The sequence below is a fragment of the Oryza brachyantha genome, chromosome 12 (assembly GCF_000231095.2).
Source record: "Oryza brachyantha chromosome 12, ObraRS2, whole genome shotgun sequence".
NCBI lineage: Eukaryota > Viridiplantae > Streptophyta > Magnoliopsida > Poales > Poaceae > Oryza > Oryza brachyantha.
The window spans coordinates 6,061,772-6,133,860 of NC_023174.2; the positions used below are offsets into that span (position 1 = coordinate 6,061,772).

A 72,089-nucleotide genomic window follows, 5' to 3' on the forward strand; every position below is an offset into this window, starting at 1 on the left:
AGATTCTTGATTTGAAACTAAACTGATTTCTAGTCATGATTATATGCCATGGATGATGCTTGCGTGAATAAAAATCTAAAATTTCTAATGCGCATGATCAGGAAATATAATATATACATGATTTACTTTCTCCTAAATTCTTGATCTAATTCATCTCTTTGTTGATTGTTCACTGGTTCTGAAAATATATGACTAAACCCTTATTTTGCTTCTACTGCAGCTTCTATTAGTTGGTCTGAATCAGTTTCTCCTCCTTGAGCTGGGGTACTTGCTCCTAGTGGAGCTGGAGCCCCTCCTCCACCTAATGTTGGTTGATTTTTCACTCTTGTATTTTTCCTCTCTTCACTAACTCTCTCGTTATGGTGGTTCTTCTTGCTAGCTGGTTCGGTTCTACGGAGAAAATGAAGCTCGGCTACACTCTAAAATGGTTTTTATCCCAGGAACAAGGATAACTACGGGGTGAGTCACCTACTTATGTTTTTCTGGTGGTCTCCCTGCTTGACACCTAAGCATGATTTATTCAGTGGAGACACAACAGAATTTTCAGAGATTTGCAATTTAATTCAAATTTGTTGAAACATATGATATTTGTAACTTTTGCACTATAATACCAGACTTTGGAAATATGGAGATTACTATGAGTTTAGGGACTGATTTTCAATTGCCCAAAAACTCAGAGTTTACTTGAGAAATAAATAGTTTTGTAAAGTGTTAAGAGATGGCTAATGTCACTAGTTTTGTGTCCCAGAATGGTTTGGTTGGAAAAATATGTTGCATTCAGCAACTCTAAATTTTCTCTTTTGCGAAAAACTTATTTAAAATCTCATAAAGCAATTAGGTGTGGTCATAGATCATGCTAACATTTTTATTTAATTTTCACCATTCTTATTTTTAGATGAATAATGTATGAGATGTATTTGATGTATGCAACAACATTGTATAATGTATATGTGAATAAATAAAGAATTTACTGATGTGTCTTAATTGTGTTTTCTATTGTGATAAATGCATATGAATCGATTCTCTAACACAAAATCCAAGCCAACGCATGACACAACTAGTCATTCAGCACAACACGATGCTTACTATAACTAGGTTGCTAACCGCGCAGCGAATCAAATTAAAATTTTAGGGTCGTTACTATTACAAATATCATCATTGTCAAAAACAATACCTACTATTTCCTATTTGTCAATCTGATCATATAGATGTAATTAAGATAATATGCCTATATATATTACATAATTTAATTTATGCACGCCCTAATTTATTTATTTGATGTCATCAATTTTTAGGCCTACATTTAGATCCAAGGTTCAATGGTGTTAAAAAATCGAAGGAAATATAGCAAAATACCAATGTGTCAAACTAAACATGTATATATATATATTATATATATATATATATACACTATAGATAATATGTATATGTATATTACATAATTTATTTTATACCGCATAATATTCCATTAATTATTTATAATAATGCATAATATTTTAATTTATAAATAAATGTATGTGTAGGATGGTTATGAGCTAAGGAGATAATTTTTTGATTAACCTGCTGGCATACCGCGAGATATCCTTAAGCGAATCGCTAATACTAAATGATAGTTTCAATTAATTGACTATATTGTATTGGCCATGGTGTTACTTAATGCTAGTGTTTTGTTCTTCTTTATACCAACTACATGTTAATTAATGTTATAACATTATATTACTTTTTTCTATTTGGATGTATTCTGTTTATCATATGACAATATTATGGGTTATATATAGAGAGACCATGCTATTGCACTTTGCATTAATTATATTTGATACATGTTTAATTATCGATTTTAAACTTGATTATATTTTTATATAAAAATAAATTTGACAATTGATATCGTAGCAATATTATTCTGACATTGTGGCGTTAGCATGGGAACATTACTAGTTCTTGAAACATGCTCAGGGAAATTGTGGGAATTTTCACCCTATCAAGCAGATCCAAACGTATCCTTAATTGATCAAATTCTATCATATGCACAAAAAGTAGGTCATCCAACGTTTTTGGACAAATATCAATGAATCTTAAGAGAAACAAAGATAAAGAAAAAAAAAAGGAAAGCTTAGATTTTTGAGTTCATGGCGCTAGAGTGGCTTATAGGTTTGGAAATACCTAAATGAAAAGGCTATATTTATTTAGGCTTCAGCCTTCTAACTTATAAATTAGTGCATTGTAGGTATACAAATAGGCTACATTAACGTAAAATAAAATTTTCTACCACGTGAAGCAGGAATGTGTAAGTAAAGCATCATGGATCATTACCACACGACCCGCTTTGCAGCAGAAGAAGCTAGTGTCGACGATTTGACATGCGTCGATGTAAAGCAAGTAATCGATCGCTGTAGCCCAATTTTCTTCTCCACACGCATGCACCTTAGGACATAGCTGTGCCGATCAGCACAGCAATCTAGCGGTGCCTCTTATGCTATCCACACGTATAGGGAAGGAACTCTATGTGTGGATGTGCTAGAGTCCATGTGCGGCTAGGGTTTTGCTCGGGATATGGACGGCTAGGGTTTTCTCATGCAACGAACTAGCCTCATCGCCACTATATATATATAAGACCCAAAAACAGGCCTCCAAGGTCCGTAGGCATCCTATTCTGGTCCCTATCCGAATTGAGCCCGTAGTGGATCAACATCTAATTCCCGTATTCCAGCCCACTAAGTGTGTGACCCATAGGTTCATGAATACTCGGCTACAAACATAAAGATTAGATCGGCTGGACCTACGTACAGTGTATCTTTAAATTAATCCATTGGCCTTAAGATATCGATTATGCTCAAGACTAGATATGTGTTATTCTTTCAATAGCTCAATTATTCACTTGATCATGTAATAGATTACTTAACTTGTGATTGACTACCACTATGTAAAAAAGGCACAAAAATCACATCGAAATTAGTGACCCATCAGTTACGAAATGTCGCTATTCGCTTAACGGTGACGCGTTTTGTGTGGACGTGTCATTAATCTAGATGCGTCACCAATGACATCATATTAGTGACCGTTCTGAACGTAGAAGACGTGTCACTAATTACTGGGGTAAGTCATTAGTGACCCATTTTAAGTAGACGTGTCACTGTGTTGGAAGGACATTGGTGACGCTTCTGAATCAAATGGGTCACCATTGTGTTGCGTAAGTGATTGGTGACCCTTTGATATACAACATGTTAATAAGGACCTCCTCTAATAATAGGGAAAGCCATTAAAAGAAGAGAAAATCTAACAAATGCCATGGACAAACAATTAATTCTAAGAAATATCATCGACGAGAGTGAGTTCTAAGAAATGTCATCGTACAAATGAATTTGTCTAAAAAATGCCATCGCCGTTAGGGTTCTATCAACTTTTTTCTGTTGAGTGCTATAGTATGAACAATGTTTTTAACGGTGGAAATAGACGGAACCCTAACGGCGATGGCATTTCTTAGACAAATTCGTTTGTACGATGTCATTTCTTAGAACTCGCATTCGTCAATGGCATTTCTTACACTTAACGTTTGTCAATGACATTTTTTAGATTTTCTCTAAAAAAAGAAATAACAAGAAAAAGAAAGGTTCGGGCCGTTGGCCTCCGCCTCGCATGTGTCGTCCGTCGGCCTCTACATCGCCTCCGCCTCGCCTACGCCGGCCGTCAGCCACCATGTCACCAACGCCGACCGTTTGCCTCCACGCCGCCTCTACCTTCATCCTCCACTGGTGCACGCCACCATGCCCAGGCGGCGCAGCTGGGTGCGCCTTCGACCGGCACAAGGGTCGCAGTCGCCTGCGACGCCGTCCGCCGCCCAAGCCACCTCGCTGGCCATTGCTCGCCCACACCACCTCCACCTCTGCCTGTCGGCTGCGCCGCCTCCCCCTCCCTCTGCGGCGCCAACCTCTTCCGGTGAGGCATGGACATCGAGTCCCCGCTCACTGCCCAAGTTGCGCTCCTTCCTGTTTGTCCTCAAGGCATTCTGTTCGACGTGGTGAGCTCCAGAACCCTTCACTAATTTCTCTCGTGCTACTATGATGAATTACTCTGGTGCCCATAACCTGTTCGACAAAATGCCACAATTAGAGTTTGCCAATGACGGTTGTTTCTTTCACTTATAATGGTTATAATGATTTTATTTCCATGAGCACCAGTCAATAGTGATCCTCTTAGAACACGATCAGTTTCTAAGAGGGTCACTGTTTTCAAATTAAGTTTGGATTTTTTATTAATTTATTTCTTAACTATGGAGATGGCGGACCGGAGGTGGATGTATCTTCAGAACCAGACTTGTGATGAGTATCTAGCAGGCAGGTCTGAGGTCATACATTGTCGCAGCAGAGACAGATAAGTCGATGTAGTAGAAATCTGCCATATGTTGTCCAGGCAGTGATTGTGAATACATAAGAAAGTTTTCACGTAAAGTTCATGTCCATACTCATTTAATCATTCGAGGTTTCATGGACGACAATAAATGTTGGAACAAGCATGGAGAGGAAGGCTTCAATGATCGAGACCTAGCTACTGATCATACAGGTCAAGGAATCTCTAGCCATCAGCAAAGCGTGGGTCATGACGGTGTGGAAAGATTTTTGGGCAGTCAAGATGGTGAATCACTCAATGACAGTCAGACAACCGAGCATGATGTCAATGAGGATGACCTAGTTGATATCGGTGATAATTATGTCCATGTAGCTAACCAGCTTGAGAGGAGATGGTTCGTGATGCCATGGGGTATGGTGGGTATTCCAATACGGAGTTTGAGAAGCTAAAAAGGTTGGTGGCAGATATGAAAATCCCTCTCTATCCCGGTTGTAAAGAAAAGTACACAAAACTCTTCACGTCACTTAAGCTTCTTCAGCTGATGGCTACCCATTGTCATGCCCAGAAATTCCTCACACGAATTTTTGAACTTAATTGTGTATTAAAATCCCTGTCCAGGACCAGACAGGGTATACAAAAAGACAATGTTGATTACATAACCATCGTTCTTATAAACAACTGAAAATAACACTTATTCTAACAAAAATACAGCGGAAAGAAAGGTAGACTAGCTCCAGCGGGTACGGCTCCAGTCCACAGGCAAAGCTTCAACAACAGACCAGCTCACTCCTGAGAGTCACCTCTATCGGACTCAACTTCTAACTCTAGGGGAAAAGTTGGGCAAGACTGAGTATAAACCACCGTACTCAACAAGTAACACGGAAAAGAGGGCAATAAATGATGCATAGGGATCATCAAGGACAGGCTAGGGTTAGTCGCAATAAAGCAGCAGTTAAACAAATAACGGAGATTAAAATAAATAAAGATAATTGAATCAATTAAAGGATAAATAAATAACAGTTGTAAAATACCACAACACTGTCCAACGTTACACCACGTTGCGACAGGCCCAACCCCTACTCAATGTTACACCACGTTGCAGTAGTTCCGAGTGAAAACCAGTTTACTCACGTTATTAACGGTTCACTAATCACAGTGAAGCTGGGAGTTCGCCCGTAACCGTGGGCACGACTATTCGAATAGATTATACTCTGATCAGAGGTGTACTACTGTACCCACGAGACACGACTCCACTACACTTGAACGTGCGCCGACATACCACCATGGTATACCGGAAAGGAGACCGTGATAGGACCCGTCACATAACCCTCCCTATTTAATCGCACCGCACTTCAGGTTTCACCCCCTCCTTTACACCAAGTTGGGCAGTCCCCTCTTGTGCCTTGGTAGATCCGGAAGCAGCAGAGGCTTTCGTTACACCACGATTGCCCGTCCATACTCCATCACGCCTACCCTTGCCTTGGTACGTCAAATAGTTCGAAGCCATGCTTCAAATCCCACCTTACCCATTTCGGCATGTGGTTAGCACTAAATCACTTCCAGGGTTTCCCGTGAACCGGTTCTTAATTACCATGGGTGCGACTCTCAAAACCATGCACCTACAGCCCACCATTATCAATATTTTAGTTAACATTAATCCGAATCGGGTAATGAATCATTATTACAGCTATTCAGAACTAAGCATGATTAAATGTGATCCCATGAGCTACTTGTTCTATGCACGGCTAAGCATTAACCTAGGCCTAACTCTAATCAAGTTACCCCTGGTCCAGCAAGAATAAAGTTGGATAATCAACGACATAATAATAAGGTTTACCCAAAAAATAAATACAGTAAATACTTTAATTAAAACAATGCATGTTTGAATAAATAAAACGGGTAATTTTCAATAATAGGTTCAATATGATCAAAGATGAGTGCCACTTGCCTTGCTCTGGCCCCTGGGGAACTTCGGCGACGATCTCGAAGTAAACTGGCTCTTCGGCGGGGTCCGAATCTAAGCGACAAAGCACAAAAATAAATAAAACAGGCACAAACTCTACTGAAACAGCAAAAGAAAGTATTTTTAATGGATTCTTGACAATTTTATGAATTTAATGAAATTTGAATGGACCTAAACGGAGACTAGATGAATTACTTATGAATTTTAGAAGTTTTCTGGGTTTTTTTAACTAAACAGAAAAGTCCTAAATCAATTATTGCGCAATTAATGGGGTGCTGACGTCAACGAGGAGAGAGGAGGTGGCGCTGACGGGTGGGGTCCACCTGTCGGTGAGAGAGAGGGAAGGATGAGGGGCTGACAGGTGGGGCCCGGGGAGGAGAGAGGAGGGAAGGGGCGGTCGACGGCTGACGAGTGGGACCCACTCGTCAGTGGCCCAGAGCAGAGGAGGAGGGGGAGACGGCCTCGGTTGAGAGGGGAAGGCGACGCCTCGGTCGAGAGCAGAGGAGGAGGGCAACAACGCGCCGGGCCTGGCGGCGCTCCGGTGGCGGCGGGGCCACCACGGCGACGGCGAGGTGACGAAGACGGCAGGCAGAGGGGCGACGGCGACGCCCAAGGCGCGCACGCGCGTGGCGGCGACGGCGACGAGCGACGCAAGGCGACGGGCGGCATTGCACGGTCCGGGGCGATGGCGCCGGGAGGTGGAGGCGGTGGCGGGCGCCGGCAGCGACGGCTTGGCGACCGCGTGGCGACGACGACGTTGGGTGGAGATGCGGCAGCGAGTGCCGGCAGCGCACGGCACCTGGCAACGGCGCGGCGGCGAGGAGACCCAGCGACGGCGGAAAAAGAGAGGAGGAGAGGAGGGGAGGCCTCACCAACGGTGACGGAGGACGGCAGCAAGTCGGCGTTGAGGAGGAACGGGTGATGGCGGACGAAGCGAGGACGGCGTCGATCCGAGCGCGATCGGCGACGCGCGGATGGCGAAGTCGGGCACGACGGCGAAAAGGGCGAGGAGGCGGCGAGGGTGCTCGGACGTCCTCCGGCGGCGGTTAAGATGGCGGAAAGTCGGCGAAGCCGAGGCGGAGGTGGTGACACGGGTGGGCGGCGACGTCCGACGGTCAACGGCGAGATCGGTCGACGGCGGCGAGGAAGCGGCGGTGTACGGGTGAGGCAAAAAGTGGCGGCGGGGCGGAGAGCTGGGGGTTTTACAAGGTCGCGGCGTCGGCTAGGGCGGGGCGGCGGTTGCGGAGGAGACCGAGTCGGCAACGAGCCGGATTCGACGGCGGCGGTTGCGGCGGAGGAGTTGGGGTCGGCGGCGGCGCGGCGCAGGCTTGGACTCGGCCGGCGCGGCGCAGGCACGGTCGCTGACAGGCCTGTCAGCGGCGCAAAGGAGGAGGGAGGCGGCGGCGGACTTTACGGGCGGGCGTGGGCGCGCGAGCTGGGCCGGCGGCTGGCGGCCCAGGCGGAGGGGAAAGGCGCGCGGGAGTGGGGAGGAGGAAGCAGGCCAGGCGGCTGCCGGCTTGGCTGGGCCAGCCCGGGAAGGAAGAGGGGAAAAAGAAAAAAGGAAAAAGAAAAAGAGAGAGGAGGAAAATTGGACTTCGGCCCAATTTGAGAAGGAAGGGAAAAAGAAAGGAAAAAGGAGGGAAAAAGGAAAGCCCTACTTTTGCCGAGTTTTAAATTAATTTGTTTGGCCAAATTTTATACTTCTTTAATGTCACGCCCTGAGTTTTACCCAAGCCAAGAATTAAATAAATAATGCATTAAAAATAATTTATTAATTAAAGTTCAGGAGAAACCCAGTGTAATAAATTAATTTAATTAATTGGAAGCTTTTCGGATATTCTAAAATGTCCCGAAAGCATTTTAAATTATTAACAGGATTTATATTTGAATTGCAGTCAGTAAAATTTGCTCTAATAAACTTAATAAAAATCGGCAAAATTGGAGGCAATTTCTTTTTTTTCCCTCTTTCCTTTTTCTTTTCTTTTTCCCTTCTCCCTTTTTCCCCTTTTCCTTTTTTCTTTTCTCTTTTCCTTTTTTTTTCTCTCCTGGTCGCACCTCCTCCTCCCTGTACGATCCTCTCCCCCTCCTCTCCAAGCCATGCAGCCTCATCTCTATCTCCACCAAAAAAATCAATTCCAGTTAATTAGAATTCTAAATCTTATCTCTTTGAAACCTTATCTATTCCTTGTTAATAGGGGATGGATAACAAGATCTATCTCTAGCTTTCCCCTATAAATACCCCTACACCCTTGCCTCTTTTCCCCGTCTCCCTCTCCCGTGCATCTCCAGTCGCCTCTTCCGCCTCCGCTACACCTGTGCCGCCCCTATCCAGCAGCTGTGCAGCAAGCCGCTGGCAGCCCTGTTGCATCCCTATTCGCAGCAGCGAAAGCCGATCTAATCTGTCACCGATCCTCAGGTTCGCATATATTTTATTCTTGCGAATCAATCCAAATTAATCTACCGTTTAATTGTTCAGGTTTTCTAGCCTAACAGCGAGGAACAACCACAATCCGTCGCTGATCTCTTCACCAAACCTCAGGTTTGCATACGTTTTATTCATGCAAATCAATCTATCGTTAATCTACCGTGTAATTGCTTAGGTTTTCCAATCTATTAGCTAGCGTGCGATTGATCTACGTGCGGAATTCAATTTCGTAAACGTAGATTGGTTTAACGTTAAAGTCGTCTAATTCTAGTTTAGCGAGTCGTTAAATCTCAATTTAACGGGTCGTTAACTCCTGCCGTTGTTCCGCTAACAGTTCACGGGTCCACGTATCAGATCTAATTTGTCGTACGGATCTCTAATTCGTGCATGATTTGGTTCTGTCGTGTGAATGCGTGTACTGTCTGCAATTTCCCGAGTCGTGTCCCAACCGGCGCTCAAAGTCTGCATCGCCTCCCTCGGCCCACTCCTCCCTCTCCTCCCGGCCAGCAGGCCACCGGCCCAGCCAGCCGGCCCGCTCAGCTCGCCTCAGCCTCTCTCCCATCCGCCTCTCCTCTCTCCCGTGCATGGGCCGAGCCACGGCCCATAGCCACCACGCGCGCGCCAAGTCCAGGCCGCCTCCCCTCTCCTCCCGGGACGCTGACAGGTGGTCCCCACCAGTCAGCCCCATCTTCCACCTCCAGTCGGCGCCTGCGCCCGCGCGCGTCACGCCCGCGACTACATCGCCGCGCCGCCATCTTTGCCGGTCTCCACCTTTGCGCCTTCGCCCGCCGGTCAACGGCCATCGTCGGTCGTCCGCCGCCCCACCGTCGTCGTGGTCCACCCAGTGAACTCTCCCCTTCCTCCTCAATCTCTCCCTCGGCGCCCGCCGTCGCGTCGCTCCGCGCCGCCCGATGTCGTGTCGCCGCGCCTAGCCGCCACACCGTCCGCGTTGCGCCGCTCCACCTGCGCACGCTTCCGCTCTGCCTCGCCGCGACGCGTCCCCACCGTGCCACGCGGTGCGTGCGCCTCGCGCCCGTGCTTGGCCGCCGCTCGCCGTCATCACCGCGTCACCTCGCTGTGCCGACCGCGTTGCCGCTCGCACTGTTGGTCACCGCCCTGCGTCCGCGCACCCCGCCGTCGTGCTGAGCTGCATTGCCCCTCGCCTCGCCGGTTGTGCCTCGCCCGTGCCGCCGCGTCGTCCGTTGAGCCGCCTCTCCGCCCGCGCCGGCCCAACGGTTGCACCGCAACTGCCGGGCGTCATCACCAGCCGCAATCCGCGCCGCCCGCTTGTCCGCGCCGTGCCACCTTGCCCCGCCCTCGTCCTGCACCGGCCGCGCGCAGCCACTGTGCCGCTTTTCCCGGCCATGACCCGCGCCGCCGCCAACCACCTCCCGCTTTCGCCGCACCGCGTCCACCCGGCCGCACTAACCACCGCTCGGCCCTAAGCGTGCCGCCGCCGCATCGGCTCCCTATAAAATCCAACCCTCGTTCGCCGCTCGCCCCCCTCCGGCTCTCCTTGGTTGATCGACGTCGTGCCGCTCGGCCGATGCCGCCGCCACCCGATTCCGTCGCACGCCGCCGCTCCGAGCCGCACGCCACCTCCGCCTCGTCCACGCCGACCCGTTGCCGTCGTTCTCATCACCGGTGAGCCTCTCCCTTTCTCTCTTCCTCCCTCTTTTTCACTTTGGCCGCCGTCGTCGACGGATGTGTCGCCGTCGCGCGCGCGTCGTTTGCCGCCGCCGACGCACCCTCTCGGGGCCGTCTCCATCGCCCCGCCGTTGCCGCCGCGGAACCGCCGTCCTTCGCCGCCCTCCGCGCCGGATGCCGCCGCCCTCCTCTGCCTGCACCCCTCACCGCCACGGCACAAGCCGAGTACCCACGATGTGTCGCCCGTTGCCGCGTCGCCCTCGCGCTCGCGCCGCTGCGCTGCGTCCGTCCAACCTCCTCTGCTTGCCACAGCGCCGGCACCATCGTGCTGCGCCGCTGCCGCGCCTCGCCGTGCACCGCCGCCCCGCTCCATCACGCCGGCGCAACCACCACTCTGCTTTCCCCGGTCGCCGCCAAATCCTTTGCCCGGAGTAACCTCCGCCCCACTTCTCCCGGCCGCCAGCCGCCGCCTCGCGCCGCCGCGCTCTCCGGATTTCCCGCGTCGAAGCCGCCGCTGACTCCAACTCCCGCGCCCGCAACGGCCGCCGTCCGCCGCGCCCGCGTGTGCAACGTGGTCTCTAACCGCCGCCTCCGCCCTAGCCGGCCGCCCCTATAAAATTCGCCTCCCTGCCCACCGCCGCCATTTCTTTCCCCTCTCCGCCCGAGCCGCCATTGTGCCTAGCCACCTCGCCGCCGCGCCCGATCTCGCCACCTGTGCGCCGCCATCCACGCCGCCGGTCGTCACCACCCGTCCCGCCACGACGCCGACTCACCGACGTCGCCGCCGGTAAGCCGTCGTCGTCCCCCTTCCCTCTCTTTTTCCCTCCGCACGATGTCGCTGAGGTCGCCGCCGCCGCCACGCGTGTGCGTGCCCCAGACATCACCGTCGCCCCTCCGCCCATCGTTACCCTCGCCTCGCCGTCACCGTCGCCCTCCCATCGCGCCGTCGTCGTCGTCGGGCGCCGTTGCCGCCGTCGGCCATGCGCCTCCTCTCTACCTCGGCCGCCGCCTCACCTCGCCGATCCTTAGCGCCGCCGCTTGCGGCGCCGTCGGTCGTCGCCGCCGCCCGCTGCCGTTGCGCCGACGTCGCCGGTCGCTGCTCGCGCCGCCGCCCCGCTGCCTGCCGCCTGCCGCGCCTGCGCTCTCCCCTTCCTCCTCTGCTCTCTTCCTCTGTCCAGCGGGCCCGGCCAGTCGATCTCTCTCTCCTCGTGGGCCCCCTTGTCAGCCCCTCTTCTCCTCTTGTCTCACTGCCAGTGGGTCGGGGCTGTCAGCCTCCCTCTCTTCTCAGTGCTGAGGTCATGCCTCCGATTGATTGCGCAATAATTGATTTAGGACTTTTCTGTTTAGCTAAAAACCCAGAAAACTTCTAAAATTCATAAGTAATTCATCTAGTCTCCGTTTAGGTCCAGTCAAGTTTCATTAAATCCAGAAAAATGCCAAGAATCCATTAAAAATAGTTTCTTTCTCTGTTTCAGTAGTTTTTTAGCCTGTTTTTCTTGTTTTGCCTTGTTTGTCGTAGGTTTTGACCCCGTCGAAGCGTCGTTCGTTCTCGAAGTCGTCGCCGAAGTTCCTCGTGGGTCTAAGCAAGGCAAGTGGCACCCTTCTTTGATCATATTGAACCTATGTTTATAAAATCCCCCGCTTTTACATTCAAACATGCATTGTATTCAAATGTATTTACTTTATTTATCTATTGGGCATTTACCAATATATCTGTTGATTCCCATTCATTATTATTGTCATCCCAGGGTTAATTTGACTAGAATTAGGGTTAGTCAATGCTTAGCCATGCTTAGTTCAACTAGCTCACCAATTATTATTTAATTATTGTTGGACTTTGGTACACCTTCAATGGTTGTTATCATTATTCATTTCCCGAGGTGGATTAATACAACTAAAATATTGCTTATGGTGGGCTGTGGGTGCATGGTTTTGAGAGTCGTGCCCATGGCAATTAAGGACCGGTTCTCAGGAAACCCTGAAGGTCTTACACGTACTAACCACAAGCCAGAATGGGCAACGGTGAGACTCGTAATCTAGCTTGTCCCTATTCGACGTACCCAGGCAAGGGTAGGCGTGATGGAGTATGGACGGGCAATCGTGGTGTAACGAAAGCTTCTCCTGCTTCCGGATCTACCAAGGCACAAGAGGGGACTGCCCGACTTGGTGTAAAGGAGGGGGTGAAACCTGAAGTGTGGTACGATTGTATAGGGAGGGTTAGGCGAAAGATCTTATCATGGTTTCCGTACTGAGGTATCGTGGTGATACGTTGGGGCATGGTAACATGCTTGGCAGCCATGTCTTGTGGGTAAAGTTGTACACCTCTGCAGAGTAAAACTATTCGAATAGCCGTGCCCGCGGTTATTGGGCGAACTGACAGACTCACTGGGATTAGTTGAACCCCTTTAATAATTTTATTAATCTTGGAACTGGTTTGACCCTGCGTGACGTGGTGTAACGTTGGCAGTGGTTTGGGTCTGTCGCAACGTGGTTTAACGTTGGACAGAGGGTTGACCCTGTCGCTACGTGGTGTAACGTTCGATAGCGGTCTGGGCCTGTTGCAACGTGGTGTAACGTTGGACAGTGGATGATTATTTTAAATGTTACTTTACTTTTATTTCAGTCTATTTTATTTACTGTTTTGCTAAATTACTGCAGCTTTTGTGCAAGTTAACCTTAGCCTATTCTTGATACCTTGTTGCATTCATTATTCTCCCCCTCTTGGGTGTTACTTGTTGAGTACGGTGGTTTGTACTCAGCCTTGCTTACTTTTTCCCCCACCAGAGCAAGTGCCAGAGCCTGTGTCAGAAGAAGGTTGTTCCGAAGGTTGAAGTAAGGTTCAGTCCGCCGTCGAGAGTGCCTGTGGTGTGGAGCCGTCTTCGCCAGCTGAAGCTGAAGATTAGATGGTTTAGTTTGTTTTCTTTTTCCGCTGCTTTTCGATAGATAATTGTTTTTATTTGTTTTTAAGATGTGGAACTGTGTATTAATTTGTCATAGTGTGTACTCGGGCTGATGCCTGGACCGAGATTTAATACATGTTATTGTTCAGAAATTTGGTGTAAATTTCTGGGCGTGACATTTAATTTGAGTTTAAATCCAGTTAGTCGATTTGCGAACCTCGATTTAATTAAATTAAGTTCTTTTAGAGGGATTTTTCCTGAGTTAATTAAGCCAATTGTTATTTACGGATTTCTTTTACGAACTTAGGCTTGGGACAAAACTCCGGGTGTGACACCCATCCTGATAGATTGATGCAAGTATTTGTTAGATCTGTTAAAGGACATGCTACTAAAATGTAATGAGATACCTAAGACCACCTATGAGGCTAAGACGAATATTTGCCCTTTAGGAATGGAGGTTGAAAAAATACACGCTTGTAAGAATGATGGCATCAAGTTTCGTGGCGACAATGCAAATCTAACTGAATGTCCCAAGTGTTAAACTCCTCGATTCAAATGAAGAAATGACGGGGGTACGATGAGAAAAGAAGGCATGGAGTTCCTCAGAAGGTCGCATGATATTATTCAATATTACCTCATCTGAAGCGATTGTTTGCATCAAGCAAGGATGCACAACTGTTGTGTTGGCACAAGACACGGAAGAAAGATGATTATGTCACCTCACAGATTCAACACTTTGGCATGTCATTGGTCACACATATATATGTTAAGTTTGCTTATGATGAAAGGAATCTTCGGTTCGCACTAAGCATGGATGGGATGAACCCATTCAGCCAGATGAGTAGCTCACATAGTGTATGGCCAGTGTTGCTGTTAATCTACAATCTTCCACCCTGGCTTTGTAACAAGAGGAAGTGCATGATAATGCCCATTCTCATCTTAGGTCCGCAACAACCTGACAATGATATCGATGTGTATTTGAGACCCCTTGTAGATGATCTGAAAACTTTGTGGTCACCAGGTATTGAGGTCTACAATGGGCACAGGAAAGCACCTCTCACACTGTATGGCATGTTATTGTGCACTATCACTGATTTACCGGGTGGTCGTTCCGTGTACGGGCAGTGTAAAGAGGAAAAAGATTGCCCTCATTGTTTAGACGACACAGAGACAATTTGGCTCAATAACTCTAAGAAAAGGGTGTACATAAGGAATCGATGTGTCCTTCCCCAGTCCCATCCGTACCGAGGCATGAACCATCAATTTGATGGCACAAGGGAGATAGCATCTGCTCCAAGGCATTTTAGCGGAGAAGAAGTCTACAACCAGGTGAAGGATCTCCCTACAACACATGGGAAGAAAAGCACTATCCTTGGAAAGCAAAAGCGTGATACAGATGAGCCAGAAATCAGGTGGAAAAAGAAGTCAATCCTATGGGAGCTACCTTATTGGAAAGTCTTAGCCATCTGTCACTCTATTGATGCTATGCATGTGAAAAATGTCTGTGGGAGTTTACTTGCTACACTAATAAACGTCAAGAATTAAACCAAGGATCATGAGAAAGGATGAGTAGACTTGGGCACAAGATTTGAGCTTTATAAAAATGGTACTGGTAACAATCTACCAGCATCTACCATAAATCTAACAAAGCAAAGGAAGCAGTAATTATATGACTTCTTTCGTACAGCTAAAGTTCCTTCTTGCTATTTATCAAACATTCGAAAACTTGTACATCCGAAGGAGAACAAATTTATCCCCATGAAGGCTCATGACTGCGAGGTCATGCTGACCACAATGCTTGTAGTTGGTATCAGGAAGATATTGCCAGAAAAAGTACGAATGGCTATCATGAGCCTATGCTTCTTCTTTAATTCAATCTCTAAGAAGGTAATTGATGAGAAATCGCTTGATGATATGGAAAAGAACTTGTTCGAGACAATGTGTCTCCTTGAAGTGTATTTCCCACCATCATTCTTTGATGTATTCGAACACCTCATTCTTCACCTGGTTGAGGAGATACAAGAGATTCATGAGCACTCTCAACAACTATACAAAGAGTTGGGTTCATCCTGAAGGAAGCATGGTCCAGGGTTACTCTGCTGAAGAGGTAGTTGACTGGTGCCTTGATTTCATTGACTCTAAAAATCCAATTGGCATACCGAAGTCTCGCCATGAGGGAAGGTTAGCTGGGACAGGGACTATTAGGGAGAAGACACTCAATCCTGACAAGAATGCATTACGACAAGCTCATTTTCTCGTGCCGCAACACACAACAGACGTGTCCCCATACATTGATGAGCATAAGGATCACCTGCACCAAGAGAACATGGAGCGGAGCGATGCTTGGTTAGCTAAAGCACATATGAAAGGATTCAACATTTGGTTCGGAGATTGAATGAAAAATTCAGACTCTAGCACAGATGATGCTCTTTGATGCTTAGCAAAGGTCCTTAATTTACATTCACTAGCTATCAAGGGTATGACATCAATGGCTACACATTCTCCACAATTGCCCAAGACAAGAAAAGCACATATCAGAATAGCGGTGTTCGTGTAGAGGCTTTTGACAACAACATGGAAAGGCTACATACTATGGACAAATCAAGGAGATTTGGAAGCTCACCTATCCAGACTTTAAGGTGCCAATTTTTAGGTGTCGCTGGGTTCAAGGTGCAAGAAGTGTCATGAAAGACACATATTGGTTCACCACTGTTGACCTTGAACATGTTGGCTACAAGGAAGAGCCATTCGTGCTTGTGGATAACGTTTCCCAAGTATTCTATGTGGCTGATACGAGAAACAAGAAACAACATGTGGTTCTTCCTGGAAAAAGATGGTTGTGGGAGTCCAAAATGAAGTGGATGAAGAGTAGTACAATCAGTTTGAGAAAAGAACATGCATGACCACAACATGGGTCTAGCTGGGTATGATGGAAAAATTGCACAATGAGAGGCAGTGGATAGTCTATTAACTAGTGAAGGTATTGAGAATCCATGGCAGCAATACCCTGATGATCGATCCAGGAATTTTCTACGAGAAAGGAGTAAACTTGAAGTGGTAGATGGAGTTGCTCAGATCAGATGATCAAAGCGTGTTGCCGAGAAAGTGTCAGAAGATATTAAAAAGAAGCATGTGTCTGCCAAATCTTCAGGGATTTCTTGGGTTTGGGAAAACGACTTGCTAACTGCATGTTCGGGCCCTGTGCAATCAGGACATATATATGGTGTGTCCAGCTACAGGGGCTTGAAGCATGCATGGCCAGAATTCATTGATTTGTACAAGAAGAGGAGAAGAACAATTTCAGATGATGAGTTGCTAGCTATTAAGAATGAGATCAAGGTTGAAGTGGCACATGATATCATATCATTATTTGAATCTTAAGGATTCCAAGTGAAGCGAATCTCTAGGAACCCAAGCCCTGCATCTGGACAAAAAAGCAGTTGTGCTTTTGCCTCAGAGGCTGGAGATGACGATAACAATGCAGCAAATGATCCACTCCAAGCTCAGATGGAGTTGGAGTATGATGTGAATAAAGAGCAGATGGAGTTTGATAACAATGTAGATGAAGATCATATCCCAAGTCCTCTCATGGATTCTATTGATATGCTGACTGAGCCTACATCTTGTTCTCTGATTACTTACATTGGAGGTCATCAAATTGAAGTTGCTTGGGGCCAGATATATCCGTAGCAAACTGTACTACATATAGTCCCTATTCTCTATGGGTATATAGTGGTCAAAGTTGAGTTTGTGCACCCTAAGTTTTGTGATCATGTGCTTCAGCCCCCGCCAGATGATGAGACTATAACACTTGGTCAAGTTGTGAATAAAAGTATCTAGTGTACGATGACTAGTGTTATATTGAACCATGTGGCAATGGATGGTCGACCTTCTCAAAGTGTGGCACAAGGGCATATCTAATGTTGTAAAGAGTGCTCCTATGTGCAGGAACCTGCTCGATGAATCTACTAGTGCTACCCCAACTAGGTCAATAAGGGACGATGCTCAGAGTGTGAAGAATCACAAAACCTTGTTGCAGCAGTATGTGCTTTCTTTAAGAGGACTGTCGCATGTGACAAATTAGAAAAGCAACATCAGCTAAGAGATGTTGCTGTCAAGGAATCTAATCATCCTAAGGAAACAGGGTTACCATGGGCCATGCCAAATCTAAATTTTATATGTGGGCAGCCAATGCTAAAAACTGCTGCACTTGAGAGTGTGGGTCCTGCCACAACTGCTCTCCATGAGTACTACATGAAAATTCCAGCGGCAAAACTCAAGAATGGGATAGCGATTTTGCTTAAGTGTAACCATTTTTTTGTTCCGTAAACCCAGAGGTCTTCAATGTTAGTTGTGGTGACATATATGTACTTCTAAACTTTGATGCACTTGATGTCTCAATTCTTTGCTGTTACACGTTGTATGTTCTAATCTCCTACAATCAGTTAACATGTACTGTTCTTGCATCTTATTAGTTTTTATTGCATTATGCATATTATTTTGCTATTTAGGTACTTGTGTAGGTTGATGCTTATGGAAACCAAGGAGAAAGGTCTGCCTATTGGTTTTCTAGATCTTGAGGTGATGAAATTATCCACTATAAGGGCTGATATGTCCTACATGGTAGATTATGTAAGGAAGGCGTTCCAAAGTTTTGTGAAGGAGTTCATTATGTTTGTGCACAATCCAGGTGATCATTGGCTTCTAGTCGTACTTATTCCAAAGTGGGGAAAGGTGTTGTATTTTGATTCTCAGAGAACGAGACCGCGAGATCATACCTTGCTCAAAGATGTCTTGGATGAGTGAGTTCTTTTATTTCTTTGAAATTTCCAAACTAATTCTGGAGTTTGGACAGCTATAATTTGGCATTAATCTAGCCCGTCTTTTAAATTCGTAGGGCCTTTTTAACATACTCCAGAACATATAAGATGGACACGAGCAAGCCGATTCATGTGACAAAAATTCCAGTATGTGCTTTTTGATTCTAGTTTTTTTTTTGCCCTAGTTATATTTGCCTGTCAAATGAAGTTGAAGCTGATATCCTACTAGTGCTATTACAAGTTATAGTCATTTTCTTGATTCCTTTGTTGCAGTGAAGTAAACTTTTCTCTTAGCTTCAGTATAGAATTTCTTGTTTCCTTTGATGCAGGATAGAACTAAATTAGTTGAGTCATTAATTAACCTCTTGTTTCTATTCTAGAACTAAATTAGTTCTCTTATATTTTTATTGTTGTATACTTTTGTAGTGCTATCAACAACATTTTGGCAACGAATGTGGCTTCTACACAGCCCACCATATGATCTTAGCACTTGGATTACTAGATGTTGCACGACATGAGGTAAATTTGTATTAGCCTTATTTGTATCATCCACTTTTGTTTATGTTGTTGTATATTTGATGCGTTAGACAACTAAATAACTGAAATGGTTGTTTGATGTACTTCATATACTGTGAGTGACCTTTCTTTTTAACCGAAATGTCATATACAAAGTATATTGATTGATCAAATTTACTGTTGTTTGATACCTGGAAAAACAACTTGAAACAAATGTATATTGTTATCTATCCTACATGGTTAGTTCAATTCGATTCAGTTCAGTTCAGTTCAGTAGACAAGTGGTCCCATAAGCTACTGAAACCAATTAACAAAAATAGATAACAAAAATTCAACAAAATTGTAGAATGAATCTCAGAAAATGTCAAACAAAATTTGGTTCAACAAAACAATTCAGTTCAGCATGCTCTGGTGAAGAAAGTGAATCTAGTTCTGACTTGATGTTTTGATTTAGTTCACTATTTTGTTTTGCTGAAGTGTCGGTTTTATGCTATCTGGTTCTAACTTGTATTTTCCAAAAAAAAAAAGAATTTCGAGGTGATGGCGAATCCTCTCGGAGAAGATGCGCTAGACAATATTTGAGAAAAGCTTGCTTCTTTTTTTGCTAACTCAAGTGATCGATAAAAAGGGAGAGTTCCACTACCAAAACCCAAGGCTCCGAAGTTGCTAGTTGATATCTCTATTGTTTATGTTCCTGTACTGTGATGCTTTTATGCCTGTGATGTTCCACACTTTGCTTGTAATTCTGAATTGCAAACCTAGGATGCGTTGTGTTCTAGATTTGCAAACCTATTATATTGATGTTAAATAAATCATGTTCCTGCTTATGATGTGTTTAATGTCTCTACTTGTGTCTAATGTTACATGAATTATATTTCTGCTTGTGATGTTTGCATATTGCTGATCTATTAAACTTTTTTTGAGACCAATACACTAGTGACGCGTTTTAAAATAGTGTCATTGTGAGGAAAAGTTATTGGTGACGTGTTTTGACAAGAAGCATCACTAATTTTACTGTAATTAGTGACACGTAAATCTGCGTCACTAATGATTTTTATTATTGACATAAATTTAGTGACGTGGAAAAAATGCGTCACTGATTTGAGTTATGAAGTGTCACTAAAGACGTTTTTTTTACATAGGGACTCAATCACTTTTGGCATGGTCATAAACTTCCGTAATATATAACACCAAGGGGCCCAGAAATATCTCTCTTATGGAGAGACAAATTCCATCTTGATTATTCCTATATCACCATACGTTTCATGGTATGCCGGAAGACTACCTTTATATATACCTTAGTCATGATGTAGAGTTTAGTAGTCTCTAACCAATCCACTACACATGTTAGGAATCATGATAATCTTAAGTCTAAAAATTATACATCAACACTCAATGAGAACAAAACAATTGTGTAACTCTCAGATAACACATAATTCAATGTCTAAATTTATTATGAGTTTAAAAACAAATTTTATCATGTCTTCTTATATTACAAAATAAGATATTTAAATTAAATATTAAGTGATCATATAATACTTAGTAAATATTTATCTCACGAGTTCTTTGTAGTTTAAAAAATATATGAAATTTTTAATAAACTGAAAATACTAATGATATTTTTTGTTAGTTGTGTTTCTAGTTCATTATTATCAGGAAGTGCATATATCTTGCAATAACTTAAAAAATATTCTACAGTGATGCATCATTTGGCAGATAAAGAAATTTACTTGTTTCACATAAAAACATGGTGCTAATAAAATATTTGTAGAACACCTGACACATATTCCTATTTACTAGAGATTCTGTTAGTGATTTGACTATTTGGGTATCCAACAATAGTGGTCTCGAGCCTTAATCAATCTTATGTTTAGCGCAACTGTGGCATTGTATTGAACACGGATTTCATTATCTTGGTATCATTGTCAGTATTCTAACGATACGATTAAAAATGTGATCAAACTTTTATTCTAAAGATATAAATTGCATATTTGTAGAAACTTTATAATTACAAAATTTATACATTTATAATTATATAAAGTCTAATATATAGACAGTCTTCCTAATTGAAAATATATTTTCTAATATATGGAAACTTTATAAATGGTAAGATAATTTCTAAATAAGAAAGTCTTTGATTATGGAAAGTTTGCATATGGAGAGGTGGAATTTGTCCCAGATGTCGAATCTTATGAAAAGGATTTTAGCTGTCGGATTTGACAAACGATGAACATAGAATGAGTAAAACATGTTTGTGCACTGTATGATAGAAAAATATTCATACATTTATTTTTATATAAAGTCTAATATATAGAAAGTATTTGTCTTGTTTCTATGTAGAAAGATATTTTCTAACATATGAATACTTTATAATTAATAAGGTAATTTCTAATTAGAAAGTATCTAATATATAAAGTCTGCATAAGGAGAGGCATAGTCCATCCTCGCTTTCCGATCTTATGTAGATGATCTTAGCCGTTGAATTTGAAGAATAATTAACATAGAATGAGTAAAACATGTTTGTGCGCTATAGAGTAGATTTATACTCTATCCATTTCATATTATAAGTCTTTCTAGTCTTGCTAGATTTATTCATGTATCGATGAATATGTTTTGTATATCTGTCTAGATTCATTAATACATATGAATTTAGGGAAGGTCAGGAAGTTTTATAATATAGAAAGGAGAGAATAGTTAATATATACCTTAATAGAATATAGTTTGATGTGATATGAATGGCGCAATTGTGAGGGCCCGATCTTGGACCGAATTCAAGCGTCCCTCGAATCACATAACCGCCCAAGAAGTTCAGTTACGTATAGAATGATACAGAAACAACACTTCGATTAATTATACAAACCGATAAGGTTTTAGTACAACTCCAGGCTAAGCTAAAACACATGCAACGACCTACATTTTACGAACAAAAGACGCAACTCTGTACCACAGGAGCAGCCTTGAGCGTAGAGTCGACCTAAAAGTCAAAGACTTTGTCTTTACCCCACTCCTGAGGTTCTCAACCTCTTCGGCTTCACCTGCAGCTTCTTCTTGACCAACTGGAACTAAAAGTATGCAAGACTAAGTACACAAGTACTCGGCAAGCCAAGTAGGGAAAATATAAAATAGTAATGCATAGTTAACAAAAGAAGGAAACTGGTTCAACTCTCTAACCACCTTAGTAGTAGTTTAAAAATAAACCCAATCAATGACCCATATCTAATAATCAAAGTATAACCATCATTTTATGTCATTCACTAGTCAACTTAAACATCATTCAAATCTACCTTTTACCACCTCTGTGGATTCACCCAAAGACATGTCTCCATTAACCCGGAGCACGGCACATTTAAATACCAAACGACTCTATAGCGTCTACCCAGTTTTACCCACACGATATCTACAGCTAGCCAGGCTGAGGATAACATAACACAATACTATCCCAAGCTTATCTAAGATTTGCCTAGCGGGTTAAAGGATTTTGTGGTTGTTGGCCCCGTCCCGAACGCAGAGGGATTGTGTTCCAACCCCGCCATAACTTCCACCCACTATTGTGTGTCTTAGAGGCACACCGGCTCCTCCAGACCGTATTGGGCACACATAGTACCCCCACTCAAACAATCACAACACTCAGTGGCCAGTACATGCCTTAGACCGATATATTGCCATATACATTGAAAGGTTGTAGATCATCTACTCATTGGAGCAGCATATGCTATGGCGAATATTTCGATCATGTGGATGGGTGTAAAGGATGTCACTTATACTGACATAAGGTGGTTAAGTCCTTATAGCTTTTTAAATAAACCACGTAATGACCATGCTTTCACATAAAATAACGATAACCATGTATAGATATTGCTTTAGCAATAATCATCTCGTTTAAACTGGGGTTATCAAGACATAACAGGCACAATATCAAGGCATGACAATATGTAAAACAATATAATAAATGGGCAACTGCTAGTCAAGGTGATAATTTAATTAATTAACACATGCAAGCTAAATATGTACTTCAAGGTAAGTATGACTACTCAAAATATGACCTAGATCCAGATTAGGTTCAAATATTATCAAAAGACTACTTGACTTGCCTTTAGGGTCGGCGTAATTTTCCTAGTCTTCACTCCCTAAAGCTGTGACGTCGTAAGCGTCGGCAGAGAATTCTAATCCGGCTCCTTCTAAATCAGTTGAGACGTAATCTATCGTTACACAAATGAAACAAAATAGATAAGTGATTAACTCCAAATGAAACACCAAAACATTAGAAAGTGTGGAAGAAGGTGAAAAGAAAGCTAGAAATGTTTTTTTTTTGGGGATTTTCATGATTTTTATCGGTTGCAAACCGTAGGAGTCAAAATTATGGCTGTGTTACCAAATGTTCGGATGATGACGAAAGTGATTCCATTGGACTCGGAATAACACTAGAAGCCTAGAATAGGTCTCGGATTTGGAATCATAGGTCAAATGAATGGTCAAATTGATTTGGAGCGAAAAGGGTACAATTATTTTTTCATAGAAAAATCTTATTTTTCTTTTTCTTATCTCTCGTTTCACAGGGTGCGTCCGACCATGTAGAGCGCCGGCGATGGGAGGGGTAAGGCAGGCTTCGGCCAGGGTAAGGCAATCATCGGGACCAAGAGGCCGAGGGGAACTCATTCTCCTCGGTGGCGGCTGCTAGCGAGGCTCGCGAAGGCGGCCAGTGGTGGGCGGCGGAGGCTACTGCGGTGGTAGCGCTCCGGCAAAGCTCCAGTGAGGGAGGCAACGGAAGAGGGTTCTGGGAGGGTGACGGTCGTGGCGGCATCAAAGGCTACGCGTGAGAAGGCGCGAGGCGATGGGGCACTGTGTGCTTCAGGCGGTTGCGAAACAGTGGAGCACAGACAGCGGCTCCAGCGGTGGCGTCGGCATGATTCCAACGACATTTTCACCAGGAAAGAGAGGGGAAAGACGAGGTAGGAGGTGATGATTCCATTTTTACCACTAATTTTCGAGATGGAGCAACACAGAGGATGAATTTTGCGGGTGAACATCCGCGGCCAGGACTCCAACTCCGGCGAGCTTTAGCTCAGTTGCAACGACTCCGCTTGTGCGAGATGGCGTGACTTCAGGGGAATAAAAGGGATGGTCAGAGCGGCCTTCTCGGGGTTTAACGACGATCGGTAAAGTGGACAGAACAGGGAGATGGATGGGGAATAATGGTGGCGGTGGTGTGCTCCAGTTTGAAAACTCGTACAGAGGATAAAGGCGATGAAGGTGCATGACGCGTGGATGACGCGAAGCAGCGGGGTGGCAGAGAGATGAAGACGACGATGACAGCGTCGGTTGCAGTGTTGCCAGGAGTTAGGGGTGGTGAGGACATGTGCTGTCCTGGGCTGGTTCGGCTGACTCGGTCTGGGCTGGTCTGGGCCAGAAGGAAGAAAATTAAAGAAAAAGATACACTGGTTTTAGCCGATCTGAGAAAAATGGGTCGGCAACGGGTGGAAAAAGAAGAATGGCTGAATTATGATGACAGAGCGGATTCGTTTGTGGACAGGAGGATTTGGAAAGGAAGTTACACTTTTGAGGGGAAAACAAAAATGACAAGAAAAGAACAAACGAGAAAAACAAACGACTTTTTTCAAAACAGGACGAAACGAGAATCTCGACGCATGAAATTTTAAAATTCACAAGCAAATAAAACAGTTTTAAAACTTGGCCTATTTTACGGGTGCTATAGTAGTATAGATACATGCTAGAACATGTACCAAAAAACCCTTCCTTTTTCTTTCAAAAGTTCAAAAAAATTATATTGCCAATTCCATTTTAGTTATATTCTTTTTTCTTAACGTTAATAAAAAAAGAGATGAAAGAATATACCATATAGTGCAACAACTTCTATGCCTCATGACTCATTGTCTCATGGGACAAATCCAATAATACAGAATCACCTGCATTGATCAAATGACATAGATCGACTCTACATCATCTACTGCCCTGTATAAACAATATAGAAATTTCCTATAGAATATAAACATATACAATAACAAGTATATAGCTCCAATAATTATGTTATATATATACACATGTAATATTTATGACTAATTATAGATCACGATTAATCATATAGTGTATTCACTAATGTGTTCATTAGGAGAATGAACTTGAGAAACCGTGATTCTCCCCCATCTCGATCCTATCAATTAGTCTCGCATCTTTGGTAAGCAGCAACACAAGAGCATCAGCTAATTAATCACCCACACATATTGTGCTAACTAGTCCCCTTCTCACCAGACATCGGCTAATTGTTGACCTCCTCACGTTCGACAAGTCCCCTGTCGATCTTCCAATATTCGACTAACATCTATTTTGACGATTTCCGGTTGACGAACTCCAATTTCACGATTTTTCATTAAAAAATTAATATTTCTCAAAAAATTTCCCTCGTTAAGCTCAACGAGCCGAGCCCACTCCACGGCTCCGCGGCGGCGAGCCACTCTTCGCGCGCAACTCCCCCTTAAACCCTAGCCGCCGCCGCCGCTCTGCACGCACGACCGCCATGGCGACCCTCAAGCGCAAGTCCCAGAAAGACGATCCCGCCGCCGAGCTCGCGTCCCCTCCTACCAAGACCCCGCGCTCGGAAGCCTCCGAATCACCCGCTCCCTCCCCCGCCCCCTCCCCCGCCGGGGGCGCCGAGCCCGTCGCCTGCGTGCACGACGTCTCCTACCCCGAAGGCTACGACCCGTCGGCCCCCGCCACCCACCTGCTCAATGGCGGCGGCGCCCCCTCCTCCGAGGCTGCCGGGCCAGCCAAGACCTTCCCGTTCCAGCTCGACCCCTTCCAGGCCGAGGCCATCCGGTGCCTCGACAGCGGCGAGTCCGTCATGGTACCCCTTTATCTCTGAGCTAATTTACTACCCTATACAGTTGCTTTTATTCTTGCAACGTTTGCTTCTTTACTTTTTTTTAAAAAAAAAATGCTCTAGATGATGCTTAATTTCGGAAGTTATAATGCTTATTCGTCAGTCGATTTTTGGTCATATTCTGGTCTTAGGGAACAACTGATTCTGTCAATTGTTGTTAAATTTTACTTCTTTACCTTCTCACTTGCATTAGATTCTGTCTGATGATTCATTCTTATGTTTAGCCTCAAAGGAAAGTCTGCCCGTTTAGATTTTTACGTTTAGCCTTTATGAAGTTAATTTGTCACACAAATGTGTGTTTGTGTATGCGACCAAAAGGCCACTCCATAAAAAGGCCAAATTTAGCTAATCCTGTTAACAGAAGTGGCCTTTATTCATCTGTATGGCAGGCAGGAGTGGTTCTATTTTGGCTAGTATGCATGATTCCACTGCTTCCAGAACTTTTTTAACTACATAATTTGTAGCGCAATTTATTTTATTTTTAATGTTTTTTCGCTAAATATATTGGCAGTGCGTCTCACGCAGCTGATTTTATGGCTTGTTTGTTAGCTCTTAGCATTGATTTCTTTATACTTTGTTTTCATGGGGGTTTCCAGGTTTCAGCTCACACATCAGCTGGAAAGACGGTGGTTGCATTATATGCAATAGCAATGTCTTTGTGTAATCAACAACGGGTCATCTACACATCTCCAATCAAGGCTTTGAGCAACCAAAAGTACAGAGAATTCAAAGAAGAGTTCTCTGATGTTGGCCTCATGACTGGGGATGTTACTATTGAACCAAATGCATCTTGTTTGGTATATATCCTTAGGATCCTTCCAATTTATGCCATCTATTTTAATGTTTTGTTACTTCAATCCTGCTCTCAAAACGCAGGTCATGACCACAGAAATTTGGCGCAGTATGCAGTATAAAGGATCAGAAGTCATGAGGGAAGTAGCTTGGATTATATTCGATGAAGTGCACTACATGCGGGATAGAGAGAGAGGAGTGGTGTGGGAGGAGAGTATAGTAATGGCTCCCAAGAACTCACGGTTTGTGTTCCTCTCAGCTACCGTGCCAAATGCCAAGGAGTTTGCTGACTGGGTGGCTAAGGTTTGTAGCCATGACTTCCTGGTTTTGACTTTATTTGTTTTTCATGGTGTCATGATTTTTTTTTTCACATTGTCCAAATAATCTACTAGTTGGAACACATTTGCTGATAAGCATGACCAAGAATTTATCATAATTTTTTAGCTCATTCTCTTTGACCATAAGAGAGTGCTTTATTTCTCAGGTACATAAACAACCTTGTCATATAGTCTATACTGACTACCGGCCTACACCTCTCCAACACTATGTATTTCCTTCTGGAGGTGATGGTTTATATCTGGTAGTTGATGAAAAGAGCAAGTTCAGAGAGGACAGTTTTCAGAAAGCTTTGAATGCTCTTGTCCCTGCTAGTGAAAATGATAAAAAGAGGGAAAATGGTAAGTGGCAGAAAGGTCTCTTGACAGGAAAACCTAGTGAGGAAAGCGACATATTCAAGATGGTGAAGATGATAATTCAGCGCCAATATGATCCAGTGATACTTTTCAGCTTTAGCAAAAGGGAGTGTGAATTTCTTGCTATGCAGGTATGTTCTTTTGTAGATTATTTTGATTTACAGAGCAAAAGATTTTATTGATTGAAGGACAATAAATTGTTGATTTACTTTATTTTTTACTGTCCTTGTATGCTATAGATGGCTAAGATGGACTTGAATGATGATGATGAGAAGGCAAACATTGAAACCATTTTTTGGAGTGCTATGGATTTGCTTTCAGATGATGATAAAAAGCTTCCTCAGGCAAGTTGTTCTATATGGCTATGTTGTTTGATCAGATTGATTTTCAAAGGACTAGGTTTGAACTCAAGCTACTAGCACAAAGGATATGTATTGCCTGTAGCCATTGCGCCTTTCATTTGTTATATGTGGTCATGGAGGAACTATTTTTCAAACAATCAAATGATACATTAATCATCTTAATTTCTACCCATACATTAGGTTTTCTATACTTCTCTTTCCAAGCAAAGTTTCCCTGTTTCTTTGAAGTTTGAACTTTAAAGCATGTGTGCTGGTGGAAGGTTGGTACCACAGCACCTGATACTCTGATGCCTGGCTATACCAGCCAACAGACTAATTACCTGGAACCAGCAATTGTAGTCCATTCTTTCAACCAGTGCTTGTGGTTTATTTATTTTATTTTTCATTTAGCTCCTCTGATAACTGAACCACTGGATTTTCACAGGTTTCAAATATGCTTCCCTTATTGAAACGTGGCATTGGTGTACACCATTCTGGTCTTTTGCCCATTTTGAAGGAAGTAATTGAGATACTCTTCCAAGAGGGTCTTATCAAGGTTAGCATATTATATATATGCTTGCCATAACTTAGTTCCCTTCAATTCCCAGGCTCAGACATTATTATCTATTGTGGAAAGTGTACAACATGACTGAGTGCTTCATCTATGGAACAATGATAGTTAGAACCAAATGTTCTGATCCAATTTTTACACTTTTATTGAACATGATACTGGATGAGCTTGAAGGATGCTTGATTCCTCATCAAAGAACATATATTCTGATTGCTGCAACAACTGTAGCTTCATAGATTAAGCATATTTATTTCCTTTGCAGCTAATGAAGAATTTCACTTTTACACTTTTGTTCTTATTGCTGCGTCTATCCTGTAATATTTAGGTTATCTAGGTTTCCACACCCAATTGCACTGTAGGGTGTGACAAAAAATAGATGTCTAAATTTTGTGAAGTGCACATTTTCTTTGTATTGCATTATGAAATTATAATTCAAACTACTCATTTTATTTGAAATGGAATCTGCTTTTATGATTCATGCTTCGTAGTGTCCTTACTTATACAGCTTATCTTTTTAAGATATACCTTTTGTTGTAGCATTTAATTTGATTGAAACCTGGTGTTGTAGTGTCTGTTTGCAACAGAAACATTCAGTATTGGTTTGAATATGCCTGCAAAGACTGTTGTGTTTACCAATGTGCGAAAGTTTGACGGTGATCGATTCAGATGGCTGTCAAGTGGAGAATACATCCAGATGAGTGGCCGTGCTGGTCGCCGAGGTATTGATCAGCGTGGTATCTGTATATTGATGGTAGATGAGAAAATGGAACCTTCAACTGCCAAAATGATGCTGAAAGGAAGTGCTGATAGTTTGAACAGGTAAGTACCATGGATTCACTATACTTAGCTAGTCTGGATGGATGGTTTAAATGAGAAAACCTGGGCACAGGATTGAAACTATCTGATGTGTTACTAAGTTAACAGTGATCATGCTGTACTGTTTCTGTTAATTAATCTGTTTTTTTTTTGGGAAAACTTGAGCAGATTGTGTTGTCCGTGTATACTATGCCAGTTCCTTGTATGAAGAAACCTTAACTATCATATCAGTACTTAAGTTTGCATTTCTTCTATGATTCTATCTTTTGTTGAACTGTTATGTTTCTTATTATTGTTTGAGTTTGCAATTCTTGTCTGGTTTGGATGGTTCTTGACTTCTCACGTGATTATCGTCCTCTTGATCAGTGCCTTTCATTTAAGCTACAATATGTTGTTAAATCAAATACGAAGTGAGGATGGTGATCCAGAAAAGCTTCTTCGGTACTCATTTTATCAATTTCAAGCTGATCGAGCTCTCCCTGATCTTGAGGTTTGTGGACATGCCAATGTTTATTTTCAATTAAGTGAAATTTTTTTTTTATGCTTAGCTTCTGGGCTTGAGGATTCAATGGGCAAACTAGAAAATGATCCATATGTTTAGTATCCAATATAGTGAGGAGTTCTAATTAATAATTACATGCCAGTACTGAGAATGTCCTAAAAAAAGCAGTAAACTACCTAGTGCCACCTAGTAGTACATTGGTGCCCTAGTATCACAATTAGTAGCCCTTAGACTACCTTAAAAATCCAGTTATTGAAGCACTATATTTAAACTTACGTACTACTCTACTTTAATTGTGTGCAGAAGCAAGTCAAGGAGCTGGAATTAGAGAGAAATTCCATGGTTATTGAGGAGGAGGAGAACCTGAAGAGTTATTATGATCTCTTGCAGCAGTATAAAAATTTAAAGAAGGATGTCCGTGATATAGTACATTCTCCAAAATATGTTCTACCTTTCTTGCAACCTGGAAGGCTTGCTCGCATTCAGTACAGTACCGATGAGCAAACCACATTCTCTATTGATGAAAATGTCACTTGGGGTGTTACAATAAACTTTGAAAAGGTGAAAACCCATGGTGAAGGTACAGATACTAAATGGAAAATCTTATCGAACCTATTATATTATGTAGTGTTTTGTTGAGGTGGTTTTCCCCTGAGTTGTTTGGCAATGTAATTCCATTGTGTAACTTGCAAGTCTTGTACTTAGACATTTTGATGTGGTTTTGGAAACTGAATTCTAGGCTGCAGCACAAGATATGTTTGCTGACTAACCACTCCTACAAAGTTCCAATTTTATGACCTTTATTTTCTCTATGGTCTTGAACTTAATGTAAATGAGCTTTGATCAATTGGGGTAGATTGGTAGCCTTTCCTGGAATTTTATGCAGTGATACAAGAGTTAGGACATATTTTTGGCAAATAACATTTCATGAGTCTTGTTACTGCCTGGTTTGAACATTGACAGGATCAACTCATAGTTATTCTATCTTTCCTTACTCATGACTTGGTTTTGTTCTTTCAGATAGGAGGCCTGAGGATTCTGATTACACAGTTGATGTTCTCACAAGATGTTCAGTAACTAAGGACAAAAGTGGAAAGAAGACAATGAAGATTATTCCTTTGAAAGAACGTGGAGAACCAGTTGTGATTTCCTTGCCACTTTCTCAGGTTATTTCCTTTTCCTATTTGACCAGCAAACTTCTTATCTTCTTAGCATTTATAACAAAGCAAAGTGGTTCATTGTATGTCAAATTCACAGATTGATGGACTAAGCAGCATTCGGATGCACATACCAAAGGATCTTTTGCCTGTAGAAGCTCGAGAAAACACCTTGAGGAAAGTTGAAGAAGTTATTTCTAGGTTTGCTAAAGATGGGATCCCTTTATTGGATCCAGAAGAGGATATGAAAGTAAGAAAGAATCATGCGCATCACCCTCTCACGTTACCTCTAGTTATGTGGTTCTAATAGCTTGTTTTTCTTTTCAGGTACAATCAAGTTCTTTCCGGAAAGCTACCAGAAGAATAGAAGCCCTTGAAAGTTTATTTGAAAAGCATGATGTCCACAATTCTCCACATATTAAACAAAAGCTAAAAGTCTTGCATGCTAAGCAAGAATTATCAGCCAAAATAAAGTCTATGAAAAAAACAATGCGGTCCTGCACTGCCCTAGCCTTCAAGGATGAGCTCAAGGCCCGAAAACGGGTTCTTCGTAGGCTAGGGTAATGCTTCAATGCATCCTTTCACACTTATATTCTGATAATGTGCTGATTTGTGATTCGCAACTAACCTATATATTTCATGTTTGACATACATAAGATTGCTGTTCTGTAGTGCAATTACTGCAGAGTAAGCTTGCCGAACAAATACTTCACCAGGGCACCAGATAAAAATTGACAAACACATAACATAATGATATAACCAGTGGGTTATATCAAATTAGAAACATCATATCCTAACCCAATTCCAGTGCTAGTTACATATTAAATTGTATCCATTCTTTTGTAAATAAATATGAACTCTTATTGGAGGATAACTTTTTGACAGTTATATTACAAGTGAGGATGTTGTGGAAGTGAAGGGCAAAGTAGCATGTGAGATAAGCACAGCTGATGAACTAACATTGACAGAGCTCATGTTCAGCGGCACTTTGAAGGATGCTACCGTAGAACAGATGGTGGCACTACTTTCTTGCTTTGTTTGGCAGGAAAAGCTTCAGGATGCCCCAAAGCCAAGGGAGGAGCTCGACTTGCTGTTCTACCAGTTGCAGGAGACAGCTAGAAGGGTTGCCAACCTTCAGCTTGAATGCAAGGTAATTGATATAATTCACACAATCATATGGATTGTTTGTTGGTATTATAAAATTAGGTGGGCTTGCTGCATAACAGTATTTTTGATGCTAAAACAAAATGTTTTCTTCTTACCGACGACAGATCCAAATCGACGTGGAGAGTTTTGTGAACTCTTTCCGGCCTGATATAATGGAGGCTGTGTATTCATGGGCTAGAGGGTCCAAATTCTATCAAATCATGGAGATGACCCAAGTGTTTGAGGGCAGCTTGATCAGAGCCATCAGGAGGCTCGAGGAGGTTCTGCAACAGCTCATTCTGGCATCGAAGTCCATCGGCGAAACCCAGTTAGAAGCAAAACTCGAGGAGGCTGTCAGCAAGATCAAGAGGGATATCGTGTTTGCAGCATCTTTATACCTGTAACGTGGCTTGATGGCCTCCTGAGCATGGGAGGGCTACATCGAAGCCTCCTTGGTTTCTGTTGAGCCGCCTGATTTACTGTTAAAAACGGAGCAGGTCCTTGGCAGAGAAATTTTGTGGTCGCTACCAGTAGGTGCTAAGTCAATTGATTGAAATTTTCCCAAGTAATCAAGATTTGTTTACATTTTCTTTTAAATGTATACCTTAGTTACAAATGTATCAAAACCTTGCTTATCATGTGAAAATTGAGTTTGAGGTGAATGTGTAACTTATGTCTCATTCCATGTCATTATATAGCCGGCAAAAGGCTATATAATCTTGTTCTATGGTTGACGATCATCTAATGTAAAGAGAGCGTGATCTTGTTGTTTTGTTCTTGGTATATCATTGCAAAATGGTAGAATAAACTACGGGGAAATCTATGATGATGAATGCACACTTCTAAAATTTAGATATTAATTCCAAAGGAAATCTGTGAGTATCGCTGCTCCTACATTATTATAGTAAGGAAAGGTGTTATGTTTTCTTCTTTAGTGGTAAAATTTGTGATAAATAAATAACAATTAAAACTGCTGCCGAATTCTAACTTCGATTACCATGGTATAAAGAACATATTTGCAGACTGTTAGCCTAAGTTTGCAATAAAATTTTGAAATAGGTCAACTTTTTAGTATACTAAATTAACTTAACATAGTTGCAGTTGAGTCCACAAAATTATGAATTACATTCTCCGGTTTTTAATATTTAACGCCGTTGACTTTTGGGTACATGTCTAAGTATTTGTTTTATTGAAAATATTAGATAATTATTATTTATTTGTTGCGATTTGTTTTATCATTACAAATAATTTAAGCATGACCTACTTTTATCATATTTACATAAAAAATAAATAAGATAAATTATTAAATATGTTATGAAAAGTCAGCTATGTCAAATATTAAAAACTAGAGGGAGTATTATCTACTGACTAAATTCAATGGGAGATTTTTGTTGGAAAGGACTATGTTTTGTAAGAACATTTTAAGTACATTTAGCATTATTGATATTTTTTAGGTTGCGCCAAATGTTATATTTTTAAAGAAAGTTGTAAATCTTACTATTATGAAATACTACCTCTGTTTCACTGTTTTATAATATAAGATATCTGACTTTTTTGGTTACAACGTTTGATTATTCATCTTATTCAAAAATTTAGTACAAATATAGAAAATGACAAGTCGTGCTTAAAGTTTCTTATAATAAAGTAAATCACAAGCAAAATAAATAATATTTTCATAATTTTTTAAATAAAACAAAAAAGTTAAACATGTGTTAACGGAGGGAATAACAAATTATAGTTCAGATAAGTATAAAAATGCATCCATGATGCTATGGTCCATCACGCACAAGATGACAACCATCCGTCAAATCACTACGGACAAGGCTGCTACTGTAACTATGGGACAAATTGATCGATGAGGATGGGCGATTTGGCAAACGGCATTGATATCGACAAGTTAAAAGGGCATTGATATCCACAACTGCATTGAGATTCTAGCATTTGACTACCTTTTGACTTTTTAAAACAGGCAAGAGAGTTTTTACAAAAACCGCTGGGGATTGGTTTGCGGAAACTGAGCAGTTTCTGTACGAAGCTGACTAAAAAATCGTCCGGTTTTTATTGGTAGGTTCATGGGTAATTTATAACTAGAAACTATACCAAGCTATATTATCTAAGAGGTGTTTAGTTGGGGAAATGAAAATTTTTAGGTGTCATATTAGACATTTGACCGAATATCAGAAGAAACTTTCGGACACGAATGAAAAAAGCTCGCTTAGAAACCGTGAGACAAATCTTTTGAGCCTAATTAATCCGTCATTAGTGAAGATTGATTACTATATCACTTATGGCTAATCATGGACTAATTAGGCTCAAAAGATTCGTCTCATGATTTCTCCCATAATTGTATAATTAGTTTTTCGTTTCATCTATATTTAATGCTCTATTTAGATGTCCAAAGATTTGATGTGATGTTTTTGGGGGAAAATTTTTGAAACTAAACCGGGCTTAAAAGCTGATCCATCCTTACTAGGGATTGAGATCAAAGGCATTTAGGTTGCGTTCGGTAGGAGGTGGGTTAGATATCCGGCATGAAAAACATAGTAATAAATTAGTATACGATTAATTAATTGTTAATTATTAAAAATATAAAATAGATTAATATGATTTTTAAAACAACTTTTCTATAGATTTTTTTGCAAAAAAAGTACACCGTTTAGCAGTTTGAAAAACGTGCACGTGAAAAAAGAGGGAATAAGTTAACTTGCGGGGGCTTGCCGAATATGGCCTTAGTAACACAAGTACCGCATGAAATTTAGGAGATGTTCACGTCAAATATTTTACCGGATGTTCGAATGACTTTTCGGATACGAATGAAAAAACAAATTTCACCAAAGATTCGATATAATATTTTTGGATAAAAATTTTTGGAAACTAAACAAGGCCGCCATAGACCCTCCATATTTTAATCCAATGGTCCAGATTTACTGATATAAGATGTGTAAAATAATATTTTTTCCACGGTAAGAATTTCACCTGTCAAAAGCTTTCTTGCAAGGCTTTGACCAAGAAATGGCACCCAAGATTCGTTTGAAAATTGATTCTGGTGGATCAAGATCCAGTGCAGTTGCTAGTATAACTGTAACTTATAAACTTATAAGGTCATGTTAAGTTCCTAAAAATTTTCGGGAGGACGATCACATCAACACGTACGATCACATTTAAAATATTAAATATAATCTAATTGCAAAACAAATTTTAGATTCTACCTGGAAATCGCGAGACAAATCTTGAGTCTAATTAATCCATCGTTAGTACATGTTGGTTACTGTAGCATTTATGGCTAATCATGTACTAATTAGGCTCAAAAAATCACCTCACGATTTCCTCCATAACTGTGTAATTAGTTTTAACGTTACATGTATATTTAATGCTTCATTTAGGTGTTCAAAGATTCGATGTAATGTTTTTGGAAAAAAAATTAGGACTAAACAAAGGCCTAAATAGTTGTACTAGCACCGTGCAATGAAGGGTCCAAATTAACACATCAATGTAGCAACAGTCAGTACAAACTCAAGCCACCTGTGATCTCACAGAGCAACTCATGTATACATGATCTATATCAAATAAGTTGGCAGCAGAGAGAAACTGAGTTCACAGAAAAAAAAAATGAAACAAGATCATCAACCAGAATTCTACATGGCATCGTAAGTTTTGAGAACAATCAGTTTCGTCGACTTAAAAACATTTTGCAGAACCAAAGACCAAATGCCAAAGTGCGCACAAAATTAAGTGACAGATAACTACTACATGCTGACATTTTATTTTAAAAATAAAAATGAAGGAACAGCTAGCAGCAGATTAACATGCTTCTTTAAAAGACACATAGTGACAGGAGGAACTTCCCGATTTTTCAGGATGAACAGAAGACCGATTGATACAATTGACTTGGGAGTAATCCTAGTCAACAAAAGGTCAGTCGGACCTAAAGCAATTGAAAAATTGGCTGTTATGCAGAGCCGGTAAACAATGAAATGAATTAGACCCCTAATGTGGGCTACTCCCACAATAAATGGAATCTGATGCAATTATTCAATTAGCATCCCCTTCAGATCATCGTCAGAGAAGAAACCTGTACTTGCGCACAGCGGTTAGAAGTTATGTACTTTTCTTTCTTCTCTTATCACAGGAATGGCCAGTCTTTCTCTTGTGGCGGCTGAAATCAGACACGAATCGAAATGTCTGACTGCAGCCAGGTTCCTGGCATTCGTAAGGTCTCACCCCAGTATGGACCCTCATGTGCTCTGTCCTCGCCCATGGCCACTTGAATGCTTTCTTGCACCCCTTCCACATACACTTGAGCGGCCTTTCATCCATGTGCACTTTGCGGTGCTGAAGCAAGTACTTGTGGCAGAAGAACTTCTTCTTGCATCCTTTTACAGGACAAATGTCGCGCTTATGCAGTAACAAGTCCTGCTGGGTACTGAAGCTCATGTCACATCCTTCTATATCGCATGCAAATTTGGCTACTCTATTTCCATTGCGCAAACCGTCACTAGTTTGACGTTTGCTGGTTTTTCTCTTGCTACTTTGCAATTTTCCTTTAGATTTTACTTTCATGTCTTCAGTTTTATCATCTGTAATTTTATCCTCACTATCTAGTGTCGCTTCATCTCCAACATCTACATCAAGCATATGGTCATCCTTGTTTTGATCCTCTTGATATTGTCTATTTATCTTCTCATTCTTTTGCTTCTTAGAACTTGATGTCTTGTTCATCTTCTGAAATTTATTATCTTCATTCAACAAATCATCGTTGGACTTGTACTTGTTGGATTTTCTCTTATTACCTTGCAATTTGCCTCCAGATTTTACTTTCAATGGATCAGGACTTTGTTGTCGAGTGTTATCTGAGTTGCCTATTGTGGAATCATCTCTGCTACCCGTGTTAAGCCAATAACTCACATCATCATCCTTGTCATACAGTTCACGGTAACTGCCTTTTTTTTTCTCATCCTTTCTCTTCTTAGAACTTGATTTCCTGGTCACGTTTTGCAAGTCATGTTGTTGATATTTCTGAGCGTTTGTTGCTTCCTCAATTTCATCTCCATCGCCATGTTTGTCTCGATCATCAGAGTTTTCAAGTTGGTCATGGATAACTTCAGAGCTTATCCCAAGTTCACTGTAATGCATATTAGCTTCATCAGAAGCAGTTGCTCTCTTCTTTTTTGCTTTAGATTTCTCAGCAGATCCCCCCTTCTTTCTTCTTGATGTTCTTTTTGATAGGCTTCTGTTGATTGTATTGCATCGTGTCGATGCCTCATCTTGTACTTTGCCGTGGGAAATAGCAGTGGACATTGCTTTGCTGTACACTATGCTACCATCCTGTTCTTCACGCTCACGAGCTAAAAGTGGATGAACTTGGTTTGACATCCAAACTTTCCCACACCACCACCCAGCCACCTTTTTCTTTGTTGAGCCTGACTTTTGTCCTTCATAATCTATCAGACTGTCTGGATTTTCTTGGCCAAATGCCTTATAAATGATGGAATTGTATGGTATCTGCTTGCTGTAAAGTGGTGATTTGCTTTGTTTGGCACTGTAATATATGTTGATACCCATTTTAACTGCCCAGTCACTGCCTGTGGGTTCAGCATCTTCATCCTGTAGAGCCAACTTAATCTTTCTGATCTCCTCTTCTGTTGCTTCTTTAAAAGTGATATCTTTCCAATCATGCTTGATACCAAGTTCGTCTGCTATGACTCTTGCTGCTGTCTCTGCTCTAGGGTACTCTGTAAACGCATTATAAATTACCAATGAAAAACAATCCCTTTCATTTTGCATGAACAGTTAAAAAAGTTAATCTGTTAATTCCAGCAAAAAGTTTTATCTACATTACTCAAAAGAATAGTAACAGCTATATATTTGAAATGTAACCCATGTCTTTTCCCCCTAAAAGTAAAGATATAAATGCACACATTCTGAACCGTAAAGGAGATCTAAACCTCACTGTCTCATTAGCTCACTGCAGTTTATACCACTGTAGTTGTAAATACATAATGTGTTTTTTTTTTGTTCTGCAAAGATCCAAAACAACACAAACCAACATACTTGCTGTAAATAACATTTCTTGATGTCATAATCACCAAGAATATACTCCGTATTTTATAGATGATGCCGCTGACTTTTTATCACACGTTTGAGCATTCGTCTTATTCAAAAATTGTCCAAATATGTGAAGAATGTAAGTTACAATTAAAATATGTTTAGTAATAAATCCAATGACAACAAAATAAATGATAATTACGTAATTTTTGAATAAGATGAATGGTCAAACATGTGTCTAAAACATCAATGGTGTCATATATTAAAATAACGAGGGAGTATACTACTAATCAGTCAGTTACACAAACATTAAAGGTGTTAATCATTGCTCAAATTCAGGGAATTCATAGGAGCTCTGTGAAAATTAGGGAACGGGTTAAATACCTGGATGGCACAAAAGCATTATATTAGCACCACCAATTTGTTGAAGCTGTGTCCATGTTTCCAAAGCATGTTCGAGACAAAACACATGCATTCTGCAAGAATCTTTATTGTACTTGAGCATGGTCAGAACATCTGGATCCACTGAAGCTTTAGCTGCTCTTACACAAGTATCTGAAGACGATTTTAGAACTGATGTAGTTATATCATCAACCAAATCAAGATACCCCGAATACGATGCTCCTGAATTTCCCAGGCAGATATCTGCATCTCTGATAGATTGACTATTATGTTTTACAAGTTTCATCAATGATGAGGCTCTTGCTTCACATTCCTCTTCTTGAAAGTGCGAATTTGTCTTTTGACGCTGAACTGTACTGGAATAGCTAGCTGACGAGATCTGAGTATTTGTGCTTTGGTTGAATAAATCATTTTTCTCACTACGTTTTGATATATCCTTAGTTGTTTCCTCATCAGAGTCAGACGAGTCATAAGCAGAAGCTAGAAGCCCAAGAGCGGATGGGCATCCATCAGTGTTGCTGCCATATAGTTGTCTACACCGGTCAGAGACATGGGCAGAACTTATGGCATGCTTCACATTATCATCTGTTCCAGAAGCTAAACCTGTAGAGATAAAACTTACAATGTAGCTTCCAAAGTATGAAGAAAGAAAACAGACTTCATTGTAAAAGAAAGCCAGTCCTTCATTTTACTTATTTTCTGTACTTGGTACTGGCACCTATGGGGACAAAGATTGTATTGATTGTTTTTGTTTAATAGAGGCATGTGATTTGAAAAAAAACATATAAACATATAAAAGTTCAGTCTTGAATTCCCTATAAAAAAGTAGTATGACAACTGGATGATGTTCTACAATTCAGAAAATGTTTACACTACAAGTAGTATACAAAATCAAATGATACTAAGCTATATTGGGTCAACTATTATGTAGGAAAAATAAAATCGCTTTAAAATAAGGGGCAAAAACAGACCTGGGTATTTTTACACAGCAAATCTAATGATTTTAAATGATAAATGAGAACACTTTGATTACCACTGCCACAACAAATGATACCAGGGTGATTTTAAACTCTAGTTGAACAAAAAGTGGAGAGGACTACAATTAGGATTCTCTCTCCAGATCATGGAACAATATCATAACTAGATCAATTCCAAGAAATGATAAGTGGCTACCAGAGAACAATCAGATACGGTGGTTATTCTTGCTAACCTGGTGGAGGACCAATATCATCATGACTTTGGTTTATCCAGTTTGAGGTATCATGAGATGCAATTTCTCCATGTTTTGCACTAGATGAGATGCACTCTCTAGACATGATAAACTGTACTGCTGCTTCTTTAGGCTGAATGATGGCTACACATGCAAAGCTTAATATTCCACACTGAACACATGGCAACCGCCCTTGATCTAAGATACCACCTGCTGAATGTGATCTTGCTTCATCCATCCCTCTACTCTGAATATCTGAGTTAGATAAGCACAAAGTAGCAACGTCCTGTGTGCCATTTTTTGTTTCATAAAGCTTTCTACTGCTACAGGCCATAAGATTGGGTTCACAATCATATAGGGACCCACTCATGTCCTGAGCATCTGTAATCTTGTCTACAGCAACATGATCAACAGCAATATTTTCCACTCCTTGCTCGCTAATACTGCAGGGACCGGTTGTAAATCTTTGTTTAACAGTAACTTCAGATTCCACTGTCAGAGGAAAGGATGGAATGGGGAAAGCAATATTCGGAACAATTATACAAGAACTCTTATCCAGAAGGAGGCTAAGCAAATTGTTGTTTTCAGTTACACTTCCAACAAAATTTTCCTTGACCATTATATCACTTTCATTCTTATTCTTGTCCCTTAAACGTGAGCTTCTTGGCACAGAATGGAAATTTTTAGGTTCCCTGTAAAAGAATGCTCAGAATAAATTCAACTCCATTATTCTGATAAGGCCTCCATCATAGATCATTTGAATCCAAACGAGATATCTAGTTATTTTAGTGTATAAAATAAAGATATAAAGGCAATGTAGTGCAGTATTCTAATCTAAGGATATGCATCATATTTTACTGCAGCATACCTTGGACGCAATGAGAGTGCTAGCTCATAAAGCAGCTGATAATGAGACACCATTGGACCACAATTAGTTGAAGCCCTCCGGATTGCAGCTTCTTTAGCCACTTGTAACCAATGGGGAGTTGCAATATTTGATGCTTCACCACAATTAAATCCTGCACAAGTGAAAAAATAAATAAAATGTTTTATTTATAGGGATCGAGATCCTTCACAAGATCGAGTAACCATAACTGTTTAAAGAACATGGAGAAAATGGTAAACTCTCAGGCATATAACAGCCATTTTGTGCATAGAATCTAATGAGCACATGGAACCGCATGTCTCTATCCACCGATCATTCAACACTTCTTTTCAACAATTTAGAGAAATGATTTTGAATTTGATGTGCAGGCAGAAAAATGGTTTCATATATTTCTATTTAATATACATACCATGTTAATTAATCAGGTTTGAGTGACGAAAAAGCTTAAAAGCCTAATTCAGTCTCAATAGGTCTGTAATTTAATCAAAGCAACTTCTATGAGATCAATCAACTTGCATCGATAATATTAATGCACCACACCCTGTTCAATAAATCAAATTTGCAGCCTTAAACCCTTAATTGTAGAATAGTAAGTTGAAGAAGTGAACCAAACTACTCATAGATAACTTCTCCGAGGGAGATAATATGTTCCAGTGCACATTCTACGTTATGGGCATGACAGATGGCCTACCATGGCTAAAGCCTGAATGATAAGCTCCAGGGAATGTTATAACAAATTCTCCAGCTTTTTGAACCAACCTGCTTTGGAGAAGTATCTATCAATCATTATACTTGATACTCAAAATAATGGCAATGAGAAAATATCCTAAACACGTGAATTAAGAAATGTGGTATACCTGCAGCAGGGAACACCAGCAGAAAGAAGCACCTCAGGGGATAAGACAGTTGTCTTCTCATTTAACGTTTGAAAGGCCACTGCAAATGATATGACATGAGTAACCCATTAGAACAATTGATCATCAGAAGCAATTCTTACTTAGTATTCAACATTACAAATTCTGCAACTATGTGCTTAGCACTGAGTTATAATAATCTAAACCACACAAGCTGGTCCAATTTAGGAATTTTTCAAAATGTCATTACTTATAACTGAAATATTTTCCTCTTCAAAAAGTTGTGTTCCATACATTGCAAATAGAAACTTTTTGCAAACTAACCACTTATTTAAAACGGACTTTGACCAAATATTAAAGAATAAATGCCTTATGTTTATCAAAATGATGGACTTTAGCATTTAAAATGCAAGATGTCAGTTTTAGCACAGCAGGTTCCGAGACCTGCACAAGGCAGTCAATTGACATGGCAAAAGCTTAGGTACTACGATTATAAATTTAAAGAATAACAAGATAAATCGTAATTCTAGGGTTGACATTGGCATGCCAAGATGTTTTCCTATCACTTCACTGACGTGCGGACAAAAGTGACACATTGACATAAGTTCAGGGATACTACTTTATAAATTGAAGTCTAGGAGCCTATATGATTCCCCACAAATAAAAGGAACATATATGGTAAAATTGGACAAGTTGATGGACATTTGGTGCAAATTGCTTGAAAAAAAAAATACAAAACCAGTGTAGTGATAAGCACCGCATATTAGGATATTACAAACTAGAAGAGCACTCTACTCCCACAAGTTTTTGATAATCACAAGTGGTCATTTAGATATTGGGATGTCCCAGAATTATTTACTACTAGTATAATATATTGCCACATTATAAGAAATTTACATTGTATAACCTAAAAAACAATTTGATGCAAATTTCTTGCCTCAGATGCCATGTTAGTTCAACCCTACTAGTATATCCCAAGTTTATGTTTTATTAATCTCCATGTCCAGGTTCATCCAGATTTGAGAATCATATCAACTAACCCAAGCTTTAGAATGTATGTCTCCTGCTCATGATCCAATTATGAACTGTGATCTTCTCAAGGTTCCAATTATTTTCCATTGGTCAGCTGTTACTAGCTTTAGAATGTATGCCTTAATGTTACTCCCTTCACCACCTAGCACTATAACAAGTGATGATTAAGAACCCACTGCATCCTCATCTCCATCTCGTTTTTATTAGCACAAATACATATGGCATATCCTAACCATGGCATGGTGAAACAAAGAACATTACCTCCTGATCAACACATAAGGCATTCACTAATCCAATGCAGAATTAAAAGTGGTACATAAATTGTCAGACCAGAGGTTTGGAATGTCTGTTACTATACGAAAAGATAACTAAGTTAGCATTCATAAAAATGAAAATGCTTCATCCATCCAGGCGAGAAGGTCTCACCAGAGAGTGAGATAGGTCTCTTCTGCCACCTTGATCATACTATTTATGCATTGTGTTGGTGTGTGGCCCAAGGCCCATGTATATATACCCTCTACCCTTCTAGGGTTAATCTAATCACAATTTCCAACATGATATCAGAGCCAGAGGTCTCGAGTTCGAGTCCTGGCTGGCGCGCAATTAAATAAAATAATTGCAGTGCTCACTCCAATATTCCACGCTTGAGACTTGAGGGGGTCTCGCGTGAGGGGAAGTGTTGGAGTGTATAAAGTGAATTGCTCGCCTTTCCGCTGTGGCCCTCCTTCCTCCGCCTCCGACCGCCCCCGTCACCTTGCCCTTCCCCTACGCCGGCCTGGACATGCCGCCGGAGTTCCTCCCCTCTGCTCCTCTGCAGCGGCCGGACGGTCCGGGCTCAGGGGCTGGACGGTCCGGCCCGACCTCTCTGTCTGGCCGAGACACCCGGCCGAACGGTTGGCCGGACAGGGCTGGACGGTCCTCCCCTGACAGGACCGCCACGGCGGATGCTACCCTAGCCGCTGCTCTCCTTGCGGCGAAAACCGAGGCGCTGGCAGCTCAGGAGCGAGTCCATGCCTCCGTTCTCGCCTGGGAGAGGGAGCGGACTGCAGCGGAGGCTCTCGTTCGTTGGGTCGCCGAGGCGGAGCAGTACCTACTCCTCTCCGCCGGTCCGCCACCCGTCACCGACACCGCTACCTCTCCTTCCCGTCCACATCCGTCTGAGCCTCCGTCCGGTGGTTCAGGTCCCCGACTCACCGCGGGGGACCCGATGGTCACCCAGCTCCACCTCCAGGCTGTCGGGGTACAGAACATCCGGGCCCTGGTTCCCGTCGTCCTCGACACTTCGTCCACCTCCTACGGCCGTTGGCGGGACCAGGTCCTCGCTCTCTGCCGCTACGCCCTCGACGATCACATCCTCGCCGATACTCCTGCTCAGACCCTGGACGGGCTTTGGCTGCACCTCGACAGCATCGTCGTCTCCTGGATCTTTGGGACCATCTCCCTCGATCTCCAGGACGTCGTGCGGACTCCCGGCAGCACCACACGCCAGGCCTGGCTGGCCCTCGAGGGCTAGTTCCTAGGCAACACCGAGGCCCGTGCTCTTCAGCTTGACGCATAGTTCCGCACCTTCGTGCAGGGGGACCTCTCTGTTGGCGAGTACTGCCGAAAGATGAAGGGTATGGCGGATGCTCTTCATGACGTCGGCTGCCCGGTGAGTGACCGGATCTTGGTGCTCCATGTCCTGCGGGGTCTCAGCAGCCACTACAACCTTCTCCGGACGTGGCTACCTCGGCAGCGGCCTTTCCCCTCTTTCCTGCATGTTTGCAACGACCTCTGCCTCGACGAGATCACTCGGGGCCTCTCGCCGAGCTCCTCGTCAACCTCCACCGCTCTTGTGACGGCTCCACCAGCCTCCTTAGCCTCGCCTGCCACTTCTCTCCTTGGCGCTCCTCCCCCCGGGCCAAGCGGGGTGGGGGCGGTCGTTCTGGGCGTCGTCGCCAGAATGGGAAGGGTGGTGGTGGCTCTAGTGGCAGTGGTGGGGGTGGGGGTTCTGGTGAGTGACCGGATCTTGGTGCTCCATGTCCTGCGGGGTCTCAGCAGCCACTACGACCTTCTTCGGACCTGGCTACCTCGGCAGCGGCCTTTCCCCTCTTTCCTGCACGTTCGCGACGACCTCTGCCTCGACGAGATCACTCGGGGCCTCTCGTCAGGCTCCTCGTCCACCTCCACCGCTCTTGTGACGGCTCCACTGGCCTCCTCAGCCCCGCCTGCCACTTCTCTCCTTGGCGCTCCTCCCCCCGGGCCAAGCGGGGTGGGGGCGGTCGTTCCGAGCGTCGTCGCGAGAATGGGAAGGGTGGTGGTGGCTCTGGTGGCGACGATGGGGGTGGGGGTGGGGGTTCGGGTAGGGGCGGTCGTGCTCCTCCCGCGGCGACCGGCTCCTGGTGCTCCCTGGCCATCCTTCAGCAACCCATGGTCAGGGCGCATCTCGATGTGGCCATTCCAGACTCCGGGACGCGGGGCTCGGCCTCAACACCAGCCCATGGCCATGTTCGCTGGCCCTGCTCCCCTGGTGTCCTTCAGCACCATGCAGCTCACGCCACCAGTCAGCGCGGAGTGGATCGCCGACTCGGGCGCCTCATATCACACCACACCTGATGCTAGTATACTTTCTTCCGTCCACCCTCCTCACCCTTCCTGCCCTTCTGCCATCATGGTTGGCAATGGTTCTTGCCTTCCTGTCACCTCTTTGGGCTCAGTTCCTGGTTCCTTTCACCTTCCCAATGTTCTTGTTGCTCCCCAGATGGTTCACAGCCTTCTTTCTATTCGCAAGTTTACCGCTGACAATTCCTGTTCTGTTGAATTTGACTCTTCGGGTCTTACTGTAAAGGATTTGGCTTCCCAGCGTCCACTCCTCCGATGTGATAGCCAGGGACCTCTTTACACCCTCCGTCTTCCTGCTTCCGCTGCTCCTCCATTGACTCCACCTTCGTCTGCTGCCTTGGTCTCTACCACTTCTTCCACTACTTGGCACCGCCGGCTCGGTCATCCCGGCCGCGACGTTTTGGCTCGTCTCAGTCGTAGTGCAGATCTTACTTGTACTAGGGGAACTGATGGGCATTTTTGTCATGCGTGCCAGTTAAGCCGTCATGTTAGACTTCCTTTTTCTTCCTCTTCTTCGCATGCGAGTCGTGCTTTTGATCTCATTCACTGTGATCTATGGACTTCTCCTGTCATCAGTCTTTCTGGCTTTAAATATTATCTGGTGATTGTTGATGATTTCTCCCACTACTCATGGACGTTCCCACTGCGTGCGAAGTCTAACACGTTCTCCACCCTTCTCCACTTCTTCGCCTGGGTCACTACTCAGTTCGGTCTCACCATCAAAGCCGTCCAGTGTGATAATGGTCGCGAGTTCGACAATAGTGCCTCTCGTGCCTTCTACCTCTCCCGTGGCGTTCACCTGCGCATGTCTTGCCCGTACACATCCCCTCAAAACGGCAAGGCTGAGCGGATGATCCGCACCACGAACGATGTGGTGCGCACCCTCCTTCTCCAGGCCTCCCTTCCTGCCCGCTTCTGGGCCGAGGGGCTTCACACTGCCACATACCTCCTCAATCGCCTTCCCTCCACTGCCTCCCCAGCTCCCACCCCACACCAAGCCCTTTTCGGCACCCCACCTCAGTACAATCACCTCCGTGTCTTCGGGTGCGCCTGCTACCCTAACACCTCTGCCACCGCTCCTCACAAGTTGGCGCCCCGTTCAACTCGGTGCGTGTTTCTTGGCTACTCCCCAGACCACAAGGGGTACCGCTGTTTCGACCTCACCTCTCGCCGAGTCCTTATCTCCCGGCATGTCGTGTTTGATGAGTCGGATTTCCCCTACTCCACCTCCACCACTCCCTCTCATGATCCTGCCCTAGAGTCCGTGTTTCCGCCTGACCCGGTGGTCCAGCCACCTGCCTCTATGTACCCCCTACCTGCAGGCTCCCGATTCCACCGACTTCGCCTACGGTCATCTCTGCTGCACCATGCGCAGCCCCGGCGTCTTCCCCCACGCCACGCGCGGCCTCGAAGCCCTCCACCGCACCACGCGCGGCCCCGGAGCCTTCCACCACGCCACGCGCGGCCCCGGCGCCCTCCCCCGCGCCACGCGCGGCCCTGGAGCTCGTTTACCGGCGCCGGTCGGCACCGACCCCGATGTCGGCCTCTCCTCCTCCGCGACCGGACAGTCCGGAAAGTCCGGACCCAAGGGTCGGATGGTCCGGCTCTGGCCCTCTGTCTGGCAGCGAGTTTCGACCGGACGGTCCAGACCCGGGGGCCGGACAGTCCGGCCCCGACCCTCTGCCTGACCGTGCGGTCCGGTCGGCCTGTCCGGACCCAGGGATCGGACAGTCCGGCCCAGCGACTCGGGGTCGTCCTGACCCTGTCGTTTACCATCCGCCTATCCTCCATCGGGATCCTGGCCACACCCATCCCATGGTGACACGACGGGCGGCGGGTGTTCTCCGCCCAAAGGTCCTCTCTGCCGCTGCTGCCGAGCCGGGGATATCCCCAATTCCCTCCTCGGTGCGCAATGCCCTCGCTGATCCCCACTGGCGTCAGGCGATGGAAGAGGAGTTCGCGACCCTTCTTGCCAACCAGACGTGGGACTTTGTACCACGTCCGTCTGGTTGCAACGTGGTCACGGGCAAGTGGATCTAGACGCATAAGCGTCGTGCTGATGGCTCATTGAACCGTTACAAGGCTCGTTGGGTTCTTCGGGGTTTTACTCAGCGAACTGGGGTGGACTATGATGAGACTTTCAGCCCGATGGTGAAGCCTGCCATAGTCCGTGCAGTTCTCTCGCTTGCTCTCTCTCGCTCATGGCCCGTGCATCAGTTGGATGTCAATAGTGCGTTCCTCCATGACACCTTATCTGAGACAGTCTACTGCAGCCAGCCAGTCGGGTTTGTTGATTCGAGTCGTCCTGACATGGTCTGCCGCCTCAACAAGTCCCTCTATGGACTGAACAGGCTCCGCGGGCTTGATACTCTCGGTTTGCCACGTTCTTGGTCTCCCTGAGGTTCACTGAGTGCAAGTCGGATACCTCCCTGTTTGTCTACTATCGTGGCACTGACACTACTTATCTGCTGCTGTATGTCGATGACATCATCCTTGCAACGTCTGGTCAGCCCTTGCTTCAGCGCATCATCCAGTCCCTACAGCAGGAGTTTGCCATGAAGGATCTGGGTGTGCTCCACCACTTCCTAGGTGTCTATGTCGAGCCTCGTCCTTCTGGACTCTTTCTTCACCAGCGCCAGTATGCTCTTGACATTCTGGAGCGGGCCGGGATGACTGATTGCAAGCCGTGTTCCACTCCGGTCGACACTCAGGCGAAGCTTTCTACCGACTTGAGAGATCTTGTTGCTGACCCGACTGCCTACCGGAGCCTTGCTGGGGCCTTGCAGTACCTCACCTTTACCAGGCCAGACATCACCTATGCCATCCAGCAGGTCTGCCTCCATATGCATGATCCTCGCGAGTCCCACCTCGCTGCTTTGAAGCGACTTCTCCACTATGTTCGTGGCACGGCTGACTACGGTCTGGTCCTTCACCGGTCCCCTTCCGCTGAGCTTGTCGTCTACACTAACGCCGACTGGGCTGGCTGTCCGGACACTCGTCGCTCCACCTCCGGCTACGCCGCCTTCCTCGGCGGCAACCTTGTCTCCTGGTCGTCCAAGCGCCAGCCGGTTGTTTCCCGCTCCAGTGCTGAGGCAGGGTACCGTGCCATTGCCAACGGCGTGGCTAAGGCGTCGTGGCTCCGACAACTCTTGGCGGAGCTCCACAGTCCGCTCGCCAAGAGCACTCTGGTCTACTGCGACAACGTCAGCGCCGTCTAGCTCTCCACCAACCCGGTTCAGCATCAGCGGACAAAGCATGTGGAGATCGACCTACACTTCGTCGGCGACCGCGTTGCTGTCGGTGACGTTCGGGTTCTCCATGTACCGACTACCTCCCAGTTTGCTGACATCTTCACCAAGGGTTTGCCCTCCTCGACTTTCTCGGAGTTCCGTTCCAGTCTCAACGTCACCAGTGGCTAGATGTGACTGCAGGGGGTGTGTGCTCTTGTGTGTTCTTTCTTTCTTGTCCAGTCTCGAACTCCGCTGCGCCGATACATTCAGACTGTAGGGGGGGTGTTGGTGTGTGGCCCAAGGCCCATGAGGCCCATGTATATATACCCTCTACCCTTCTAGGGTTAATCTAATCTAATCACAATTTCCAACACATTGAATGCAGAATATCCAAAAAGAATAAGCCTACAACAATTACTTCCATTCAATGCCCCTATGTTTTTCGCGCTACTCTGATCTGGTACCTGTATGTGTTGTTTTTAGGATCTTGAGGGTGCCCCAAGACCTTGACAATTGGATATATTTAGATGGTTCCCAACCTTTACAAGGAACATTAACCAGAAATTATGAACTCACATCTCAAGTAAACAAATTGTGGAAGTAAATTCATATCTACATAGTCAAACACAAAAAAATCAACCACAAATTATTTACAAATCATTGCAACTGACAAGGGATATATTACAGAAACTAGGCAGAAGAGAAGCACTGCTGGCATCACAAAGCTAGAGTAGTACAACAACAGGTATGTTAGAGTAGCTCCCGATTGACTGATGTGGCATGGCAACATGACAACATAATTGTAAGTCAAAAGATGTCAGTTACATAGGCCTACAATAATGACTTATAAAAGATATTAGTGGTCTGTTACAAATATCTTTGGGACTTTTGGGGACATACAGAACAGGAGGTGAATGCTCACTTGAATACGAGGATATTTGATATACATCATCATGGAAGATTTAGTTGCAATATTCATGTTGTGGGCATCCTTAATTAATCTTGCCCCTTACAATCAAGTAAACGAAAATAAAGAAGAATCTTTGATAGACATCTTACTCAGTAATATCACATGGAGGGATTACTATGGATCTGGATAGTCATAGAGATCCTTTACATGTAATTCTAGTTTCATGTTTGCATGTCTTTGGAGTCCAAACCATAGTAGGATTAGTTGTCAAGCCAATCTAAATCTTATAAGTACACATATACATACAAACCTTTTCAAGAAAGACCCCTAGCATTATGATTTCTAAGGGTTTTCCCCCAAATAACAGGCCATTGCGTCAGATACATTGCTAAACCAGATTGATGCAACACTTCTATTGCTGCATGGATTTGTTCCTCAGTTTTCGCGGATGGGCGAACTAACCACATAAAACACAGCATAATCGCTACTGTTTCCGGTGAATTGCAACTATTAGCTATCCCTGTGATCCCTGTGATTTCTATTTGCCTACAATCAGTCAGACTAACAAAGGACAAAACATTTAGGTCAACAGCTTCATCAATAACCAAAAGAGCTTACTGATGATGCTCATAGTTCTCTCTCAAGGGCAACGATTTACAAGCTACTGCAGTTGCATAACGGCTCACCTCAGGTTAGTTGACACACTAACAACCATATTTTTTTTCAAAAAAGGAAAGAAATTCCCATTTCGGTAAAATTTGGCAATGGCGTGTAAAGACTCGCTGACGAAAAGGTTTTGACTCTTACCCGTCAAAAAGGAAAAGGTTTTGACTTTTTTTTCCGGCAAGAAACTGAAGAACAGTAAAAAGCAGGAAGAGGAGGGACGCTCACTGATGGCGTTGAGGTCGTCGGCGTAGCCGTGCACGCGCACCGTCTCCTCGAAGGCGAGCATGGCGTCGCGGGGGACGCCGTACCAGGTCTTGGACTTGCCGAAGTGGAGGAAGTTGAGGCTGTGCAACTCGTGGTCCTCCACGTGCCAGGCGAACCAGCTGTAGAGCATGGCCACGTACAGCATCGGCGACGTGACGCCCGCCACGTCGCGGGCCATGGCGCGGAGCAGCGAGCCCCGGGCGCGCGGCGCCACCCGCATGTTCCACTCGGTCTCCCCGACGTCGCCCGGCGCCGCCGCGGCCGCATTGCCCAGCTCGTCCGGCGAGGCGAAGCCGGAGCCGGGCATGTCGTTGCCGTACTCGACGCTGAAGGGCCTGGAGGCGCAGGCGGCCCAGAAGAGGGCCTCGAGCTGGAGGTGGGTAGGGTTCTTGGGCGGCGCGGCGTGCCTCGGGGGCTCGAACTCGGCCGCCTTGGCGCGGAACGCCTCGAGGGTGTACCGCTCCCCGCTCTCCCAGACCCGGCGGCTGGCGGCGCGTCGGCTCCTGGTGGAGAGGCCCACCTGCTGGAGCCGCGTGGGGAAGGTGGGCGCCGCGTCCCCCGCATTGGAGGCGGCGAAGGAGGCCTCGAGGCGGCGGAAGGTGTCCTCCTCGGGCGGCCGCGGGAGCGGGGGCACGATCTTGCAGATGCCGTAGCGGCAGGCCTCGGGCTCGATCCTGAGGATGTAGGCAATGGGGTCGGCGAACTCCGCGAGCGTGGGGTGGTACTCCGGCGCCACGGGCAGCGCCCGCAGCCACTCCGGCGGGTCCACGGCCGGCGGCGGCGGCTGCAGCGACATGGCGGCGAGGTGGGGGGCGAGGGGGGTTTTCCTCAGGGTGGGATTCGCATTTGGGAGGAGGCGATTTGGGGGAAATTGGCTTCCTTCCGCTGCTAGTGAGTAGTAGCAGCAGCTGCAGCAGCTGGGGTGCTTGCTGCTGCTGCCGCCGCTTGCTGCTGCTTTGGGGGTAGCGAGAGAGAGAGAGTGGAGAGAGGAGAGAGAAATGGTGGGGAAGACGAGGTGATGGGGATTTTGTTGTTTTTGCTGCTGTTTTTTTTTTCTTTCTGCTCTTTTGTTTTGTTTTTTCTTTTCTTTTCTCTGCAAACGGTGGTAGAAATGGAATCTGTTATTATTTGTCCAGTTTGGAAACTATATATATTCCAACAAAATGAGATCCGGGTTTGTACTGTGGTTGCTCACTTGTTTTGGAATGATTTTCTTCAACCAAAAATTATGAGAGATTCACTCCATCCAATAAGACTCCAACTCTCATCTTTTCGCTTTTGTTTATGTTTATAAGTTATAATTTGAATTTTCAATCTTGAATTTAGAGTTTTTCATGTGTAGGTTATTTTCGAACCTTGGTTTTTATATTACTAAAAACATGTATATAAAAGTTTTATTTATAAATTATTTTTATTTACAAATATATCACTTGGCTTCACCTATTCATTTTCAACTCACCTCACATGTACCTAAATAAAAGGTACCAAACTAGAACGTTCTTTCCATTATTTTAGAGAAATGTCCACCTTGTTAAGCTCCAATACATTTGTCTTCTACTTTTTAAATCTCAATGTTTTTTCCTTACTTTACCAAACTATAATACAATAAATACATAAAAAATAATGTCTTTACATCAAACAATATGAGCCAAAATGAAGCATGGAGGTAGTAGATGAAAAGGTTGAGTACCTTGATTAGGTCTGAGGTCTTCAGGATGAAATAAAGTGTGTTGGTGATAACTGAGTAAGGTTGACTAAGGTTGCCAATGTGGTGATGATAACAAAGTAAGGGCATGTACAAAGGATATTATTAGCTAACTCTCTCCATTGTCACGTGCGCAAATAGCGATGAAGAAGTCTCTTTGACAATGTGAGGAGATATAGATTGATGGCTGAAACACAATTTTGTAGTTGGAAGGAGGGTTGTGCAGTTGTATATGTGGCAAAAGGGCTTTGGCCTTATTGAGATAGGTATATGATAGTGCAAAGTGTGTGACAAGGTTCATTAGGATGGCTCTATTGATCAGTTTGTGAAACCCAACCTTTGAGTTGCTCATTAATCTTTAATCTGCAATTGAGTTGATGTCTTTCTTGTTCTTGCTTGTGTTCTTTGATTCATATGTAGGGATTAGCCTTCTTGGTGAGGTCAATCAGGTTTCGTCTCGATTAATAATTAGAGGAGACGTGATGCTATGATTGCAGGGTAAGATCATGTTGATCGGAAGCCGAATTGTGTGTATCAAGTTTTAGCCAAATCAAAAGTTATCTTCACATAACGAAAGATCGAGCAACCTGTTGCCATCAGAGTATGCTTGGTAACCCTACAAAAGAAAATAAAAGCCTTAAGGGCTCAAGGTGGATAAATTCAATTTTTATTTTGTTTTCTTACTCTAGGGAAGTCATTCTATTAATAGGGACTCAAGCATAGCTTGATGTTTGTGTGCAAAGTGCTCAAAGTTATCCTTGATCTTTAGATTAGAGATGCAAAGCACCGTAGTCACGAGAAAAAAATGGCCTTTCTTGTTAAGTGGTGATCGAAAGTTTTTGTTGAGATGAACAAAAAATTTTATCAGCCTCATCTGTCTATCCAAGAGCCCTGATCGGAAGTTCCCATAATGATCATCCAAAGTTCCCATCTGGGCAATATGTCTAGATAGAGATGGTTGATTAGAACTTGCGAAGATAAGATCAGAAGTTTGATACAATCCTTCTAAGAGTTTTCCTAAGTGTTGATTTAAAGTTCCGATGACCCCCATTAGAAGTTTCTATGTTTGAATTTGTGAGTAATGACTAGTTTTTGAGATATGAGAGTATTTAAGTCCTCCTCATCGTATTTTGAAGAGTTGCGGCTAGTTTTCGAGTGGTGAGAGTATTTATGTCCTCTCACCCTAGTTCGAAGAGTTGGTCGTCACATATTTTAGACTAACTTCCATAAGTTTTCTAGGGTTCTAAAACCCCGAGGGACTAAGTTTCTTACATAAAAGCTCAAAGAAAACAGTTAGTCCTTCCTGGTGTATTGTCATTAATCATCAAAATCAATTAGGGGCTTACATGCACTTTCACTTCTTAGACCTAGAGATTCTTTGTGCATGAGAGTTGGAGATTTGGGATTTGGATAACTTGAGAGATTAGTGTCATGATGAGCACTTGGAGATTGATTTCACTACATCCTTGAGTTTATTTCTCTTGGAAGTGTTCCTTCTATACGTTTAGGCATTGCCCACGAGCATTTGATCGCTGTGGTTAGATCTACAAGAAAAAGAGGTGAATTTTGGTGAAACTAAGATAGATCTTAGAGGTTACTAGATAGAGCAAGATTTATCTAAGATAGTAGCTCATTGTGCTTGCTTGGACCTTGGTAGTTTATGGGGAATGGAGCTTTGCATTGATGGTTGCTTGAAGACCTAGACTTCTTCTATGGTGCTAGCTTAGTGGGGCTTGGGATCGAGTAAGATTCGACTTCTTGGAGTCCCTCAACAAAAAGTAGTGGGATTGTTGAGATCCGAACTTTTATGGGAAATCATGTCTTCTGTAGGATCAAAACAGATTTAAACACACCTACCAGAGGGAGTAAATGGTAGGTAGAATCAAAACCCAAAAATCTTTTAGCGGAAATAAAAGATTACCTCTAGTTACGCCGCTCCTGAGATTACCTCTGGCAACGCCGCTGCTATGCCGCCAATCTGATTACTCCGCTCCTAAGATTACCTTGATCGTGCCGCTCATGTGCTGCCCATCAGATCATCGGATTCCAGAAAATCACCAGTAGATAAAAAGCAGAAGACGTAGATTGAATGCTCTCAACTTTATTGCTTCAACTGATATTTACAAAGTGCACCAACAACACTCTTATCAAAATCGTCGATCTAGAATCAACAACTAAATCTCACAAAAAGCACACTGGGGGCATACCCCTCGGTATCTATTTATATCGAAAAGTCCATCACCAAGTAGGAGTAGGACTCCTTATACTAATAAGACTCATCTCTTAGCTTCCTAAACTAATTCAACTTACCAAACTCAAACCGACGTCGTTGACCGTCTCTTCGTCCGACTCAGCCTTCATCTCGGGTGATCTGCATGCACTAACAAAGTACAGCAACCTAGATCATCACGCTAGCCATCGGCATGCTACCAGCTGCGTTCATTTCGGCTTGTTGGGATGAATTACTCTTTTTCGTTAGCACGCTTTTCAAACTATTACATGATGTATTTCGTACGAAAATTTTTATATAGAAATTATTTTAAAAGATCGAATAAATCCATTTTTCAAATTTTTAATAAGTAATACTTAATTAATCATATATTAATTACGTTTATCGTTCAGCTTTTGCAGCAGCCGGCTTTGAACGCACCCACCGTCCCGCGTCAGCATGACAGCGATCTGCATGCTACAGGAATCGGCAAGCTACAGTGCCGTGCTACTGTAGCGCTCTATGTTTACTTTTCTTTTTCCTGGTCCAATTTTAATCCGATTTACTTCGTAATTTTTTCGGCGTTTACACATACAACATGTGAAACCCGTTACGATTCTATCCCACACGGTGTTCCTCCACTATATATCACCTTGTATTCAACATCGTCACCCGGCATACTCAATCGTCCGGACCTCAGCTCCTCTCTGAGACTAGTCACGATCACACCGTTGTTGACCAATATTGACCTACGAGAATCACGACTCTAGTCCAACCATGCCACATGTCATCCCGACAATCCAGACCTCAGTTCCTCCCTGAACTTAGTCATGGTCCGCATCCCGACCATCCATACCTCAGTTCCTCCCTGAACCTAGTCATGGTACTCGCTATTGACTACAGTTGACCTCAAGTCACCTGCACACATAGAGACAAACAAACCATTTTCGGGCACAGATATCGCAACCTGATCCACATTAGTTGCACGCACCGACACCAACACCATAACTGTTTTCAAACCAAATTCTATAAATTTACAAGCCAATTGTTCATCACAAAATATAGATCATGACTATGATCTTACATCTTCCCCTTTCTCTTGCATTATGTTTGTGATTTCCTTGTTTGCTTCATGTTCCTTCTTGTCCTATATTGTTTACATGTTTTAGCTTCTTCTTGGTGTGTGAGTGTTGCTCTGGTTGCATTCTCTTTGAGGGACTGAACCCTGAGATAGGAAGTTCCAACCATAATGATCTGAAGTTACAATGAGTCTCTTCCGTAAGACAGAGAAGGTTGATCGCTGAAAGGTTGATGGAGAGCCTAGAGAAGGAAGAATAGGCTTCCTAAAAAACATAGGTACAATGATTGAATAAAACTTTAACCAAAAAATTTGTTCCTAGGGTTTGATCAACCCTTTCGGTCAAGCTGAGAGAGCTGGTTGAAGGTTTTGGTCAAGAACACTAGAACTTCCAGCTAGTAGAGAATTAGCCTAATCAAGGTCAAATCTCTACAACCTGAAGATTAAGAGAGAGGTCAACATCAATAAAAGATTCTAGGCTAAGGAACAAGAACATAATTTCAAGCAAACACAAATACACAAGGAAATTGCAAAGAGAGGGTGACATGATGAGCTTTTACAAAGTTCAAATCACTTTAATCCTACTCTCCATTGAGAAACTCTAGAGAGCTAGGTCTTGATTGACCCCTTGCCTCACCAAGCGATAACAAAGACTCATTCTAGAAAGGAAGTGCACCTGCATAAACTTTCCTGGGCCAATCCACAACTCAAGGATACTTGTAGTAGATACATAATTGTTTAGGAGGTCTCCCTCCAAAAGTAACAAGCTTCAAACAACATCACTGACCAGTCTACGAAGCTAATTTATCACCTTAGCCTTCCTCCCCACAAAGAATAACTCAAACATACTTGATTCTCTCAACAAATCACTCTAGAGCTCAAAAAACGGTCGCAGAGGTAAAGAAGTGTCTTATCAGACAAAAAAAATAAAAATGGAATTGTTAAAAAGTGATTGGAGGGGTGGAGGGGTTTTAAAGCCACAACCTATGCCTTGTATAAGTTAGATACAACCAAATGGCTGGAGGTTCCGGCCCCTGGAGGCTAAACCATCTGGCCAACACTTGGAAACTTTTCTCACCTAGCTGACCAAAACCTTTGATCATCTAGACCAGAGCCTTCAGTCCAAGGCTAGCAGAACTTCCCACAAAACACAACTATTGTACAATAGTTTCTCTCTTTTTTAAAGTGATATTTGAGCAATTGAGGACTAGTGGTTCACTGTTTGTAACCTTCCTTGATAGTACGATTTTCCTAGGACTCAAATTCAAAATAAAAATTAGTTTTAAATGATGTTCAATATTTTTTCCATCTTTTTTCATAATAAGAAGTGATCTCCAAAAACATAGAGGTTAACATTTATATACATATTAGTGACTAATGTTTAATATTGATTAGTTGAACACTTTGTCATCAAGTGTTTCGTGAATCAGATGTTTAGCTCACTCCTTAGCTTGCATAATTATTTCTCGTAAAGGGGTTTGGTGAAGATGTCGACTAATTGGTGATTAGTTCTCACATCAATAGGCATACATCTTCTTTGTCTTCATGGTTTCTCAAGAAATAATGTTGAATGTCTATGTGTTTGGTGTGAGTGTTGGATGTGGTTGTTGGCAATGTGAATTGTCACATAGGAGAGGTATTTTGTTCATTGAGTAGCCAACATCTTGTAGTGTTTGCTTCATCCAAAGGAGTTGGCCTCAGTGGTGGATAGGGCAATGGAATTTTGTTTCTTGGAGGACCAAGAAACTAGGGATCTTCCAAGGAATTGACAAGTGAAAGTTGTGCTCTTTCTATCAACTTTACGCCTTGCTTAGTCCAAATTGGAATAGCCAAAAATCTCAAAATCACAACCCCTAGGATACCACAAGCGAAGGGCAAATGATGCCCCGCTACTGTGAACTAAATATCTTAAGATCCTCTTCACTGCAATCAAGTGACAATCGTTAGACGCAACTTAAAAGATAGCACACATGCAAACACTAATCATGATATATGGAATTGATGCACATAAGTAAATTAGATAGCCAATCCTAAAGTGATGTACTTTTTGATTAATGGATTGTTTGTTTTCATCAAGACCAAGATGAATGTTGTTAGTGTGCGAGTCTTGATGGGCTTGGCTCCCTGCATCCCAAACTTCTTGAGTATGTCTTTGATGTACTTAGTTTGGGATATGAAGACCCCTTCCTTAAGTTGCTTCACTTGAAGTCACAGGAAAAAGGTGAGCTCCCCCATCGTCGACATAATGTTATCAACATATACTTGGCACATAAACAAAATATGTATTGAATTTTTTAGTCAAGAGAGTAGTGCTGACTTTCCCTTTTTGAAAGCCATTAATGAGAAGGAAGTCAAGAATACATTCATAGCAATCACTAGGTGCTTTCTTAAACCCATAGAGTGTCTTGTGAACCTTGAATACATGATTTGGGTATTTCGGATCTTCCAAGTCTGATGGTTGCTTAACACACACCAACTCCAATATAGGCCCATTCATAGATTCACTCTTCAATCCATTTGATAGAGCCTAAAGTCATGGTATGTGGCATATGCAAATAATATTCAAATTGACTCAAGGCAAGGAACTGGTCAAAGGTTTCCATGAAGTTGAGTCCTCCGACTTGAATAAACCCTTGAGTGACTAAACATGCTTTGTTGCGGTTTATCACTCCACTATCATCTTTGTTGCGTAATATCTATTTGGTACCGATCAAGTTTGATTAGGTCTCTTCATTAATGACCATACTTGATTTTGGGTGAAATTGTTCAATTCCTTTTACATGAGCATCTCCCAATTCAAGTCATTAAGGGTTAAGGGCATTTCAACCCTAGTTAGTTCCAAGAGGAGACAAATGAGTAATACTTCCAAAAGTTTACAACATGAGCATGAGTAGGTACGTATTTGCGAATGTCTCCAAGAATGTTGTCCACCTAATGGTCCCTTTGCATGGTTTGATGATTCTTTAATGGTGCATCCGGGGGTTTGAGCTTGCAGGATGTCTATTTGCTCTAAAGCATTCTCGGCATTGATCCCATCCACTTGACTTGTGCTTGAAGAAGGTATATCCATTTGAATGGAAGGAGCTTCTTCGATGCCTCTTTACTCCTCCTTAACTTCAAATAATTTCATGTCACATAATGCTATTTTGTCAATGCCCTTGTGTTTCAATTCAAGTCCTATAACATTATGTAGCATCCCGAGTTTCGCCCTAAGACAATAAATCATTTTCCTAAATTGAATTACAAGAAGTCATACTGGTTTAGCCAGGAGTTAATTGATCAAAAGAAATTGTTTAGTTAATTAATCCAAAAGGCCATCAACACATGTTTTCGTATTTTGCCATATGGAAATCGATTAATTGAACGTAACGTTGAAATTTCAGAAAAAACGTATTAAAAGTTCACCGAATAAAAGTCATTGAAACTTTAACAGAATTCAGCAACCGTTCGAGTCATTCTCTTTTTGTTTAGACGTAGGGAGTCGTTCTTGGGCCAAAAGTCATGTTTGCGTGCGAGCCCGACCCAAAAACCCAGCCGGCCATTCCTTCCCCCCTGGCCCAGTTGGCCTAAGGCTGGCTGAGCCCAAGCCCTAGCCGTGGCCAGCCTCCCCTACCCCAGCCGTGTGGCCTCCCCCCCAACCATGGTTGCCTCTCCTTGCTCACGAATTCCCAATTCACATAGGACTCTAGTCTTTTTCTTCCCTTGGACTCTTATCATGTCCTTTTGTTTAGGGATTGGACTCCTAGGTCTGTTAGTGATGAGGACATCACTCCTTTGGATAAATATAAAAATCCTCCATTGACTATTTAAGGTCTAATTACAAGAGCTCGCATACAATTGAAGTTCTAGTTCGTGTGATTTTGAGAATAGATTGCTACCTAATGATTATATAATGATTAGAACAATGAATAGGACAAGGAGACACTTAGGAAGGTACTTACAGGCATGGAGAATTAGCAAGGACATCCAAATCAAGATGTAAGCCCAAATCAAGTACGATTCGGAGTCCAGAACCAGTTTGCACTAAACGGGCGCCCATGTCATATATGAACTTGGATTGGGGCGTTCTTATACGGATGGAAAGCTAAGAAGATAAAATTTCCAATGGTTCTGATCCCACGTCCAAATTAATTACGAGTCAACAGGAATCGTGTGAACAAGTTGACGTTCAGAATCTATCCCAGTGCTGCGTCACCGATTTTTGGGCCTTTGGGCTATGTATCATGTTGGAATTGAAAGTGCATCTAACCTCTAAAAGAAGTTTTGGATGATTAATGACAATGCTAGGCAAGCATGTGCACGCTAATGAGTTGTGATTGCAGAGAAGATAAGGGATCAACTCATTTGAAGGAATACGCGATCCAAGTTTGAAGCATAAGTGACCCAAAGCGAAGATACTACGGAGTTGAAGGCGTTCGAAGGCGGAATTATTTTTTGTTTTTGAGTCGTAGGAACTACGTACGTACTATTAAGAGGGGTCATTAGAAGCTTTGCATGCATCCAAGAGTAGTTAGGGTTGAGTCTAAGTCGAAGTCGAAGTGGAGGCTTGTTGCTGTTTCATGAGAAGCAGTGACAGGACAGTCCAGCCCCCTGGCCGGACAGGTGGCAGGACGGTCCGGACCTTGGTCCTACTCCTGCTCAAACTGAGTGAGTTAAGTGTTGGCTGGACAATCCGGCCCCCTGGCCAGACAGTCTGGTTAGGTTTCTTTTCCAACGGCTAAGTGACGTCTGTCAGCCTATATAAGGCGCCCTTTCGATCTAGCCGTTGGTGAGGCTTTCTGTTCGAGTTCATTGGTTCCTACGGCTAACCTATCACCTCTCAAGCCTCCCCACTAACCACTAACCCAAAACACTTCCCAGAGAGTTTAATCCGTGGATCATATCTTAGGGAGAATGTTTAGGCTAGTGAGTAATTGAGTGATTGTTCTTGGGTGAAGATGGATGCATGCGGAGTCAAAGTGGTCTATTACTCTTGGAGATTGATCTCCTAAAGGGATAGACGTTGTCCGCGAGCCTTCGATTCTTGTGGATCCCCTGAGAACAAGTTGTGGAGGTTGGTGCCTAACCTCCGAAAGGAAATAGGTAAGAATTGATAGTGGATTCTTGTGCTTCTTCGTAGAGAGCTGCAGGGTGGAGCGGGTTGCAACCTAGGGCTAGGCAAGCCCCCTTGATCTTGACCTTGGTGGTTGATTGAGTTGTTGCTAGTCCTTAGGTGTGAACCCGGAGACCCGTGTTAGCCTTGTGGGAGGAAGCCAAGAGAGGGAAAGGATTGAGAGAGATCCCGCTCCCAGTAGCGCCTCAACGGAGAGTAGGATCGAAAGATCCGAACTTTGGGATAAATCTCTCGTGTCTTTGTTCTTGTTATTTATGTATTCTTTCTATTCCTATGATCTTTCTGCATTTATATTCTGCACACTATCACTACATATTCGTAGGAACATCACTGAAAAAGGAAACTGTCAAGTCTGCATTTTTCACTGACTGGACGGTTCGGTGTTCAAACCAGGACGGTCCAGCCAGAGCTCTCGGCCCAACCCAGGAGTGCAGACCGAACGGTCCACCCCTACTAACTGTTGTTGTTTCAATGAAATTTTCAGGACACCTATTCGCCCTACTCTAGGCTGTCTCCCTAGGACTTCAATTGGTATCAAATGTTCTTCTGAAGAGGCTTAAACGCGTGAAGTGATCCAAGATTGGAGACAAGGCTAGTGACGCTTCCAACAACAACCATGAGGGCGGAGAAGGTGGAGAAGGCTCTTCGGAGAAATCACAAACCACCAAAAAGGGAGTTTCTATTGAGTTTGACTACTCTAAACTCAACACCTCTTCTTCTAATGTGTCTTTACCTCCCGGCCGCACTCCCCACTTTGATTGTACTCATTATGGGGCGTGGAAGCACAAAATGAGGCTTTACCTAATCTCTTTGCATCCAAGTGTTTGGAAAGTTGTGTGCACAAGAGTAAATGACATGCCGGATGAAGAAGAGCTCACTCCGGCACAAGAACTACTCATCCACCGCAATGCTCAAGAGGCAAGTGTGATCCTCAACTCCTTGAGCCTAGAGGAGTTCAACAAGGTTGATCAACTTGATGAAGCTAAGGAGATTTGGAACACCCTCCGAGTGGCCCATGAAGGATCAAGAGGGGTTCAAGAATCAAAAATCGAACTGCTTGAAGAAAAGCTTGGAAGATTCATCAAGAAGGACGATGAGACGCCACAAGAAATAAATGATTGGATGGTGGTCATTGTGAACAAGATTCATGGTCTCGGAGGTGAAGACAGGACGGATCACGTGTGGTGAAGTGTTTGCTTCAGGCCATCTCATGAAGGAACCCCACCTTGGTGACCTTGATCCGTGAGTCAAGCGGGTTCAAGAGGATGACTCCTAGCGATGTGCTCCGAAGGATTGTATCACATGATCTCTTGGAGGAAGAAGCTAAGGAGGTCAAGAAGTTTGGTACCACCGCCGCTCAAGGCAAGAACAAAGAAGTGGCATTCAAGGCGAAGAGGGGTAGCTTCAAGACTCAAGAGGAGAGTTCAAGTGACTCAGAGAGCGAAGATGAAGAACTCGCTCTCTTGGTCCACAAGTTCGAGAAGTTCCTCCGTAAGAAGAGGCATGGAAGAAAAGATGAAGATCGATCCAAGTGAAAATCCAAGAAAGCTGGCTATGAGTGCAAGGAATTTGGGCACTTCATAGCGGATTGCCCTAAGCTCGCCAAGAACAAGGAGACCAAGCCCAAGTACTTCAAGAGAAGACTCGGGAGGGTGCACATTGGGGAAGAATGGTTCTCAAGTGATGATGAGGACAAGAAGGAAGATGAGTCCAAGGCAAGTGGGTCCAAGGGCGGAGGCGTCGCCACCGTGACTATCTCTTCATCAAGCACGGAGTGGCTCTTACTCAACATGGGCGATGACGACAACGACCATACGCCGTTGTGCCTCATGGTGCAAGGGTGCAAGGTATTTCTTGCTCCTAAGCATAGTGTTGATACTAGTGATGATGATGATGTAGAACATGATGATAATGATGCTATGCTTAAGAATTTTAGCAAACCCGTGCTCATTCATATTGCCATACTCATGAAAGTCCTGAAAGAAAAGGAAAACTCACTTGAGAGGCAAGAGGATCTTCTAGTTTAAGAGAGAATGAAAAATGACTCTCTTGAAGGAATCCTTGCCAAGAATGAAGAGAAAATGGATGATTTGTCTAAGCAGCTCAAGTTAGCAAATCAAACCATAACCAATCTTAAGGATGTCAATGGAATTCTCCAGGAAACTATTGTGTCCATGAATTTGAGGCACAATGGTCTTGAGAATGAAATTGACAATCTTAAGCGCAACCTCTACAACTCTAAGGATAACATGATAATCAATATCATCTTTGATTGTGAAAAAAACAAAACTATTGATTTAAGTGTTGTTGAGACTAACAATGCAGCTCTCAAGGAGTTGAATAAGGAGAATGAGAGGTTGGAGACCTTGGTGAAGTTTGGATGCATTCAAACTTACCAATCCAAGGATGCCCTTTTCAAGATGATCACCTCTTATCACAACAAGGATAAGATGGGTCTTAGGTATTCCCCTGATTCAAATGCAAGCTCAAGAAGGGTCATGATCATTGGTAAACCATGTCTTACATTTGTGAAGGAAGGCGAATCAATTGGTGAAGAGGGAGGCAAAACCAGCCCTAGGGACAGACAGTTCGGACATGGTCGGATAGTCCTGCCTGAGCCCTCTGTCCAACAGAGAAGTCAGACCGGACGGTCCGGTCCGGTCCCTTTGTCCTACAGAGAGGGTAGACCAGGCAGTCCAGTCTGGGTCGGCCAGTCCGATCAGACTTCTTGGTCTAGCAGAAAGGTCTGGTCGGACGGTCCAGTCCCAAAGGCCGGACGGTCCAACCTGAATTGTCTGCCTGGTAGAGAGGACCAGCTGGACAGTCCGGTCCCAGGGGCAGAAAGACTGTTTCTGAGCTCTCCCCAATTCATGAGGATCCAACTCAGATCAGGCTTATCTATGGCTCTCATGAGATCATGAAAAATAACCATGGACACGTGGTTGCTATCTTCATTAGATCCAATCAAGAGAAGCGAAGGTCAAACATATGGATTCTAAAGGAGTTGATCACTATTGTGTAGGGACCAAAATTGCATGCTTGATCTGTCTTTTGTAGTCATACTCTCCGGTGGCTCAAGTTGGGTGATCGATAGTGGATGCACAAACCATATGACCAGAGAAAGGAGTATGTATACTTCACTCGACGAGAACGGCGGAGATCACAATATAATCTTTAGAGATGACAACAAAGAGAAGGTAATGGACTTAGGTAAAATTGCAATCTCCAAAGACCACTCTCTCTCAAATGTTCTTCTTGTCCAGTCCCTTAGCTATAACCTACTCTCGGTTTCTCAATTATGTAAGCTTGGTTTAATTGCCTTTTCATGGATATAGATGTTACCATCTTTAGTAGATATGACAAATCAGAGGTGTTTAAGGGTAGATTAAAGGGGGGTCTCTATCTTGTCGACTTCGACAATGATAGAGTTATCCCTGAATCTTGCTTAATCGCCAAATCGACCCTAGGATGGCTTTGGCATCGTCGCCTTGGCCATTCCGGGATGAGAAATTTGTCAAATCTTCTAAAGAGGGAGCACATACTTGGCATATCTAATGTATCTTTTGAGAAAGACCGTGTATGTAGCTCTTGTCAAGCGGGTAAGCAAGTCGGAACATTCCATCCCACAAAGAACATCATGACGACAACAAGACCATTGGAATTATTGCACATGGACCTCTCCGGACCGATAACTTATCTAATCTTGGGAGGTAACAAACATGGTCTCATCATTGTTGTTGATTTTTCTCGCTTCACTTGGGTTTTCTTTCTCCATGACAAAAGCGAAACTCAAGAAATCTTCAAGAAATTTGCCAAGAGGGCACAAAATGAATTCAATGTGAAGATTAAGAGGGTTCAAAGCGACAACGACGGAGATTTCAAGAACACCCAAGTTGAAGAGTTCCTTGAAGAAGAGGGAATCAAGCACGAGTTCTTCGCTCCATATGACCATCTCAAAATGGGATTGTGGAGAGAAAGAACCGGACACTCATTGAGATGGCTCGGACAATGCTTGATGAGTACAAGACACTGGATGTCTTTTGGGCCGAAGCCGTCAACACCGTGTGCCACTCCCTCAATCGTCTATACCTCCACAAGCTTCTCAAGAAAACTGCATATGAGCTTCTTATCGGTAAAAAGTCTAACATTTCCTACTTTCGAGTCTTTGGTTGCAAATATATCATTCTTAGCAAAAGGCCTAGATCTTCTAAGTTTGCATCCAAAGTAGATGAAGGTTTCTTATTAGGATGTGAGGCGAACGCATGTGCCTACCGAGTTTTCAACAAATCCATTGGAACTGTTGAAATCTCAAGGGACGCGATGTTTGATGAATCTAACGGCTCTCAAGTAGAACAAGTTGAAGTGAATGATGCAGAAATTGAAACTTCAAGGGTGGACATAGACAACAAAGCAATTGGAGATGTGAGGCCCGAGAGGTTGAGGGGAAGCAAGAGAAGGAATTACAACATGACCCCTCAACCCAAGTAGATCAAATATAAGTTGGTGATGGTGGTGAAAATAAAGACCTTGAGGATGTGATTGATGTCGTGGGCGCAAGTGAGCAAGGAGACACCGAAAAGGCTCATGCCCCCACGGTGCACTATCCCCGAATTCACCAAATTGTACAAAGGGATCATTCGGTCGATAATATCTTCGGCGACATGCGCAAAGGGGTAACAATTCGATCTCGTATTGCAAGCTTTTGTGAAAATTACTCCTTTGTTTCATCTTTGGAACCAGTAAAGGTGGAAGATGCGCTTGGTGACCCGGATTGGGTGATGGCCATACAAGAAGAATTGAATAACTTTAAAAGGAATTAAGTACGGTCACTTGTGGAGAGACTCAAGCAAAACGTCATCGGCACCAAGTGGGTTTTACGCAACAAGCAAGACGAACATGGAGTTGTCACCTACAACAAAGTCCGGTTAGTGGCTCAAGGGTTCACCCAAGTCAAAGGACTTGACTTTGGTGAAACCTTTGCGCCGGTTGCTCGCCTTGTGTCCATTCGAATTTCATTAGCTTGTGCCACTAACCACAATTTCATGTTGTATTAAATGGATGTCAAGAGTGCTTTCTTGAATGGGTCTGTCACACCCAGAAATTTACACCAAATTTCTGAACAATAGCATGTATTAAATCTCGGTCCAGGCATCAGCCCAAGTACACACTATGACAAATCAATACATAGTTCCACGACTTAAAAACAAATAAAAACACTTATCTATCGAAATGCAGCGGTAAAAGAAAAACAAGACTAGACCATCTAATCTTCAGCTTCAGCTGGCGATGACGGCTCCACACCACAGGTATTCTCGACGGTGGACTGAACCTCACTTGAACCTTGGGAACAACCTTCTTCTGACTTCTGACTCAGGCTCTGGCACTTGCTCTGGTGGGGAAAAAATTAAGCAAGACTGAGTACAAACCACCGTACTCAACAAGTAACACCCAAGAGAGGGAGAATAATGAATGCAATAGGGTATCAAGGGATAGGCTAAGGTTAAATTGCACAAAGCTGCAGTAATTTAGCAAAACAGTAGATAAAATAGACTGAAATAAAAGTAAAGTAAACATTTAAAATAATCATCCACTGTTCAACGTTACACCACGTTGCAACAGGCCCAGACCACTGTCGAACGTTACACCACGTAGCGAAAGGGTCAACCCTCTGTCCAACGTTAAACCACGTTGCGACCCACCCAAACCACTGCCAACGTTACACCACGTTGCGCAGGGTCAAACTGGTTCCAAGATTAATCCAATTATAAAAGGTTCAACTAATCCCAGTGAATCTGTCAGTTCGCCCAATAACTGCGGGCACGGCTATTCGAATAGTTTTACTCTGCAGAGGTGTACAACTTTACCCACAAGACATGGCTCCCAAGCATGTTACCATGCCCCAACGTATCACCACAATACCTCAGTACGGAAACCATGATAAGACCTTTCACCTAACCCTCCCTAGACAATCGCACCGCACTTCAGGTTTCACCCCCTCCTTTACACCAAGTCGGGCAGTCCCCTCTTGTGCCTTGGTGAAGCCGAAAGCAGCAGAGGCTTTCGTTACACCATGATTGCCCGTCCATACTCCATCACACTCACCCTTGCCTTGGTATGTCGAATAGGGACAAGGTAGATTACGAGTCTCACCGTTGCCCATTCTGACTTGTGGTTAGTACGTGTAAGACTTTTAGGGTTTCCTGAGAACCGGTCCTTAATTGCCATGGGCACGACTCTCAAAACCATGCACCCACAGCCCACCATAAGCAATATTTTAGTTCTATTAATCCACATCGGGAAATGGGTAATAATCACAACCATTAAAGGTCTATCAAGTCTAACAAATAATTAAATAAGAATTGGTGAGCTAGTTGAACTAAGCATGTTAAGCATTTCCTAAGCCTATTTCTAGTCAAATTAACCCTGGGATGTCAATAATAAATGGGAATCAATGGATGTAAACTAAGCATGTTAAGCATTTCCTAAGCCTATTTCTAGTCAAATTAACCCTGGGATGTCAATAATAAATGGGAATCAATGGATGTAAAGGTACATGCCCAATAGATAAATAAAATAAATAGATTTACATAAACCAATGCACGTTTGAATGTAAAGCGAGGAATTTTATAATCTTGGGATCAATATGATCAAAGGAGGGTGCCACTTGCCTTGCTTAGACCCACGAGGAACTTCAACGACGACTTCGGGAACGAACGGCGCTGCGACGGGGGAAAAACTTACGACAAACAAGGCAATACAAGCAAAAACAGACTATAAAACTACTGAAACAGAGAAAGAAACTATTTTTAATGGATTCTTGGTATTTTTCTGGATTTAATGAAACTTGAATGGACCTAAACAGAGACTAGATGAATTACTTATGAATTTTAGAACATTAACTGTGTTTCTAAACTAAACAGGAAACCTTAATGATTTATAGCGCAATTAATTGGAGGAGCTGACGTTAGCAAGGAGAGAGAGGGAATGCTGACGGACAGGACCCACTGGTCAGTGGCACGATAGAGGGGAAGTGTCACGCCCGGAGTTTTGTCCTAAGCCTAAAATCGTAAAAAGAAATCCGTAAACAACAATTGGCTTAATTAACTCAGGAAAAATCGCTCTAAAAGAAATTAATTCAATTAAATCGAGGCTCGCAAATCGACTAACTGGATTTAAATTCAAATTGCAGAAGTATAAAATTTGGCCAAACAAATTAATTTAAAACTCGGCAAAAGTGGGGCTATCCTTTTTCCTTTCTTTTTCCCTTCCTTCTCAAATTAGGCCGAAGTCCAATTTTCCTCCCTTCCTTTTCTTTTTCTTTTTTCTTTTTCCTCTCCTCCTTCCCGAGCCAGCCCATCTCCCCTCGGCCGGCCCAGCCGACCGGCCTTCGGCCTTCTTCCCCGCGCGCGCGCCTCCCCTCCGCCTGGCCCGCCGCCTCGGCCCAGCTCGCCCGCGCCGCGCCCGCGAAGTCCGTTGCCGCCTTCCTCCTCCCTCGCGCCACTGATAGGTGGGGCCCACCTGTCAGCGACCGAGCCCTCGCCCGCGCGCCACGGCGCGCCGGCCGAGTCCGAGTCCGCCGCCGCGCCGCGACGGCCGCAGCCGAGACCTCGCGGCGCCCGACTCGGTCTCCAACCTCCGTCCTGCCCTAGCCGGCACCGCCATCCTATAAATCCCCTCCCCGCCGCCGCGTCGCAGCTGTTTTCCCCTCCGCCACCAAGCCGCCGCTGTGCCCCGCCGTTCGCCGCCGACGTGCGACCGCGCCCTCTGTCGCCCGTCGTCGCCGTCCAGCCGCGCCGTCGACTCCGCCTCGGCGTCGCCAACCCTCCTCCGGCTCCCGTCGCCGCCGGAGGGCACCCCGCGCCCTTCGCCGCTCCTTCATCCTCTCCACCGCCATGCCTCGTCGCCTCGCCGCCGTCCGCCGATCTCATCACCGCACGTCGCTAGGCGCCGCTCGTCTGCGTCACAACCTCCGCCTCGATCTCGCCGACTCACCCGCTGTCACGCCCGAAGTTTTGTCCCAAGCCTTAAATCGTAAAAGAAATCCGTAAATAACAATTGGCTTAATTAACTCAGGAAAAATCCCTCTAAAAGAACCTAATTTAATTACTCGCAAATCGATTAACTGGATTTAAATTCAAATTGCAGAAGTATAAAATTTGGCCAAACAAATTAATTTAAAACTCGGCAAAAGTGGGCTTTCTTTTTTCCCTCCTTTTTTTTCTCCTTTCTTTTTCCCTTCCTTCTCAAATTGGGCCGAAGTCAAATTTTCCTCCCTCCTTTTTCTTTTTCCTTTTTTCTTTCTCTCTTTTACTTCCCGGGCCGGCCCAGCCGAGCCGGCCCACTTCCCCTCGGCCGGCCTAGCCGACCGGCCCCGGCCTCCTCCTCTCCGCGCGTGCTCCGCCTGGGCCGCTGCCCCGGCCCAGCTCGCCGCGCCGCACTCGCCCGCGTGTCCGCGCCGCCTCCCTCCTCCCTCGCGCCACTAGCAGGTGGGGCCCACGTGTCAGCGATCGAAAGCCCGCCGCCGCGCTAGCCCGCGCCGCGCCGCGCCGAGTCCGAGTCCGCGCCGCCGCCGCAACGGCCACCGCCGAGACCGCGTCGCGCCCGACTCGGTCTCCAACCTCCGCCCCGCCCTAGCCGGCGCCGCCACCCTATAAATCCCGAGCCGCCGCGCGCCGTCACCCACTTTCCGCCTCCGCCCGAGTCGCCACCGCACTGTCGTCGTTCGCCGCCGCCGGTTGATCTCGCCGCCGGTCGCCGGTCGTCGTCGTCCAGCTGCGTCACCGCCTCCGCCTCGCTGTCGCCGACTGGTTGCCGCCCCGTCGTCGCCGGTGAACATCCCCAGCGCTGCGCATTCCTTTGCCGCCCGGTCGCCGTCGCGTCCGACCTCCTCACCGTCGCCAACCGATCTCCGCCACCACCGCCGAGCTTCCGCTCCTACCCGCATCGCCACCTCCGTCTCGATCTCGCCGACTCGTCCGCATGGTCGCCGCCGCCGGTGAGCGTCTCCCTTCACCTCCCCTCTCTCTCTCCCTTCCCGGCCGACCGCCGCCGAGCCGCACGCCGTTGCAGGACAGGTGCGGAGCTCGTCCTCGCCGTCGCCTGCTGCGGTCGTCGTCGCCTTCGCGAGACCATCGTCAAGCCGCCACCATCCGCGCCCGTCCCCGTCCACGCTCGCCGCGTGGTCGTCGTCGTCACGCCAGTCCGCTGCCGCCGCCTTGCTCGGCTGCGCCGCGTGCGCCGCCGTCTCGGTTGTCCGCCGCGCGCCGTCGCCGATCGCCGGTCATCGCCGCTGCGCCGCCGCGCCGTCGTCGCCGTGCCGTGCGCCGTCGTCCGCGTCGCCCCTGCCGCCGCCGCCCGCTCTCGCCGCCGGCCGTGCTCTCCCCTCCCCCTCTGTTCCCCTCTCGCTGACTGACGGGGCCCACCCGTCAGTCACCCCGCGCCTCTCTCCTCTCTCCTCGCTGACGTCAGCAGCCCCATTAATTGCGCAATAATTGATTTAGGACTTTTCTGTTTAGCTAAAAACCCAGAAAACTTCTAAAATTCATAAGTAATTCATCTAGTCTCCGTTTAGGTCCATTCAAATTTCATTAAATTCATAAAATTGTCAAGAATCCATTAAAAATACTTTCTTTTGCTGTTTCAGTAGAGTTTGTGCTTGTTTTATTTATTTTTGTGCTTTGTCGCTTAGATTCGGACCCCGCCGAAGAGCCGGTTTACTTCGAGATCGTCGCCGAAGTTCCCCAGGGGCCAGAGCAAGGCAAGTGACACTCATCTTTGATCATATTGAACCCATTATTGCAAACTCCCCGCTTTATTAATTCAAATGTGCATTGTTTTAACTAAAGTATTTACTGTATTTATTTTCTTCGGGTAAATCTTATTATTATGCCGTTGATTATCCAACTTTATTCCTTGCTGGACCAAGGGTAACTTGATTAGGGTTAGGCTTAGGTTAATGCTTAGCCGTGCTTAGAACAAATAGCTCATGGGATCACATTAAATCATGCTTAGTTCTGAATAGCTGAGATATTGATTCATTACCCGGTTCGGGCTAATGTCAACTAAAATATTGATAATGGTGGGCTGTGGGTGCATGGCTTTGAGAGTCGCACCCATGGCGATTAAGGACCGGTTCACGGGAAACCCTGGAAGTAATTAAGTGCTAACCACATGCCGAAATGGGTAAGGTGGGATTTGAAGCATGACTTCGAACTATTTGACGTACCCAGGCAAGGGTAGGCGTGATGGAGTATGGACGGGCAATCGTGGTGTAACGAAAGCCTCTGCTGCTTCTGGATCTACCAAGGCACAAGAGGGGACTGCCCGATTTGGTGTAAAGGAGGGGTGAAACCTGAAGTGTGGTACGATTAAATAGAGAGGGTTGTGTAACGGGTCCTATCACGGTCTCCTTTCCGGTATACCATGGTGGTATGTCGGCGCACGTTCAAGTGTAGTGGAGTCGTGTCTTGTGGGTACAGTAGTACACCTCTGATCAGAGTATAAACTATTCGAATAGCCGTGCCCACGGTTAAGGGCGAACTCCCAGCCTCACTGTGATTAGTGAACCTTTAATAACTTGAGTAATTGGTTTTTCACTCGGGACTACTGGAACGTGGTGTAGCGTTGAGTAGTGGTTGGGCCTGTCGCAACGTGGTGTAACGTTAGACAGTGTTGTGGTATTTTACAACTGTTTTTTACTTATGCTTTACTGTATTCAATTACCTTTATTCTTTTAATCTCTGTTATTTGTTTAACCGCTGCTTTATTGCAACTAACTCTAGCCTGTCCTTGTTAGTCCCTATGCATCATTTATTTCTCCGCTTTCCGTGTTACTTGTTGAGTACGGTGGTTTGTACTCAGCCTTGCTTAACTTTCCCACCCTAGAGCTAGAAGTTGAGTCCGATGGAGGTGCCTCTCAGGAGTGAGCTGATCCGCCGTCGAAGCTTTGCCTGTGGACTAGAGCCGTACCCGCTGGAGCTAGTCTACCTTTTCCTTTCCGCTGCATTTCCGCTAGAATAAGTGTAATTTTCAGTTGTTTCTAAGAACGATGGTTATGTAATCAACATTGTCTTTTTGTGTACCCTGGCTGGTCCTGGATAGGGATTTAATACACAATTAAGTTCAGAAATTCGTGTGAGGAATTTCTGGGCGTGACAAGTTGGTATCAGAGTCTCCTTTGACCGTAGGATCAGGCCAATGGAAACCCTAAGAACCCTCTGCTTTTCATGTTTGTGCATTGTTTGCGAAAGTGGGAGCGTTTTGAAAATGGGTTAGTGCTTTTCAAAAGCGTGAGTGTTTTAAAAAGACGAAACCCCTTTGATTGAAAAACGTGAGTAAATCGATTTACGGGTAAAACTTTATTTACTTTCTTTCTTTTATGATTTATTTATCTTGAAATAAAATGTTGCATCTATTGATTCCAAATCCTTGTGCTCTTTAGATGGCTGACCACCCTTTGTATCATCGTGGAAACGGGATGGCTGGATTCGTGGCAGAGTTGGCAAGAGTCTCGTTCACGGTAGGATACCCCTACGAGCCGGAGTACACCACGATCCACCCTCTTGAAGGCGAGTTTCCCCACCGAGTATGATTGGAGCTACATGGAATCCCCGGTTTCCTCCCTAACTTGGAAGCAGAAGGAGCTGGAGGTTCGCATGAGCATGCCTGCCAGGAAGCTGCTTACAGTCTGATGACAACGCTCAGGGCCAGGCACGACCTGATGTTTCGGCATTCGGCTTACCGGTATCACCCTGGTCGTGGACCCAATTCCATGGTCAGTAGGTTTCGGTCTGCCCGAAGTGAGCAAGACCCTACCTTCGGTAGGATGTGCACGGTGCTGCGGGGCCTCGACCAGATGCATCACGATCTCCACGAAGCGTCCAAGGCCTTGAACGACGCCAAGCTCACTCAGATCGTCCGTCTGCAGGATGTGGTCGATCGGTTGAAGAAGGAAAGCCCCACTTTTGCTGAGTTTTAAATTAATTTGTTTGGCCAAATTTTATACTTCTGCAATTTGAGTTTAAATCCAGTTAGTCAATTTGCGAGCCTCGATTTAATTGAATTAATTTCTTTTAGAGGGATTCTTCCTGAGTTAGTTAAGCCAATTGTTATTTACGAATTTCTTTTTACGATTTTAGGCTTGGGACAGAACTTCGGGCGTGACAGTCGGTGAGGTGGTGGCACACGCGGTGATGGCCGGCGGTGAGGTAGATCGGCGGCGGCGACGGAGATCGCTCCGCGCGGGCGCGACCCGAAGGGGAGCGAGCGGTGGCCGAGGGAAGGATTTTATGGTGGCGGCTGGCATGTGGGGGAGGTGGTTGCGACGGCCGGCGTGGGCGGGGAGGTGGTTAGTGGCGG

At 44.3% G+C, this 72,089-nt stretch overlaps 2 protein-coding genes across 3 annotated transcripts; one reads left to right on the plus strand and one right to left on the minus strand.

The window, feature by feature from the left end:
• The first annotated feature begins 25,085 nt into the window (after positions 1 to 25,085).
• Positions 25,086 to 32,317, plus strand: LOC102714969 (DExH-box ATP-dependent RNA helicase DExH9). Of its 2 annotated transcripts, XM_040529446.1 has the most exons (14): positions 25,086 to 25,474; positions 26,107 to 26,307; positions 26,387 to 26,605; positions 26,787 to 27,125; positions 27,234 to 27,338; positions 27,781 to 27,891; positions 28,475 to 28,725; positions 29,089 to 29,212; positions 29,528 to 29,804; positions 30,245 to 30,390; positions 30,482 to 30,631; positions 30,709 to 30,941; positions 31,267 to 31,531; positions 31,653 to 32,317. In XM_040529446.1, the coding sequence occupies exons 1-14, from the start codon at positions 25,148 to 25,150 to the stop codon at positions 31,929 to 31,931; spliced, it is 3,027 nt and encodes a 1,008-aa protein (XP_040385380.1). In that variant the 5' UTR covers positions 25,086 to 25,147; the 3' UTR covers positions 31,932 to 32,317. The 2 variants fall into 2 exon arrangements, with proteins under 2 accessions (XP_040385380.1, XP_040385381.1); XM_040529447.1 differs by lacking the exon at positions 25,086 to 25,474 and having other exon boundaries at positions 26,231 to 26,307; positions 26,413 to 26,605; positions 31,653 to 32,312.
• Positions 32,318 to 35,193: 2,876 nt separating this feature from the next.
• LOC102708857 (lysine-specific demethylase REF6-like) lies at positions 35,194 to 50,587 on the minus strand. Its single transcript, XM_006664430.3, has 7 exons — positions 49,589 to 50,587; positions 40,928 to 41,006; positions 40,762 to 40,829; positions 40,053 to 40,203; positions 39,185 to 39,876; positions 37,957 to 38,577; positions 35,194 to 37,259 (listed from the first exon to the last, which is right to left on the minus strand). The coding sequence occupies exons 1-7, from the start codon at positions 50,421 to 50,423 to the stop codon at positions 35,626 to 35,628; spliced, it is 4,080 nt and encodes a 1,359-aa protein (XP_006664493.2). The 5' UTR covers positions 50,424 to 50,587; the 3' UTR covers positions 35,194 to 35,625.
• Between the last annotated feature and the right edge of the window lie 21,502 nt (positions 50,588 to 72,089).

Bases quoted from the DNA above. Each gene is read 5' to 3' on its own strand.
- LOC102708857 (XM_006664430.3), bottom strand. From the start codon at position 50,423: ATGTCGCTGCAGCCGCCGCCGCCGGCCGTGGACCCGCCGGAGTGGCTG. The intron at 39,877-40,052 runs GTATGCTGCAGT...ATTCTTTTACAG, and splicing joins GCACTCTCATTGCGTCCAAG to GGAACCTAAAAATTTCCATT. The intron at 37,260-37,956 runs GTATTTAACCCG...ATGCGTTTACAG, and splicing joins AATGCTTTTGTGCCATCCAG to AGTACCCTAGAGCAGAGACA.
- LOC102714969 (XM_040529446.1), top strand. From the start codon at position 25,148: ATGGCGACCCTCAAGCGCAAGTCCCAGAAAGACGATCCCGCCGCCGAG. The intron at 30,391-30,481 runs GTTATTTCCTTT...TCAAATTCACAG, and splicing joins TTTCCTTGCCACTTTCTCAG to ATTGATGGACTAAGCAGCAT. The intron at 30,942-31,266 runs GTAATGCTTCAA...ACTTTTTGACAG, and splicing joins CGGGTTCTTCGTAGGCTAGG to TTATATTACAAGTGAGGATG.